The sequence below is a fragment of the Petaurus breviceps genome, unplaced genomic scaffold, assembly GCF_028583685.1.
Source record: "Petaurus breviceps papuanus isolate PSGF00001 unplaced genomic scaffold, PetGlider_PUasm1.0 90804, whole genome shotgun sequence".
NCBI lineage: Eukaryota > Metazoa > Chordata > Mammalia > Diprotodontia > Petauridae > Petaurus > Petaurus breviceps.
In genome coordinates this window covers 15,997,339-16,069,427 of record NW_027187348.1, presented here as the reverse complement: position 1 = coordinate 16,069,427, position 72,089 = coordinate 15,997,339, and the positions used below count along the sequence as shown (strand labels likewise).

At 34.7% G+C, this 72,089-nt stretch overlaps 1 pseudogene; it reads left to right on the top strand.

Moving 5' to 3' along the window:
* Nucleotides 1-43,294: 43,294 nt before the first annotated feature.
* On the top strand, nucleotides 43,295-45,001 carry LOC138147662 (ran-binding protein 9 pseudogene; annotated as a pseudogene).
* The last annotated feature ends 27,088 nt before the right edge of the window (nucleotides 45,002-72,089 follow it).

Here is a 72,089-nt window from a genome sequence, read left to right as displayed (position 1 = left end):
TGTCACTGGTCCTCTTTGGAAAAGGATGAACAATAACAATATTATACTTAAATGGTTTTTGATATATGTGTATATATGCATATATATTTTACGCATAGACCTATGCATATATATGTATGTGTGTATACATGTCACTTTGTAAAGATTTAAGGGTATATATGTATATTACACATGCTTATAATCTCATCTTATCCTAAGATAAATACTATTCCTTTTTATAGACAAATTAAGTCTCAAGGTGAATAAATTGCCTAAGATCACATAGATAGTACGTGTGTGTGTGTGTGTGTAAAATAAAATATTTACCTTAATTATTTAAATTCATTTTAAAATTAAATTTTCCTTGTTGCACACTTAGGAAATATGAATTGTGTTTAGGAAAATGTACACCTAGGAAATATGAAATATATTTAGTGAAATATACTGTACAAAGCAATGTCTCCAGGGCTATCATGGACAAACTGGGACATTTTATTACCTTATAAAAGAAAGAATATGAACTATTTTAGTTACTATGATAATTCTGGGTCTAGCCATTACTGTCTGGAAGATAACTATTTTCTTTACAACTTCCCCAAAAGCAGGCCTAGGAAAACACAATTCTGAGGTTCACTAAAGGTCTAGGCTTATCCTGAAAAAGTTTAATACAAGCAATGCTGAATCACAAGTACATTGTAATTATGTCCCACATTAACTTCATGATGCCTCACTATAATTTCATCAGACTGATTCCCTATTTAACTATTATTCCTTTGATATTAACTATGCCTTGTCACATTGTCTTATCAAGTGTTTCCAAATTCCTAAGAGATATTAATCTTTGGTATTCAGTAACAAGAAATCATTACTCTCAGGAATTCCCAAAATAATATTATTCTGAATTATTCATCATATTATATTTATATTTTTAAATAATAATGAGTGACCACAATAAGAAAGTCAGACTTTTTTCTGTGATAGCACCATATTAAAATGTATAGACATTTTCTGAAAATGATTATAACTACATGTTTCATCATTAATAAGAATTAATATATTATGTCAGTGATTTAAAAATATATGTGCCAAAGAGGAGGCTGACCTCCTTTATCTTTTAAAAACTATTTCCAATATTCTTCAAACTTTTTACTCCTTATTATGGTCATCTTGAAATTTGCTTAATAGATAATAAATATTAGACTGAGCAATACTTTACAAAAACTACAGTCTATACCAGATATCCAAACAAAGGTAAAAACCAGCAAACACTATTGAGTTATAACTGAATAACACATTTGGATCTCCTGGCAAGATTAACAAGATACACAATCACATGTCAAAATTGGCCATTTAAAGGGTTGTTCCACTTCCAAAATTAATTTTCTGGGACATCATTTGAAGGATCTGTATGAAATATAGATGTGTGTAAATTTATTCATATTTATTTTATTTGTGAGAATGAATAACCGTCAGGAGCAGACATACATGCATACATACATATACAAGTTTAATTATTTTCAATGGACAAAATTGATATGCTCTGTTATATGCTAACTGTAATGCGAATGTAAATTTTAAAGATCTTCCCTGCCCCTAGGCTAAAGTGAAGCAGAAGCCTGGGGAGGGAGGCTTGTTTTTCAGTAGATACTTTTTGATTGGCCAGTAGGTCAATAAGGTTGTTACATTCTCTGAGCCAGGAGAAGGCTATATAAGCCCTGATGTGTACTTTGTTTTGGGACTCACTTTGAGAAATGTTCTGTGATTTGATCTGAATTATGGGAAGCCGTTGTTGAGAGTCCCCCGGCTTTGAAAAACCCAGAATGTGGAAACCCAGATGTTGACTGGGTATGGATGTAATGGTTGGACAGTTTGGAAATCTGTCTACTTGATGTTTCTGTCTTGATAATTATGCCTGTATATTTTGAGGTTCAGGGTGCTGACCTTTTCTCCTGAACAAGGTAAACGATATATGTCTGACTGATTAAAGTAAGCTTGTTAACCCATTTTGAGTTGCTTTCCTTTAACAAAGCAGATCCAAGAACCTGTGGTAGCTGCAAACCCTGAGGACGCTTGGGGTGCTTGCTGCTACACTAACTTAGCAGCTTTTTTGTCTGAAAAAATTCTTAATTTTGGATAAACAAAACAGTTCATTTTATCTTCTGTGGTCCTCTCTATCATTTGTATGTGAACTGTTCTTATCCATAGATCTAAAAGGTATTTTTCATTGTTCCCCTTGCCAGGCACATGCCATGTTTCCCCGATAATAAGATCTATCCCGAAAATAAGCCCTCCCCTTACTGTGTAAGATTCCTCTAAAATAAGCCCTCCCCTGAAAATAAGCCCTATTGAGATTGCTACTGTAGTGAAGGTGATCCCCTGCACTACACACTACATTACAGTACCCTCTGTATGCACCGTCCCCCCTCCGCCCCACCCGGTGAAATGCACTCTGGGCTCCGAGCTGCGTCCAATCAGAGCTGCAGCAGTGAGCGCGTCATCCTGTTCTTCCCCAGTGATTTGCTTGCTGGTACATTTTTTTGTTCACATTTACCTGTTTATTAAAATTGCTGTCAATGTTCATTAAAATAAGCCCTCCCCTGAAAATAAGCCCTCTGGTGTTTTTTCTGTCCAAAAAAATTAATAAGACAGTGTCTTATTATTGGGGAAACACGGTAGTAAGTGCTTAAATGTTTATTGATTCTTTTTTATAAGAATGTTACCTTTTTTGTCTAAGCTATGTTCTATTTGGAGTTTATGTTGACCTACATTATTAGTTGTCTAAACCTGGTTTCTTCCAGATTGCTTTCAAGTATTTTCAACCATTCTTGTGAAATATTGAACTTTTCCCCAGTTAAATCATGAGGATTCTCTAAGTCAACTGTCATATCTTCTACAAGTGACAATTTTGTTTCCTCTTTTCACATGCTTAGTCCGTGACTTTTTTTCTTATTGCTGTAGCTAACATTTCTAGGACTGTAATGAATAGCAATGGTATCTTTGTTTTACCCTTCATCTTGTTAAAAAGATCTCTATTTTATCTCATTTAAACTCATGATGGCTTTTGGGTTTAGATAAATACTTTTTATCTTATTAAGGAAAACTCCATTTGTTCCTAAGGTCCTGGAGTCAGGAAGATCTGAGTTCAAATCAAGCTTCAGACTTACTAGCCAAGTGACCCCAGGTAAGTCACATACTCCTGTTTGCCTTAGTTTCCTCATCTTTAAAATAACCTGTAGAAGGAAATGGAAAACATCTCTGGCATATTTGCCAAGAAAATCCCAAATGAAATAAGAAAGAGTCAGATCAGACTCAAATGATTGGACGACAGCATCAAATTAAGTAGTACTTTTGACCAGAAGAGGTATTGTGCCTTATGAAAAGCTCCACACACAAACACATTAATTTACATAATCATTTTATTTTTGTCATTCATGTTATTAATATGGTAAATTATGATGACAATTTTCCTATAATTTGACCAGGCAAATCCAGCACGGCCATAATCTATCATCTATGTGATATGTTACTATACCCCTTTTGTTTCCATTTTAGTTCAAATTTACTATATTATTTAAATATTTGTATCAATGTCCACCATAAATATGGGCTTACAAATTTCCTTATTTTGATTCTTCTTGGCTTAAATATCATAAAAATATTTGAATAACAAAAATAATGTCGTAGTTCCTTTATTTTACTTTTTTCCAAATAATTTTCATAATATTAGAATTAACCATTCTTTTAATACTAAAGAAATTTTTCTCATAAATCCATATGTACCCATTATTTTCTTTTCTTCAAAACCTCATTTATGGCTTGCTCATATTATATTTTTCGGTTCATATCACCTAAATTCTCCATTTCTTATAATGGTAATCTGGGTACTTTTTGTTACTCCCCCTACATTTGATTATGTTGTTGATCTTATTGGCATGTAGTTAGACAAAATAGTTTTAAACATGATGTTTATTCCTTCTTAATTTTGTGAGTTTGCCTTGATCATTTTTGATACTGGCAAAACAATTTTCATTAATGAAAATTAACTTGATAATTTGATTTAAAATAGATCCTAGTTTTTAATTATTTTTTACTTTGAACTTTGTTAATCCTTTCTTTGATTTTCAAGGTCTTTATTTTTTTTTTAAGTTACAAGTCTGATACATTGATTTGTTCTTTCATTCTTTTGTTGATGAAATAATTTAGAGATATACATATTCCCCCTAAGGACTGCTTTCACTGCATTTCAAAATATTGGTATGTTGCCTCATTATTGTTGTCTTTAGTTAAATTATCATTTTTATTAATCCTTGACACAATTTTTTATGATTAAGTTACTTCATTTACAATTAATTCTAAGCTTGTCATTAATAATCCTTTCTTGAATAAAATTTTATAGCACATGATTGGCATTTCTGCTGTTCTAGTTTTGTATTTGAGCTATTAAAGTCCTGATACATGTTGAATTTTTAAAAAGGTACTACATACAGTTGAGAAATATTTATATTGCCTTCTAATCCCATTCAAGGATTATCAGTGGTCTACCATATCTAACTTTTCTAAAATTCTGTTTAGGTCCCTAACTTTTTCCTTCTTATTTTTTTTTTTTTGCTTTTTGGAGGGCAGTTGGGGTTAAGTGACTTGCCCAAGGTCACATGGATAGTCTTTGTGTTAAGTATCTGATGCCAGATTTAAACTAGGGTCCTCCTGACTCCAGGGCTGGTGCTTTACTCACTGTGCCACCTACCTGCCCCCTCCTCATTTATTTCTGATAGCTCTATACCTCATAGTAGTACACTGAAATCTTCCCACTATTATGGTTTTACTACTTTTCCCTGTTATTCATTTAGTTTTTACTTTTAGTCAATGGTATTAAACTCAATTATAAACAATTAACTTAGAAAACCACAAATTAACATTATTTGTGAGATAGTATATTTATATTTATTTTGCTAAACATTTTTCAGTTATATTTTCATCTGATTTGGGCTACACTTAAGATCTTTGTGGGTCATAAGCATCCCACAAATCATGAATTAATACCTTTGCTTTAAATTTTTAGTGGTAATCTAATGCAGATGTTAAAATTTGATATTAATTCACTATCTATTATATCTTTCAACATAATGTAAGCTTCCAATTTATTTCTTTCCATCAAATAATAAATATTTGCTGCTGACATGATTGCTTATTGATTACTATTTGATATTCTGAGTTTATGACTTCTTGCTTTTTTCAGTTCAGCTGAAGCATAAAATATTTTTTTCATATGACTAGAGATAACTTTGATTACTTCATCTGAAACCTGTTCATATCTTTTATCAATTGGGGAATGACTCTTAATATTTATAAATTTGACTCAGTTCTCTATATGTTTGAGAATTGAGGCCTTTATCTGGGAAACATGCTTTAATTTTTTTTTCAGTTACTATTGTTAAATGTTTACCTCCAACCTATCACCTCCCCCCATTTATTCTATTCCCTCTTTTCTTTCACCACACCCTTCCTCAAAAGTATTTTGCTGCTGACTGCTGCCTCCTCCAAGTTACCCTCCCTTCTATCACACACCCCAGTTCCCTCTTCTCTTATCCTCTCCTCCTCCTACTTTTCTGTAGGGTAAGACATATTTCTATAGCCAACTCAGTGCTATGTTAGTCCCTCTGAGCCAATTCTGATGAGAGTAAAGTTCACTCACTCACGCTCACCTCCCTCGTCTTTCCCTCCACTGTTAAAGCTTAGTTTTTACCTCTTTAATGTGAGATAATTTATTCCATACTACATTTTACTCTGTCTATAAAGAGTCCTCCTAACTACCCTAATAATGGAAAAGTTCTTATGAGTTACAAGTATCTTCCCATGTAGAAATGTAAATAGTTTAACATTGTTAAGTCCTTTTTGACTGCCCTTTCCTGTTTACCTTTTTATACTTGAGTTTTTTATTTGAAAGTGAAATTTTCTATTCAGCTCTGGAATGTTTGAATGTTCTCTATTTCATTGAATATCCATTTTTGCCTCTGAAGGATTATATTTGATTTTGCTGGGTAGGTGATTCTTGGTTATAATCCTAGCTATTTTGCCCTTTCAGAATATTATGTTCCAATCCCCCCATTCCTTTAATGCAGAAACTGCTAAATATTCTGTTATCCTGACTGTAGTTCTATTATATTTGAATTGTTTCTTTCTGGTACATGCAATATTTTCTCTTTGACCTAGGAACTCTGGAATTTGACTATAATATACCTGGAAGTAATCATTTTAGGATCTCTTTCAGGAGGTGATCAGTAGATTCTTTCAATTTCTCTTTTACCTTCTGATTGTAGAATATAGGGGCAGTTTTCCTCTATAATTTCTTGAAAGATGATATATAAGCTCTTTTTTTGACCATGGATTTCATGTAATCAAATAATTTTTCAAATTGTCTCTTCTGAATCCATTTTCCAGACAAATTGTTTTTTTCCAAATGAGATATTTCACATTTTCTTCATTAGCTTTCATATGCTCTATTCTGATTTTTGAGGAATTATTTTTTTCAGTGTGATTTTGCACTTTTTTTCCCCATTTGATCAATTCTTCTTTTTAAGGTATTCTTCTCATTGGCCATTTGAAGCTCTTTTACCATTTGGCCTATTCTAGGTGTTATTTTCCTCAGTATTTTTTTCTGGCTATTTTACCAAGCTGTTGACTCATTTTCCATGATTATCTTTCATCACTATCATTTGTCTTCCCAATTTTTCCTCTACCTCTCTTACTTGATGTTCAAATTCTTTTTTGGGTTCTTCCATGGCATAAGACAAATTTATATTTTTCTTGGAGGCTTTGGTTGTAGGAGCTTTGATTTTGTTATCTTTTCTGACTGTGTGTTTTGATCTTGCTTGTCACTATAATAACATTCTATGGTTACAATTTTTCCTGTTGTTTGCACATTTCCCCAGGCTATTACTTGATTTTTTAAAATCTATTTGTTAAAATGGGGTTTTGCTTCCAGGTTGGAGGGCATACTGTCCCAAGATTCAGAGGTTTTGGGCAGGTGTTTTCAAAGATACTTCTAGGGACATGTAAGATTTCAGTTCTTCCAATTTGATATGATTTAAGGAGAGCTGTTTACTCGTCTCCTGGCCAGTGGTCTAGTCTGTGAATGCCCATAAGCACTCTTTTCTGCACTGGAAAAGTGATGAAGGTCCCCACTCCACTGCTCCCACAACTTTTTGTGTGCCAGTGCTCCTCCTTGCCCTGGGACTGCCACTTGGCACTGTGACCTGGATTCAAGTATGCGCAAAGCAACAGAGACCTGCCTTAGTGCTGGCAAAAGGACCCCAGTAATCCTCTTCTGGCCAGCTATTCAGCCCCCTTACTGTCTGTGGGCTGAGAGCTCTGGAAGTAGCTCCTGCTCCTGCTGATTCAGTGGCTCCCAAGGCCTGCTCTTGTGTTTGCTGTGCTGGTGCACTCTGAATTGAACTGTGCTCCTTTCTACCCTGGTGCAGCAGACTTTTCCTCACAACCTAAATTGCCTTGGACAGGAAAATTGTTTCACTCCCTCTTTTTGTGGTTCTGCTGCTCTAGATTTGGTTTAGAGTTATTATTTAAAGGTATTTGGAGGATTCAGTGGAGGGGCGGGGGGGGTGGGCAGAGGATGGGGAACTCAGAGGAATCCCTGCCTTTACTCTATCATCTTTTCTCCTCCTTCTAAGGTTATTTTTTTTAATTTTTTTGTTATATTTAAAGTTTTAAACTGTCTCTTCTCCCTCCTCTGGAGTAGAATAGCATTTTACTAAGTAGGTCCTTTGTAGTTGATTTGAATATTTCTAACAGAATAGTCATTCATAATCTACAATCATAAAAAACCTTCTCTTAGTTCTGCTTTTTTCATTTTTTTATTATTTCATACAAGTCTTTCTATGTTTTTCTAAAACCAGCTAGCTCATAATTTCTTATACTACAGCAATATTCTGTCACAATCACATACCACAACTTATTCAGTCATCCCCCAACAGATAAGCCCTCAATTTTCAGTTCTCTGCCACCACAAAGAGAGCTGCTATAAATATTTTTAGAACATAAAAGTTATTTTCCATTTTCCCTATTCACCTTGGGAAACAGACCTAATAATGGTATTGATGGGTCAAAGGGTATACATAGTTTTATAATTCCTTGGACATTATTCTCTCCAAAATGGTTGGATCTGTTCACAATTTCACCCACAGTATGTTAATATTTCAATTTTTTCACATCCTCTTCAATATCTGTCATTTCCCTCTCCTATCATTTTTGCCAGTCTGATAGGTCTGAGATGATAGGTGTTTTAATTTACATTTCTCTAATAAGTATTGTTTTAGAACATTTCATATGACTATATATATATAGCTTTGATTTCTTTATCCAAAACTACCTGTTCATATCCTTTTACTATCTAAAAATGTTAGAATGACATATATTCTAACAAATTTGATGAAGTTCTGTATATATATATACATATATATACACATATACATATATACATATACACACTGCACATATGAGATGAGACCTTTTTTTCCAAGAAATTGTCTTTAAAATTTTTCCCCAATTTATGTTTCCCTTCTAATTTTGCCTACATTGGTTTTAGTTGCACAAAACCTTTCAAATTTGATGTAATCAAAAATATCCATTTTTTATCTCACAATGCTCTCTAGCTCTTGGTCATAAATTCTCCTATTCACAAGTCTGATAGGTAATATGTTCCATGTTCTTCTAAATATTATATCTCCATTTATACCTAGTTGATGCATACATCTTGACCATATATTGGTATGCTATGTAACATATTGATCTATTCCTATTCTAGTTTCCCCAACAATTTTTATCAAATAATGAGTTCTTATCCCAAAAACTTAAAACTTTACAATTGACAAGCACAAGGTTGCTATCATTATTTACTACTGTGTATTGCATATCTACTCTGTTCTGCTAATCTATCTTTCCATTTCTTAACCAGTACCAGATAGTTATATCTTATAACACACTTTAAGATCTTATCCTGCTAAACTTCCTTCCTTTACATTTTTTCATTAATTCCTTTGATATTGTTGATCTTTTGTTTTTCCAAATGAATTTAATTTTTAGCTCAATTAATTTTTTGTTAATTTAATTCTGATGACATTGAATAGATTAGGTATGATTGTAATTTTTATTATATTAGCCCTGCCATGAATAAATAATATTTCTCTATTTACTTAAATTTTATTTTATTTGTATAAAAAGTGTTTTATAATTATTTTTATATATTTACTGGGTTTGTGTTGACAGGTATTCTCCCAGGTATTTTATGCTGTCAATGGTTATTTTAAATAGGTATTTCTTACTATTTATTTTTGCAAGGTTTTTTGGTGAGTTTATTTTATATCTTACTACTTTGCTAAAATGATCAATTGTTTCAACTATTTTTCAGTTGAAGTTTTAAGATTTTCCAAGTATATCATTATCTCATTTGCCAAAAGATAGTTTCATTACCTCATTGTCCATTCCGATTCCTTCATTTCCTTTTTCTTCTCTTATTTCTGTTGCTAGTATTTCTAACACAGTTCACTCCTGATCTTACTGGAAAGACTTCTAAGCTTATCTCCATTACAACAATTTTTGCTGAAGGTTTTTTGTAGAAACTTCTTGTCATTTTGACAAAAAATTCATTTATACCTATGCTTCCAAGTATTTTAAAGAGGGAATAAGCTGTATTTTTTCAAGTTTCTTTCTGCATCTATTGATATATTCATATGATTTTTGTTAATTTTCTTTTTTTCATATAATCAAGTATGTTAATAGTGCTCCTTATGTTAAACCATTTCTGCATTCCCAGTATAAATTCCACTTGGTCATAGATGGCATTTTTTTTGTTCTTTTTGGAGGGGGAAGGCAGGGCAATTGGGGTTAAGTGGCTTGCCTAAGCTAGTAAGTGTTAAGTGTCTAAGGCCAGATCTGAACTCAGGTCCTCCTGACTCCAGGGCTGGTGCTCTATTCAGTGGCCCACCTAGCTGTCACCATATAAATAGCATTTGACTTAGGTTTTTCTTCCATATTCATCAGTGAAATTGTTCTGTACTTTTTTATTCTTTGTCTTTTCTCTTCCTGGTTTAGATATCAGCAACATATTTGTTTCATAAAAGGAGTTTCACAGAACTCCTTTGCCTAAATCCAAATAATTTATTTAATATTAGGATTAGTTAATCTTTAAATATTTGGTAGAATTCACTTATAAATCCTTCTTGTCCTGATGCTTTCCACCCCATCAGGAAGCTCATTTATGACCTATTAAATTTATTTTTCTAACGGGTTTATTTAGATATTCTATTTCCTTTTCTGTTCTCAAAATTATTAAGATTCTGAGGAAATATGTGTAATCATCTTTGTTTCCCATCAGGTATACTCCTTGGATTTGGATTGCACTATCATCATGCTCCTGGGAAACTATTTTTTTTACCAGTAATGTTATTCTGTGAAACTGCTTCAGTTTTGTTACTCACACATTTTCAGTAGTCTAAGTACCCTCTATTGCTCTGATAGGAGTAATAATGAACTCCTCCCAAAGACTTCTTTTAAAGAGGGGTTAATTTCCCAATAGCTGTATTCTTTAAATTTGATTGCAAACTCCTTAGTGCAGGTAGTGACTTTTTTTCCTGCTTTTCTAGTAGTGAGTAAGAGCTTAATAAATATTTATTATTGGGGGATTGATTTCTCCATGCCCTCCAGGTTGGTTACCTTCTTTTCCTTCTCCACTCCTCCTTCCCCCACTCTTTTTAGTCTTCATCTGTGTGATGAATTCCTCTATTGGATTGTAAGATCCTCAAGGCCAAGAACTGTCTTTCTTTTACTCCTTTGTATACTGGATCCATTAGTACAATGATCAGTACATAGTTGATGCTCAATAACTGTTTATTGACTAACATCTTTTCTCTTTAGAAAGTAAATTCTTCTTTCTTACACACTCCATTCTAATTGTTCTTGTAAGTTTACCTTATTAAAGTTTTTCTTGAGACCCATGTTTATAATTAAAAATATCCACTGAGGTCTATTCTTTTCATCAGGAATGCTTTGAAATCCTCTCTCTCCCTAAATTTCCTCGCACACCTTTTTAACCCTCCATAGGATTACATTCAGTTTCTTTGGGTGAGTTATTCTTGTTTGCAAGCTTATGAAGGATGCCATTGTACTGTTTAATACCATACTACATGCTCTCTGCTCCTTTATTGTATTGCTAAATATTCTATGATCCTAACTGGGTCTCCTTAGTATTTACAATATTTTTCTAGGGCTGCCTAATTTTTTTTTCTTTCATCAAGAAGTTCTTGATTTTGATTATAATATTCCTGGGAGTTTTCATTCATTACTGAATACTGAAAAATGAAGAAAATAGAGGTGTAATAACAAGTTAAATAACCAGGAAAGGCAAAATAAAGAAAATAAAAGACATCACACAAAAAAGAATATTTACAAGCAGAAAAGGAGATAGGATAGAAATGCTATTGTTTTAATATTATGAAGTCATAGACAAAAATCATATAGGAAAAGAAGGCATGTGATCTGCATGTATGCAGGAAATACACCAAATAGATCATGAAGCTATTGAATTATTGAAGTTATTTTTCTTTGTTTGCTTTTATATTCCATGTCATTTGTCTAGTTTTCCCTTAGCTTTCCAAAATGCTCTCTTTCTCCATGAGCTGTGAACATAGGAAATATCTATGAAGACCAAATAACGACAGCAATGATGATGGTGATATTGATGATGATTATTAATTTTTATACAGTACTTTAGGTTTTATAATGTTTCTCGATCCTGGGAGGTGGGATAATTCTTATTATCTTCATTTTAATGATGATGGCATTGAGGCTACTCTGAGAAATTAAACTATTTGCCTAAGATCACACAATTAACAAGTATTTACTCACCAAAGCCAACCCCCTTATTTGTACTCTTGATCTTATCTCCTTCTAAATGTTCCCTTCCTCTCATATCAGTCCCTTTTTTTTAAGCAATTGGGGTTAAGTAACTTGCTCAAGGTTACATGGCCAGTTATTTCTGGGTGTGGTGCTAAGTATCTGAGCCCGGATTTGATGCCCAGGTCATTCCGACACTGGAACCAGTGCTCTTATTCACTGAGCCACCTGGCCGCCCCTAAGCAATTGGGGTTAAGTAATTTGCTCAAGGTTACATGGCCAGGTGTTTCTGGGTGGGTGCTAAGTGTCTGAGCCTGGATTCGATCCCCAGGTCATCCTGACACTGGAGCCGGTGCTCTTACTCCCTGTGCTACCTGGTCTCCCCTCAGTCCCTTCTTTTATACTGGCTCCTCTGTTGTTTCCAAACACCTATTTTTTTTCATTCTGAGAAAAAAAAAGATAAAAATGCGAACAAAAAATAAATCAACAAAACGAGTTTATGCTCTTACTATCCATTCAAGCTATTATTTTGTATTTCTCCTTCCTTTCACAATGAAACTTGTAAAAAAAAAAAAAAAGTTCTCTATCCTCATTGTCTCTAATTCCTTCCCTCACTTCTCTGATATTTGCAGATTGGCTTATGACTCATCACTCAACTAAAACTTTTCTTTCCAAGTTAGGAATGATTTCTTAATTGCCAAATTTGATATCTGTTTCTCAGTCATCCTACTTTTATACCTCTCTGTAGCTTTAAATACTGATGACCTTCTTCTCACCCAGGATACGTTCTTCTTTCTGAATTTTCATTTTTGCCTCTTCTCCTACCTGTCACATTACTATTGAGTTTCCTTATTGGATCATTTTCTATATCTAACTTTTTGAATAATGAAGATTCTGACATGGGCCTTTTTCTGATATTTGTATATTGGTTTGTCACCTCAATGCTGTGATATTTCAGATCCATCCATCCATCTATCTATCTATCTATCTATCTATCTATCTATCTATCTATCTATCTATCTATCTATCTTTCTATCTATCTATATCTATATCCATCCATCCACCCATCTATCCCTGGTCTGACTCCTGAATTCTAATTTTACTTAGCAATTACCTACTGGGCATTTTTAACTGAGTTTCTTGATGGCATGTCAAATTCAACATGATCAAGGAAGAACTCAGTATCTTTCTAACCAAAATTACCTTTTTTAAAACAAATTTTCTATTTCTCTCAAGAGTATTACTGTCCTTCTAATAAGGTTGTTTTTGATCCTAGTCAAGAATAAGCATTAGTAAGCATTTATTAAGAACTTACTAAATGTCAGGTACTATGCTAAGTACTTGGAATATAAATGCAAGGAAAATGACTTTACGGGGCTTACCTTCTAATGGAAGAAAAGAATATATAAAATACAGCTAAAACGTTTGGAAGTTGGGAGGTGTAAATATATCCTAGACAGACGGAAGAGTGGTAGGAAAAAATATACAGAGACTTAAGGATGGGACTTACAGAAGAATGAAGGATTCAACATGGCTGTTCTGGACCTTTTCTGGGCCTTAGATATATTTTTTCCTATTAATCCTCCTACACCTTATACATCTAATCATTTTTCAAGTCTTGTCAATTCTACCTCCATAATATCTCTTAGTTTCTACTATGAACACCACTCTAGTTCAAGCCCTCATTACCTCTTACCCGAAATAGAACTGTAACAGTTTCTGAATAATGTTGTTTCAAGTTCTTCTCTTCTTCCATGTCATACACTGAGCTGGCAAAGTAGTATTTCTAATGCACAGGTGCTAAAATATTAATTACTAAACTTCAGTGGCTCCATAGTAAATCCATGATTAAGTCCAGACTACTCTTTGACATTTAAAGCCCTTCATAGCCTGGCACGAAACTTCCTTTTCAGCCTGATCACATTACTTCCCTTCACTTAATTTTTGAACTCACTCTGCTGGCATGGCTAGATTTCCTTACCTATAACATGTTGAATCCCTTTCTCCATCTTTTTACATCTTTCCCTCATAGCTGGAATACCCTCATCTCTCACTTCTGTCTCTTAGAATCCCTGGTTTCCTTAAGAGCTTAGCTCATATGCCACCTCTTACATAAGGTCTTTCTTCATCTCCTCCAATTCCTAGTGTATCACACACCCCAACTGATTTATTTTAACTTTCTCCATTTTCTTTATCTACTTTTATTTGTACATACTGTCTCACCTGACAGAATATAAGCTCCCTAGAAGTAGCTACTGCTTCATATTTGTCTTTGCCTCATCAGTGCTTAGCACAGTGCCTTAGCCAAAGCAGGTAATTACTAAATTCTTGTTGATTGATTGAATCTAGATCTTCTAATTCCCAATAAAAAAATTATTTCCATAATATATCCCATTTGGAGCATCTGTATCTGCATTTCTGCAATATGCTTAGAGAGTAGCCATATTTTTACAAAGATTATATTCTGGAGTTCTTTCAAACACATTTCATTTCTAAACTGAAAATGAAATTTAGCACATTTATAAAGACATCTCACAATTTAGACCATTTTCATTTTAGTTTCTCACTTCAGTTGCTCTAGTTTGTTCAGAAGTTTTTCACATTTAAAAAATGCAGTGCATTCAGAGCTGCTTGTAAACAGTAGTTTCCTGATTTTGCTTCCTGTATCCCTCCAGGCTAACTCATCTTTAACTGACACCTTCCTTGAGAAGCCAGGCTCTCATAGTATAATTATACATGCTTTAAAAAAAATTTTTTTTTGCATATATTTGGCAAAGTAGACTCATTTTTTTTTGGGGGGGGAGCCAGAATTCAATAAACAATGAGATTTAGAGTTATTATGGTAACAAGTCTGAATACTGAAGCTAACTTTCATTACTGTCTGTAAATCTTTCATTTTTCAGTCAATTAGTCTTGAAATGATTTATGTATACAACATGAAGAAACATTGAAAGGAAAGAAATCTTACCCATCCAGGAAAAAAAAAAGTGGATTGAGTCAACAAACTGACAATTCTGAAGATAGGGTTGATCTAAGATGCTGTTGACTTTAACTAAAAGTATGCTGAAAGGTTTGTAACATACAGAGACACATAATGCTGTAAAAACACATAGAGAGTAATGAAGCAGGAACATCACAGTCCTCAGAACTGAGTGATTCTCTCTGACTGTCTCAAACACACTCATACACACAAAACATATTGAGACCTTTTCTTGTTTTGTTTGTTTTTAGAGAGGTCTCAATCTAGTCTTCTGATTTCAGCAACGTAGTTTAGTTTTATTAACTCACTCTACTAATACTGTTAACAACCACTTTGCCTGTTAGTGGGGGTTCATAGAGGATAAGCAAGTTTGGTAAATTACCAGAGACAGTACATATCAAAGTCAGGAGTGAAACCCAGATCTTTATGAACCCAAAGTTGGCTCTTTATCTGTAATTCCATGTTGCTTTTTAGACAGTAATAGAGCAATTTAATAGAAACAAATAATAGTTTAGCTATACTTGAGAATCTTCTAGTCTAATGCTTTACCTTTAATAATGAACAAAGAAAAGCTCAGAGAGTTTAAGTGATGTCTAAAACCACACAGTCCGAGTTGTGAACTGATCCAACCATTTTGCAATTTGGAACTCTGGCCAAAGGGCTATAAAACTGTTCATACCCTTTGATCTAGTAATACCACCACTATCCCAAAGAGAATGTAAAAATGGGAAAAGGACCCACATGTACAAAAATATTTATAACAGCTCTTTCTGTGGTGGCCAAGAATTGGAAATTGAGGGGATGCCCATCTGTTGGGAATGGATGAACAAGTTGTGGTATATAAATGTAATGGAATATTATTATTTCATAAGAAATGATGAGCAGCCAGATTTCAGAAAAACCTGGAAAGACTTGCATGAACTGATGCTGAGTGAACCCAGCAGAACCAGGAGAATATCATACATAGTAACAGCAACATTGTGTAATTACCTACCTTGATAGACTTAGTTCTTCTCAGCAATGAAAGGATATAAGTCAATTCCAAAAGACTCATGATGGGAAATGCTATCTACATCCAGAGAAAGAACTATGGAGTTTGAATGCAGATCAAAGCATACTTTTTTCTTTTTCGTTTTTTTTTTCTTTCTCATAGTTTTCCCCTTTTGTTCTGATTCTTCTTTTACAACATGACTAATGTGGATATATGTTTAAAAATAAAATTACACAATTAATTTGTTCTTGGAGAACAGGATGCTGAATGAAATGGGGAAGGCAACATGTGGTAAAAGAAAGGTATCTAGTGACAAAAATGGTTGAAGAACTTTCCTTAATTTATAATTTCATTGGTTCACAGGCTTAGAGCTGGAAACAATGTTAGAAGTCATTGAATCCAACCTCCTTATTTTACAGCTTACAGTATTTATCCAGGGTCACTATGCTTGCAAATATCTATTAGGTTTTCCTGAAACCAAATCTAGCACTCTATTCACTATACAATCTTTGTACCATGTTTCACCAATGGCTCTTTTTGATTTGAGTTAAATCTGAGATTTTCAAGTCCAACCCAGTCTTTTTTATAAAGGTGTAAAATTAGACACAGAGAAATGATATACAATGATATGCAATATGACTCTTGCCTACCTTTCAAAATTTATTTCACATTATTCCCTCAATGCATATTATAGTGCAAGGCTTCCTTTCTGTTTCCACTTCCCCTATACACACACATGTAATAAAGCAATAAAGCATTACATCTATCTTTGAAAGAACCTTCCACCTCATGCCTCTGTGACTTTATTTCCTCTTTTAGACTGCTCTACTTGCCTTCCACTATGTTCTACAAACCCTAGTTCACTCTAGGGATTAGTTTAATTATCCTACTATATGAGCCTTTTCTTGATAGCATATTGGTTTCTGCTCTAATATGCTCTCAAAATTATTTTTATTTATCTTGCTTATGCTTTGTATTTATTTATGTGCATATTTTTTTTGTTTTGCCTCCCTTTAGAATATAAGTTTCCTGAGGACAGGTACTGCTCCTATTTTGCCTTTGTATGCTCTGTGCCTATTATCATGGATGGCACAGAGTTGGAACTTAATAAATGCTTCTTTAGTTAAATTGAGCCTTCTGATTCATGACCCCCAAATTGATTCTACCTCCTCACCCTAAAATTCTGGTCTTTCATATAAATTTGATGCTTTATTTTAAACTAAGTTCATTTACCCCTTTTTCTTATTTTAGATATATTTTATTTTAATGAAAAGAAATTCATTAAGGAAAAACTTGGTTTCCTCACTTAACCAACTGGCTACATTTGAAGAACTTGTAAGAAGGGGAAAAAAGCTGGTATTTTTACGTTCAAATTTTCCACAGCTAAGTTGTTTTATTCTTAATGAAGACTGGACTATTTGCCATATCTTCTCATTTGAATTACCTTTGAGTTTATCATTTTTCTTATGACAACATGGTATCTACAGTCAGTCAATAAATATTTATTGAGCACCTTCAAAGAAAGGCAAAATATAGTTTTTGCCCCTCAAGGAGCTCACAAGTTAATGGGAGAGATAACAAACAAATATTTACCAAAATAAGCTATATACGGAGTAAATACGAAATAATTAAAAGAGGGAAAGCACTAGCAACAAGAGGAATTGGTAAAGGCTTCATGAAGATGATGTAATTATTTAGTGCTTAAGAGACTCCACACAATTAAGTAGAATTTTGGTTTTTTTTTCTTTTAGTATTTCATGTTTGGATTGATCAATAATTTCTTCCTTACTTCATTCCCTCACATGTTACAAAGTTCTTGAGCAGTGAAACAAATCAAGTGCACTTCTAATTAGATGAAGTATGTGGAAAGGTTGAAGTATAATGATATGCTTCCACAATTCATACATTGTATGAGACTTTCAAATTGCTTGGATGATAGGAAGTGCCGTGGAGGTACACAAAAGAGAAACAAACCTAAACTCATTTAGTTGCTAGAGCTATCTATGGCAAACAAAACATAGAAAGCATTAATAAACCTTGTCATTAATTGTAATGATCTAGAGACAATATTTGATGTGACATGAAAATTATTCTTCAATATTTCTGGTTGACATTCATATTTATTCATACCCAGATCATATACTTGTTACATTAAGTAGGCAATATTTATTAGATTCCGCTTTCTAAAAAGTACAGATCAAGGGCAGTAAAACATTTGAGTCTTTTTAAAAGCAGGAATGAAGGGATTAAAAAGGGAAGAAATACTTTGTTAAACTTAAACACAAAAGTTTGTTTTTATCATAACCATTGTCATGATCAATATCATCACTGTATCAATATTTTTGGAGGGTGGTGCAAAGTATAGTCTAGAGGTATGATTTCATGAGGGTGGATAATTACTGATGTGCCAAACCCTTCTGCATCAATATCTATTTCATTCTATAAATCTGTCTCTGCAACTATTTTCATCTACATCTATAGCTATCTATATAATTCATCCATGCCTTGTTGTCTTAAAAAGTTTCATTGGGGAATTGTGAGTGACACATTATCTGAATTGAACTTAATCCCAGAAGAGGTTCCTTTCAACTTCCAAATTCTATTCTGCAGTTTATAGTAAATGGTCCTCTATCCACTATGTCATGGTGCCTCTCATTTAGCCACAATGAACTGTATTTTTAGCCTTTCTCTCTTTTAATACTTGTTCTCCTCATTTGTTCTAATGTGAAAATGAATAAAAACCCTAGATGTGTAGAGCTGGAATGGATGGTAGGAATACATATTTCTCATTTTATAGTGGAGAAAACCCTAAGCCTAGTTCATTTTTTTTCTTTATCCTTCACAGTTATTGCCTTATCTTGAAAAAAAAAATTATCAGCTTCTATGGTAACGTGACAAAAAGCTATACTTAAAAAGTATTGCATATCCTTAAATTTTTAAAGTTTATCTGATTTCTTTCTAAGGAAGTAACACTTCTTAGATATTCTTAGAGTTTGTGCATTCAGCTTGTGTTTGCAAAAACAATACATACACACACACAAGCAAACAATAAACAGTGAATAAAATGGCCCACAACACAGTGGGAACAGCATGTCCTGGCTTGTACAACAACAGGTGTAATATCTTCTCAGCACAAAACAGTAACTCAAAAATCTGCCATACAAAGGCCTAATAACCTAATATATTTTTTCTATGTCCTTGCTTGAAAGAAAACTGAAATCTCTTGAAGGATTTTGCTTCCTTAAAGGATTTGTCAAAATCACATGATTCATTCATATGCAACAGCAAATGAACCACAGGAGTTTTACTTAGAATCTAAGTAAGCAGTGTTTTACTTAGACTAATGACAGAGAAGTTTTTATTCCAAACACTACAAAACATAGTAGGGTGTTTACCTAAAAGTTTCATTTGGGAAAAGCTATAAAAATGTATTTTCTTATTTGAGGGCTTTGTTCTTTAAGGTCTTTTTAGAAGTAGAAAAGGGAACTATGAAAGAAGGATAAATGTCAGGGCACAGAGAGAATGCTGTTACAGTAAGGTAAAAGAATATCCAAGGCAAGTTAAGTTTTAAATTTATAATAAAATAATTTAAAAATAATAAGTTGATCAGGATTTCAGATCTAAGTTTTAGATCTCTCTCTCTCTCTCTCTCTCTCTCTCTCTCTCTCTCTCTCTCTCTCTCTCTCTCTCTCTCTCTCTCTCTCTCTCTCTCTCTCTCTCTCTCTCACCTGGAAATGTGCTCATGGCTATCCTCAGACAATTACAAGCAGGAGACAATCTAACCTCTCCCCCTTTTTTCTTTTTGCCATTAAAGCTGTATGTGGGTAGAAAATGTTAAATGTATATTGAATTAAGGGACCACATTCTAACAAATGAATAGACTATTCTCATTTAAGCATACCAAATCACCATATGTGTAAGTCTTCCTATACATAATACATTTGATGTATTAAAAGGAATTCAAGCATATAAAAACCCCTTCATATAAAATTAGATTAAATATTGAACTTACATTTTACTGATTATTGGGTCATATGTATCATTTATTATAAACTGGTAAGCACATGATTGTGGCAGATGCTTGCCTTAATTTTAGTCACGACTACCTCATATTCAGGAATTTATAATCTGTGACCTTTAATATGAGATATTTACCCCTCTTAAAGATATCTTGTTTACTTTAAAATGCAGATCAAATGCTATCTCCTACAAGATGACTTTCTTAATCTTTTCAATTCCTATTGTCTCTTTCTCTCACAATATTGCTTTGTATTTATTTTGTTTTGATTTTAATTATACCTACAACAATACATTTCATCTCCTCTAATTGAATATAAGCCCCTTAAGGACAGGGTTATTTCATTTTGCATCTATTATCCTCAGTACTCTGCTAGCAGAGTTGCTGATACATACTTGGGGCTTAATCGATATTTTTTCATAGATTGACATATATATGGTGGTAATTCCAGTCACCATTCTTATAATTATATTGATTATGCTTGTAAATATAACCATAGTTATGACAGAACTATTAATTATGAAAACTATTATATGTAGTTATTTGGAGGCACTTCATACAATTATAGGGAAACACAATAGGGAATTATGGAAGAATTTAGATATTAGGGTAGAGACAGATATAATACTATAGGTAGGTGAAAGAAGATTCAATGACAGAGAAAGAGAACTGGCAGGAGGAGATACAGACCAGGAAAATAAAATAGCTCCTTAATAGGATCATAAAGACATTATACAAAGAGTAAATAGGTTGACTCTCAGCCCTGGTAAAATAAACCTCCATTTACAATGAGTAATGGAGGTCATCTTATTCATTTAAAGGTTAAAATGCAGGTTGAAGGAAGAATCTAGTTATTTCTAGATCAAATTATCATTGTTGTTGTTCACTACCATTATTGCTATTTTTATGATTATGATGATGATCTTGAGGATGAGGATGATAATGAGTAGATACAAAACAAGGTTTACATTTCTTCATTTTTTTTCTATCTTGGGTTATAGTTTGTCTCTAATATGCAGCAACATTTCCAATTGTGCACAATTTAATCAAAGCCAATCAAAATATGTTTAAAATGTTCTTTTTATCACTTTTCCAAGTTGCATTTAAATTTTTTTTACTTCAAATTTTATGATAGTATAAGTGTATAGTTTCTAGGTTCTTCTATTTGCCAACCTGACTTTATTTCTATGTGTTTTCAGTTCTTTAATTTCCTATACTTCAGTAAAGTTAAGTTATTCAGCATGGGAATTTAAATGGGAGAAGGAAAATTTAGTCATTCTGGGTGCTTTTGATATTTGTCCTCAAATAATATCCAATTCTCCAGTATTAATTCACCATGTAAGCAATTGATTTCCTTTTGGTTCCTTTTTAGATTCTCTTGTATTTATTTACCTTGTCTGTTCCTTCCTTTTCTTTGGATTTAAAATATTATTTACTAAAAGTATCTTCCAATTTTTCCTACCTTATTGTCTTTTATATGCAAGAGATGGGCATATCCATTGCATTTTCCTTAACTAATTTAAATCTGAAAGAATATCCTTTCTGTTGAGGTGGATTTGATTACCAAATAACAGATATGAACTTTACCTTGGGTATAGTGGTGTCTGTTGGAAGCCTGTTTCCACATATATTTACTGTGTCAATTCCATAATGATCAAGGGACATCTGTTTCCACTTTAGATGACTTGTACATATCCACTTGCCTGAGTAAAAAGGATGAAAGGAATCATTTCCATGATGTGTATTTTATTTTCAGAAAGATAATTTTCCATCCAAAGACAGGGGAAGATGTTTACTGATCTCATATAATCTTTACACCAAGAGGATCAGATAACAGTGACCTGGCTTTGAATGTAGGTGCTGCTATTCTTCTCCCCTACTCTTCCAGACTTGAGGAGTGAGTGTTCTTCTACTGGGAAGCACAGTGTTCTACTACTACTACTACTACTACTACTACTACTACTACTACTACTACTACTACTACTACTACTACTACTACTACTATTACTACTATTATCCTTAAGTGTTCTTCAAGAATTATACCGAAGGTCACATAGCAGGGATATCTTGGTATAATATGTGATAATGGATACAGTAGCTGTCTTAGAACTAAGCTGGATTCAAATACTGCCTCTTATACTTGCTATCTGTGTGACTAATGGGGAGGTAACAACCTCTCTGAGGATTAGTATTTTTATCTGTAAAATGGGGACAATAACATACAGATATAACAGGGTTATTATGAGGGTTAGCTTATATATATATATATATATATATATGGAACTTTGCAAATTTTAAGGTGCAATGTAAAATGTGAGATATCATTCTACTTATTTTTATTACTGTCTCATATTTCTTATCATTTTTTATGACATTCAGATAGAAACCATCCTGTGGCAAACCACTCACCTATTGTTCATTCTTTACTTTTAGGGTTTCATTTACTATGTCATAGTCAGATTCAGTATATGTTTTTTGCAGTTGAATAAAAGTATTAAAATGTAACCTCATTCTCCCTTGATTCATCAGAAGCCTCCTCAGGAAAATCTAGTAACAGAATGGAGAACAGGGATAGCATAACCTTATATTATTTTCAAATCATTTTGATCTCCTCTGCTGAGTCTATTTTTGAAAACTTTTTATTCATTATAACTTGGAGATTTTTTTTGGAGTATTAGGTATGACAATATCTATTCAAATGTTCTCAAGTTTTTATAGATCAATGTCATTATTGTAGAAAATCTGATCTGTGATGTTTTTTTTTTCTAGCACAGTTTATTGGTTGAGTTTTGCAGGGTACATTGAGGTCTGTATTTATGGTATGGAAATTTTTTTATCTGTCATCCCATGAAAGATAGTAAGTTTCTTATGTATTATTCTAGCTAGAATTTATCTGGTGCTAAATTTTTATGACCTGAAGTGATATGCATAGTCTTTATAGTTTCTTTCCATAGCCTACATTAATCACTAAGTCCAGGATCCTTAAGGATAATCCTTCTCTTGTTCCAAGTAGAAATAATCTGGTCCTCATTTGCCATCATAAACCTTTGTTTTTACAAATATGTTGACTCAGTCATTTGACTGATATGTCTTTGTAAACACATTTTTTACTGAGTTCATGCAAATGTTATCCTTATGAGTATTCTTTTTGGAACTTGGCCATTTCATAGAATCCATTATCAAGTAAACTAATGCAGTAGACTATGGCTAGTCCTATACATATTATAAGAAATAAAGTAGTTCTGATGGAGGAGTCTGGATTTTTAAGATATTTTTTAATAAACATAAAATCTATTCTCTCTTTCTCCTTTCTCCTTTCCACTTATGCAGACCCTCAAGAAGAAAAAGAAAAAGAAAAATTCTGCAAGAAACACCATTGCACTGGTTAGAATTCTTAAGTCTTTACAAACTGTTCATTTTTATAATGTTAATGAGTCTTTGAACATTTATAAAGCACATACCAAGTGTATACCATGCACCAGCCACTGTGCTGAGCCATGGGGATAAAAATAAATGCAAAAAAACAACATTGCATTCTTTCAAGAAAGGAGATCATAGTCTAATTGGGGAGTTAAGATCCAAATAAGTATTGACAAATAAGTTATATACTGGATGAACTGGCAAGAATCTCAGAGGGAAGACATTAGGATTAAGGAGGGCTGGGAATGGTTTCTTGCAGCAGGTCAGGTATTAGTTGAGATTGAAGCAATTCAGAGAAGCATAAAGGTAGACATAAGAAAGGGGGGAATTCTAGACAGGTGGACAGTGACCCCCTGTAACTGAAAATTCATGGAGGCAGAAGATATAGTACCATGTAGAAGGTGCAGAAAAGAGACCAGAGTCCCTGGATTGCAGAATACCTGGAGGTGATAAAGTGTAATAAGACAGAAAAGGTAGGAAGGGACTAAATTCCAAAATAGGATTTTACATTTGATACTAGAAGTAATAGGGAGTCACTGGAGTTTTTAAAGTAGGAAATGTGCCATGGTCAGATCAGCCCTTTAGGAAGATCATTCTGAAGCTGTACAGAAGATAGACTGGAATGATAAGAAACTTTTGACAGATAAACCAACCAACATACTATTGTAATACTCCAGATTGTGTAGCCTGTCCTTTATTCTCAAAGAGAACCATGACATCAGGAGATGATGACATGACTTGCAAGTGACTATGATTTGAGTGAGGGTAAGCTGTGCAGTCATCAAGCTCTCTTTCTCATCCAGAGCCATCTGGGTCCAGTGACCAGATATCAATCAGGATGACTGAAGATGGCCCAGGATTCAGTGGGAGACCTTGGCCCTTTTAAGCCAAGGTATTTCCAGGTTCTCACTTTGAGTGAGGCAATGCCCATTTAGTATACTCCACATGTGGGATAATCAGGACCTGAACCAGAGTGGTGACAATTTCAGAAGAAAGAAAAGGATGTATATGAGATATATTATAAAAGTAAAAGCACAAAGATTTAACAACTCACTTGATATGGGGGAGAGGAGGGAGCATCAATGGGAGAGATTGAGCTTTTGAGGATGATACCAAGGTTGCAAGGTATACTGGGATCCTCAACAGGAAAAAAAAAAGAGAATCTTTGGCAAAAGATAAGTTCAATTTTGTAAATGTTGAGTTCAAAATATCTGTGTGACAACTGCTTCTAGCTGTCCCATGGGCAGTTAGAGATGCAAGAGTGAACCTCAACATAGAGGTTATAGATACACAAATAGAGCTGAGTATCATGAGCATAGAAATAATAATTGAATCCCTGGGAACTGATAAGATCACCAAATGAAATAATACACTTAAAGAGAAGGATGTTAAGGATAGAGTCTTGGGAAACACCCACAATAATTGGGCATGTCTGCAATGACGATCCAGCAAATGACATGGAAAGAGTGGTCTGACAGGAAGGAAGACTATGAGAGAACAGTAACACAAAAATCTGGAGAGAAAAGTATAAAGGACAAGAGAGTGATCAATGAACTCAAAAGCAACAAAGAAGTCAAGAAGAATTATGATTACGAAAAGGCTGTTGGTTTTGGCAATTAAGAGATCAGTGGTAACTGGGCAGAGCAGTTTTCAGAGACCTAAGAAGAGATTAAAAAGAAAGGCAGTACAGGCACCTGTTGTAGATGTCCTTCTGAAAGAATTTAACCATGAAAGAGGGGAGACATACATATAGAACTCTATCAATCTGGGATGGATAGGTCAAGTAGAGTTTTTTTGAGGATGGGGGATATATAAACATGACTATAAGAATGATGGAATTAGTCAAAAAGTGATTAAAGATTAATGAGAGAGCAGGAATTCTACAGTGAAGATGTATTGAAGATGATGGAATGGAATGAGTGCTTTTATCCTTATAAATCCGAACCACTTCTTTATGCAATTAAAATTATTCATTTCATTGTCAGTGATCTTCTTTACCCATATGAGGAGGCAGGGCACTGGTATGTTTGATTTGTTTTGGTGGAATTAAATGATAGTGGAATTAAAATAGCTTGAGTATCCTTCACATTCCCATGTTGTCAACTGGGGATAGTTTGAGCCAAGGCACAGTGGAATGCATCTGGGATAATGTGAGTTAATATTATCTCCATGTGGACTAAGCTGGAACACTGCTTAAGTTTATTGCACAAGGAATTTATAACAACAGCTCTAAGACTGGTGATGAGACTGAGACTCCAAGAAAATTCTTCACAGGTTAATGTTTTTCCCCCTTGTGGCAGCAATTTTCAAACTTTTTGGTCTTAGTTCTCTGTTATGCCCATGAACTTCATTGAAGACTTCCCTTTCTAAGAGGTTTATTTATGTAAATTATATTTATTGATATTTACCATATTAGAAATTAAAATTTACCAGTATTGAGGAAAATAATTTTGTCTCTTGGACATATATATATATATATATATATATATATATATATATATATATATATATTCTGATTTCTATTTTGAAATAAATGGGTTTATTTGCTATCGGTTATGTTTGTTCATTATGAACTAGAATGTGGTGGGAAGGGAGTCAAAACCTAGCTTGGCCCTACTTTCTCACTAAGGATAGTAACTAGAAGAGCAGCTTGAAGCTAAAAATTATTATCCTTAAACTAGGGAGAAAGGATGTGTGTGTACCTCCATAACCTCTATGTACCTCCTTTTGATCATCTGTAAAAGGAGGGATTCAAACTTAATGCCCTCTAGGGTCCCTTCCAGCTCTAAATCAATGAGCCTATAATCTACTTCTTTATTTATAAAATCTATCATGCTCAGAGCCAAGATAGTGGATTAAAGGCAACTTAGCTGAAAATCAAATCAATCAATGCTTAAAGCAATTAATTTATACTACTCATTGGAAGAACAAATACTGAAAATGAAGTTTAAATACTTTGGCCACATAAAGAGAAGACAGGACTCATTGGAAAAGACCCTGATGGTGGAAAAAGTGAAGAAAAAAGGAGAAAGAAATGGCAGAGAATAAAATGGATAGATAGTGTCATGTAAACAATGAGAAAGAGCTTTGTGAGAGATTTGAGAATAGAGGGGCCTGAAGTGCAATGTTCCATGGGGTCATGGAGCATCAGTCTGATTGAAAAAGTTAACAACAAAGCTGAACTTTTTCAACATTCCCCTCTAAATAAGTTTGAAATAATGCTTCAGTCCAAAATTTGGAGTAGCAGAGTCAACAAACCATCAAGGGAAGGCATGTTTCTGGCCTAAAGGAATCTTCAGACATCAGCAGAAGTTTGTTACACCACAGTGGAAGCATGTCTAGAGTCCATACATACTTCAACAGCAAGAGTGGCTATAGTAGCAGCAGCAGCAGCTTTGGGAACTCTCAGACAAGACATGGTAAGGCAGTTTGACAATTAATCATATTATAGGGAACCCTTTGCTGGCACTGGGTACAGTTAGCATTGACTGGCATTTCTATTGTTCATATGCAGTTCTGGGTCACAGCTGCAGGGTGGAGAGTAGTTCTTGGGTGTTGGTCACAAGGAAGCAGAGGCTCTGCTAGCAGTTTGCAAGGGAATGAGTACTAACTAGTGCTTGTGACTTCAGGGAAGAGGGGCCCTTCCTGGGTAAAACCCAGAGTACAGACTAGGAGAACAGCAACCATACCTTCCTCAGAATCACACCATCTTGAAAGCACCAAAGCTTGCATACAATCAAAACTAGCTCTGAAAACTGCAGTATGAAAAATCCTGAAGCTTTGAATAGTGCTTCACTACTCCCAAGTGAGCAGAGTTCAACTTTAGCATAAAGTTCAAAGTCAAAAAATAAGCTAGAAAAATGAACAAACAACAAAAAGAACTTGACAATAAAAACATACTAGGGTGGCAAGAAGAGCAATACATAAACCCAGCAGAAGATAACAATGTAAAACTGTTAAAAACAAAGTCCTCTAAAAGAAAAATGCTAGTTGGACCCACACACAATAAGAATTCCTAAAAGAGTAAAGAAAGAGAAGAGTGGTAGAGGAAAAAGTAGGAAAAGAAATGAGAGTTATACAAGAGAATTATGAAAAGGTAATTAATAGTTTGTTAAAAGAGGAACAAATGGAGGGGTGGAGTCAAGTTTGCAGAGTAGAAACAGAACTTCCATGCAGCTCCTGCTTCCACCTCCTCCAATTCATGTAAAAAATGACTGCAGACAAACTTTGGAGCTATAGAACCCACAAAATGACAGAGAGAAGCTAACCTCCTGATGAAGACAGTCCAGCAGGCTGGCAGGAAGGGGCCAGCACAGACCTCTGGGAGTGGAGGCCAGACCCTTGTGAGCCTGAGGTTTTAGCCTCAGGGCAGCTACAACCAGCCCCCAGATGGACAGACTTCAGATCACCACCAGCTGTGGCGGTTTCCAGAATTATCAACCCATAGATGCCAAAGAAAAAGTGAGAGGTCAGTGCAGTGTGGACTTTGGCATCTGGTAGTTTGGGAGTATGGTCTGGCTTTTAACCCCTGGAGAGAGAAGCCGCTGAGGCACCACGGCTGTGCAGCCACCACGATATGGCAGCTTTGGCTCCTCGCTTGCAGATTGTAGGGGGACTAAGCAATCGTTCTGAGGGGTAATCAGTCTTGCTTTAACCTGCTTGGATCTGGATCACTGTCTAGGGTGGACATCCTGGGGTGTGTGACCAGCTTGCCAGAGCCTATGGAGGCTTCTGAGAGGGCACCCAACTAATAGCCCCAGTAGCTGTGAAAACCTCAGTGTTTTGGGACAAAGGTCTCCTCTTTGGAAGCTGAGTTCCACCATGGCAAAAAGCTCAAAAGACAAATAATTGAGTGGCAACATGAGCAAGCAAAATAAGTTAAGCAAGCACAGCAATCAAACCATAGATTTCTTTTTGGGGAACAAAAAGGATCAAAGCATGGAACAAGAGGAAGACAACAAAGTCAGAACTCCTGGATCAAAAGCTTCCAAGAAAAATATGAGCTGGTTACAGGCCATAGAGGAACTTAAGAAGGATTTTGAAAACCAAATAAGAGAAGTGGAGGCAAAATTGGGAAGAGAAATGAGAATGATGCAAGAAAATCAGGAAAAACCTACTGAAGAAAATAACACCTTAAAAAAATAGACTAACTCAAATGGCAAAAGAGACCCAAAAAGCTAATGAAGAAAAGAATGCCTTAAAAAGCCAAATTTGCCAGATGGAGAAGTAATTTAAAATACTCACTTAAAAAAAATAATTCCTACAAAATTAGATTGGAGCAAATGGAAGCTAATGACTACATGAGAAATCAAGATACTATAAAATAAATTCCAACAAATGAAAAAATAGAAGACAGTGTGAAATATCTCATTGGAAAAATCACTGATCTGGAAAACAGATCCAAGAGAGATAATTTTACAATTACTGGACTACCTGAAAGCCATGATCAAAAAAAGAGCCTGGACATCATTCTTCAAGAAATGTTCAATGGAAATTGTCCTGATATTCTAGAACCAGAGGACAAAATAGAAATTGAAAGAATTCACTGATCACCTCTTGAAAAGGTCCCAAAAAGAAAATCCTAAGAATATTATAGCCAAATTCTAGAGTTCCCAGGTCAAGGAGAAAATATTGCAAACTGTCAGGAAGGAAAAATTTTAGTATTGTGGAAATACAATGAGGATAGCACAAGATCTAGCAGCTTCTATGTTAAGGGATCAAAGAGCTGGGAATATGATATTCCAGAGGTCAAAAAAGCTAGGATTAAAACTAAGAAACACCTACCCAACAAAACTGAGTATAATACTTTAGGAGAAAATCTGGATATTCAATGAAATAGAGGATTTTCAAGGATTCTTGATGAAAAAAAAACAGAGCTCAACAGAAAATCTGACTTTCAAATACAAGAAGCAAGAGATGCACAAGAAGGCAAAAAGGAAAAAAAATCATAATGAACTTATTAAATTTAAACTATTTACATCCCTACATGGAAAACAAAAATTGTAACTCATCGGAATTTTCCTAGTATGAGGATAGTTGAAGGGAATAGATATATGTATATATATATATATATATATATATATATATATATATATATATGTGAGTGTGTGTGTGTACATATATATGTATATATAGGAGGGTGTATGTGTATATAAATATGTGTGTGTCTGTATATGAATACATACACAGAGGGCACGAGATGAGTTGAATAGGAAGTGATGATATCTAAAAACTAAAATTAAGAGGTGAGAGAGGAATATATTGGGAAAGGAGAAAAGGAGAGACAGAATAGGGTAAATCATCACATATAAAAGAGGCAAGAAGAAATTGTTACAATGGAGAGGAAGAAAAGGAAAGTAAAAGAGAATGAGTAAACCTTACTTTCATTGTATTTGGGTTAAGGAGGGGGTAACACACACACACACACACACACACACTAAATTGGGTATCTTACCCTACAGGAAAGTAGGGGGGGAAGGGATAAATGGGGAGATGATAGAAGGGAGGGCACATTGGGGTGAGGGTAGCTACAAGCTAACACTTTTGAAAAAGGACAGAGTCAAAGGAGAAAACAGAATAAGTGGGAGGCAGGATAGGATGGAGGGAAATATAGTTAGTCTTTCACAATATAACTACTATGGAAATGTTTTGCATAACTACAAATGTACAACCTATATTGAATTTCTTATCTTCCCAGTAAGGGTGGGTGACAAGGGAGGAAGGGAAAGAATCTGGAACTCAAAGTTTTAAAAACAAATGTTATAAATAATATTTTTTACATACAACTGGGAAATAAGATATATGGGCACTGGGGTATAAAAATCCATCTTGCCCTACAAGAAAGTTACAGGGGTAATGGGGGAGGATATGAGACAACAGATTGTAGGAAAGGGTGTTCAGTAGGCTCACTATCGGGTTAGGGTGTAGGGGAGAGGTGGGAAGAAAATTCATAACTCAAAATCTTGTGGAAATTAATGTTGAAAATTAAAAATAAGCAATTAAATTTTTCAAAATTAAAAATTAAAATTGGGCAAGTAGAAGCTAGTGATTCTATGAGACATCAAGAAATAATAAAACAAAGTTAAAAAAGAAAAAATAGGGGCGTCCAGGTAGCACAGCGAGTAAGAGCACCAGCTCCAGTGTCGGGATTACCTGGGGATCAAATCCAGGCTTAGATTCTCAGCACCACACCCAGAATAACTGGCCGTGTAACCTTGAGCAAGTTACTTAACCCAAATTGCTTAAAAAAAAAGAAAAAATACAATAAAATGTGAATTATTTCATTAGAAAAAACAACTATCCTTGAAAATAGATTAAAAACAGATAATTTAAGAATTATTGGGCTACCTAAAAGCCAACATCAAAGAAAGAGCCTAGGCATCATATCTTTGAAAAAAATCAAGGAAAACTGACACTTGGATCTTAGATCTAGATAGTAAAATAGAAATTATAAGAATTCACTGATCACTCCCTTAAATATATCCCAGAATGAAAACTGCCAGGAATATTAAAGCCAAATTCCACAGCTCCAAGTTCAAAGAGAAAATACTTCAAATATGCAGAAAGAAACCAATCAAATACCATGGAGCCAGAGGCAAAATAACACAAGATTTAGCAGCTTACAAATTAAAGAGTGGAGGGCTTGGAATATGATATTCTGGAAGGCAAAAGCTCTGGGATTACAACCAAGAATAACCACCACAGAAAAATGAGTATAACCTGTCAAGGGAAAAAAAAAGATATTTAATTGAAATATAGTACTTTCAAGCATTCCTGAAGGAAAGGCCAGAGCAGAAAAAAAAATCTGACATTCAACATAAAACTCAAAAGAAGCATCAAAAATTAAACATGAAAGAGAAATCATTAGGGTTTCAGTAAAAGTTAAATTGTCTATATTCCCATATGGGAAGATGATACATGCAACTCCTGAGAACTTTATAATTATTAGTGAAGTTAAAAGCAACTACAGACAGAGAGTATGGATGTGAGTCAATTAAGTTGTGTGATCTCCAAAGAAAATGAAAGCCTGAGAAAATGGATGCACTTGGAAAAGGGGTAAGGGAGAGGTAGAATAAGGAAATTTTTCTCATATAAAAGAGGTACACAAAGAAGAGTTTTTTTTTAGGTGGAGGGGAAAATGGAGGAGTGGCAGGCAATGCTTGCACCTCATTCTCATTGCAATTGATTCAGAGGGAAGAATATATAAATTAATACATATGTGTATATCTATCTATCCATCTATATGTATGTATGTATGTATGTTTGTATGTGTGTGTATACATCCATAAATATACACATACACACAATTAGTTGTATATAGAAATGTAACTTACTCAAAAGAAAAATAGCAGGAGAAAGGGATTAGAAAGAGAGGTGAATGACAAAAAGGAGAACAGATTAAGGGAGTTAGTGATTAGAAACAAAGTAGACTTCTGAGGAGGGGCAGGATAAAAAGAGAAAGGAGAAGAAACAGAAGAAGAATGAATGGAAGGAAATACCCAGTTACTAATCATAAATGTGAATGTGAATGGTCTAAACTTACCCATAAAACAGAAGTGGATAGCAGAATGGATTAGAAATCAGAATCCAACAATATATTGCTAATAAAAGACACACTTGAAATAGAAAGACATACAGAGAGTTAAAATAAAAGACTGGAACAGAATCTAATATGCTTCAGCTGAACTAAAATAGAGGCAGGGGTACCAATCATGATATCAGACAAAGGAAGAACAAAAATAGACTGAATTAAAGAGATATTCAGAGAAAATACATTTTACTAAAAGATACCATAGACAATGAAGTGATATAAAAATTATTTTAAATGTTTCTCTGATGAAGGCCTTGTTTCTTAAATACATATTGAGTAAAGAACTGATTAAAAGTTATAAAAATAAGAACCACAGGGAGGCTAGGTGGCGCAGTGAATAGAGCCCTGGCCTTGGAGTCAAGAGGACCTGAATTCAAATTTGGCCTCAGACTACTAGCCGTGTGACCTTGGCCAAGTCACTTAACCCCAATTGCCCTCCAAAAATAAAAAAAAAGAACCATTGATTGATAAATGGCCAAAGCATATAAACAAGCTGCTATCAGAAAAAGAAATCAAATCAATCTATACTCATATAAAAATACTTTAAGCACTATAGATTATAGAAGATCAATTAAGACAATTTTTAGGTACTACTTCACACTTATCAGAAACCACAAAGGCTGGAGGGGATGAGGGAAAAAAATTGGTTTACTAATGAATTGTTGGTGGAGTGCTGAAATGGTCAAAACATTCTAGAGAACAATTTGGATCTAGGTCCAGAGGGCTTATAAACTGTGCATTACCTTTGATCCAGTAATTCCACTACTAGGTCAGTATCCCAAAGAGATCAAAGGAAAAGAAAAGGACCTATATGTACAAAGATATTTATAGAAGCTCTTCTTGTGATGGCAAAGAATTAGAATTTGAGTGGAAATCCATCAATTGCTCTGAACCAATTGTAGCATATGATTGTGATGGACTACTATTGTACTATAAGAAATGATGAGAGGATGGTTTCAGAAGAAAAAAAAAATATGACAATGAACCGATCCAAAGTGAAGTGGAAAATCATTATATATAATAACAACAATGCTATAATGATAATCAACTGAGAAAGATTTGACTCTTCTGATCCAATGATCCAAGACAAAAAGGATTCATAATGGAAAATCACTATTCACCTTCAGAGAAAGAAGTAATGAGCTCTGAGTAAAAATTGATGTATAATTTCCTCACTTTAGTTTTCTTCCTTTTTTATTGAAACATGGCCAATATGGAAATATGTTTTGCATGATTTCACACATATAATTGATATCATATTGCCTGCCTTCTCAGTGGGTTGGGGAGGAAGTTGGAGGGAAAGCAAAAATTTGAAACTCAAAATTAAAAAGGAAAAAAAATATTTTAATTTTTTGAATAAAAAATGATATATGCATATTATACATGTGTATATATCCATACAGACAGACAGAGAAATTATATAATCTATAGACTGAAAAAATTATTACTTAAGGAATTGCACATTGTAACCATTAGGCATTGAGTAGACCATTGTCCCAGATGTGGGTCCACAACTGGGATAATGTACCTTGCCTTCTTGTTGTTCCAAGAGTAGCATGAGCAGTATTCTACTCTCCTCTTATTAAGCTGATCATCTTGATGAACCCCTTGCCATTCTTTCTACTTTAATTCATAGGAATAGTTATATCAGACTGGACAGAGTTCTAAAACAATTAGTAACCATCAGAGAGCCTAAAGGCTCACATTGAGGATTCCTGCCCAGTCTTCTGAGCTGTCACAATAATCTCCACACAGAATCTATACTGCACTTTATCTGGGCTTCAATTCTCTTCCTTTGCTGTTGCTCCCCCATCTTTATGACTGTAATAGTAATGAAATTTGAAGATCCCTTTGTATTGGAAAGCTGAGAGGTACTTAGCACCTAGTTTCAAATTAAACATCTGTTAAAGAAACAGAAGGTATGATCCCCTGTTGGTGACATCCAAGGAAGGGGCTGAAAAGGGAGGAGCTATATTGTATTTAAGGAAGAGCACAAGGTGGAAGGTCAGAACTTCTTGGGACAAGCATCTGAAGGCAGAGCCACTGCTGTGTGAGAGAGAGAGAGAGAGAGAGAGAGAGAGAGAGAGAGAGAGAGAGAGAGAGAGAGAGAGAGAATTTTTCTCATCAAGCATCTGAAGGCTGGGATGCTGCTGCTGGACTGGAACTTCCATGGAGAAAGTGTTTTTGACTTTTAGAATGGGAGAAAGTGGTTTTGATTTTGAGAATGGAGTTGCTGAAGACTTCTGAGGGCCAGCTGGAGCTTCCAGAGGAAGCATGTCTATGGTGTCAGTACTTTGTCTGTAGCTCTGTTAAGTTTTATCTTCCCAGGAACAGAGACTGTGCTGGATTTGAGATGGACTGGACACTGTGAGCTTCAATGTGGAGCAGGAACTACACAGAGAGCTGTACAAGGAGCTTGGAGCTGTCTGCCTTTGAACCCAGGTGACAGTATGGTCGATTCAGGTAGGAGCTACCTGCCTTGAGTCAAGATGAAAAAACCTCTCCATGGATACTGAGTAGTGACTGATAAAATTGTAACTTACTTGTGACCTAGGGGTGGATGGCCTGTGTATTTTCCACTACCCCTTAAGAGAGTACTGAGTAGTAACTGGTATTGTAACTTAATTGCACCCATGGGTGGAGAACTTTGATTATTGTACTTTGTTTCCCTAAGGATCAGTTAGTTAAGCATTAAGGAGGCTCTCCTCCTTCAGAATGATTGAATCAAGGATGATTGAATGACTGACTTACTAAATGATTATACTTTGTTGAAAACTGTGTGACCACTTTGGTGAAAACTACGTGAATATTTTAGTGATAAGGTGTTGAGCTGTGACATGGTGGATGCTGTATTTTGATTTTCTGTGAATGTTTTGCTCTGAATTGTTATTGGATAAATAGAGAGTTAGCTATTGTATATAATCAGAACCTTGAAAGCTGTTCACATAAGTAGTCTTCTGAAAAGCTGCTTGTGCATGGTTTTACAATGACATGACTAAAGGTTAGGATTTTGAGGGAATTATTGCTTTTGGTTTGGAATTTCATTCTTATCTTGTTTCATAGAGTTCTTTTAGAAAGGGTCTTGGGACAAGTTATCATCCTATGAGTATTCATTGATATTTCATATTCGGTATTCTATTTTGCAAGTGGACAAAATTACTTCCTTTTATAATTGAGTATTGGGATATGAGTTTCTCTGTAAATTCACTGAAATCATCTTCAGACCAACTTCAGTTACAGATAGTTGTACAGGAATAACACAAAACTAATCCTGTTCATGTGTTGTCTTTTTCCAAGGGTCTATATTTTGAAATACTTTTATACTTCATAGGCTGGACATTTTTGTGTTTTTTTTCCTGGAAATATCTATTAAAACATCACTCTTAAATTTTTAGGGATTATTGTTTTATCAAGGCAATTATTATTGTTGTTGATATTGCTGTTCCTATTGTTTTAGTTTGAAGGTCTTGAATAATTCCCCCTGGTTTCTACTTTCTGTAATAGTCTCTAAATAGTCTATCTCTTTAAGTGAGGTGGGGAAAATGGTATATAGCATATAGAATTTTGAATGTTGAGCTTGAAAGAGACTTCAGAGGTCATTTAGTCAAACATCCCACCTAATGGAGCAATGGAGCAAAATCTTCTTTAAATTGCTACCCAGCCTCCATTTAAATTCTTCCATTGTATTCAGCACCTCACAAGGTACATTTTCAATTTTCATCCAATTGTTACCTCTTCCTATCACGTGAAAAAATTTATTGCAAGTGAAATAATGGAGTTCTCTTTGTATATCTCCACCAGCAGAAAAGTATTAGTGTAACCATCTGGATGTTACTGCAGAATTGAGAGGAAATTCCTGATGCATATTTAAGTGGAATGAAAAGAGTAATGTTGCAGAAATATTCATTTATTAATTTGAAACTTTAAAGTTGAAAAACAAAAAGATTTCAAAGTCTCCCCTCCATCCCAGAACTCACTTTTTTGAATAAAGTAAAATTGTGATCAGAATAAACCATGTCCATTTCAAGTGTACAATATGGAAGATTTTGACTTGTTTGGAAAACAGGCCTCTGGGATCTAAACCAATCATCAGTGAAGTGTGAATTTCTAATTGTATTACTTTTCATAATATATCTGCTACATAAATATTAGTCAATACCTGTGAATTTACAGTAGTGGGAAATGGAAAGGTTATAATGCAGGGAAGATTTATGCCCAGAAGATGCAGGCTTGTCATGATTAAAAATTTTCTACCCATTATGTGAATCCTATTGATCATGGCAGGAAGCAGAAAATTGTGCTGTTCATTGATTTTGTGTGGCTACTGAATGCATTAGGCCTGACACGTTTGATGGGTAGGCAAGTTTTCAAAGGAAGTTCAGTTAAGCTAATCTTAGTTCAGAGGAATATGCACAATGGAATAAGGAACCTCGTAATTGCAAGAGCAAATAGAAGAGTCAGAAGACTATATTATGAGCCATATCAGCATAAGAATTAGACATGAGCCTTCCCAAGAGACAACAGTAAAATGCATCAAGGCTTTGATGCTGTTTTTCATGAATGTACCAATTACTGGATAAATTGGGTTTTAGCTTCTCACCCATCAGCCAAGATAGCAAACAAAAAGCAATTAGTTTTTCTGCCTCCTTAGCTAAGGGGGGTTATCGGAATTCTATCAAGTTTATAAGGAAATATAGCTGAAGAAATTAGGTAATTGCTTTCCAAAAGCAAAATTGATAGAAATTCAAAAAAGACCGGCAAATTGGATATTTTGTTTCCGCGATTTATTCCCCATTGCTCTTGATATCATACTGGCTTTTTATCTCACTTGTTGTCACCTGTGAGTTGTATGCTACACAACCAAAGGAGAAAGGGCAATAGAGAGTTTAAATCAAAAAGAACAATTCTATCCATTTCCAGGTTGGTAATCTGGGAATTAATCCTCAGCCATGAAAGAGTGCTCAAAAAGCATGATATTGTTTCACAGTTGGAAACTACCTTGTGACATGTTAATTCAAGGTCAAAGTACAATGTTGCTTCTCTCTAGAACTTGAAGTGTCAGAATGCCATGTACATTTTTCCACTACATTAAGCACTAGAGCACTGTGTATATTTTAGCAGAATATTAATTAAATTAGCATAAACAAAGTGGTTGTTCATGCCTACAAACAAATATTCTATATTGTGCAATCAGCCATCTCATTTCTTTTTTTTTCCCTAGGCTATTTAGCAAGTAGTTTAACTTTACATGAACAAATGAAATCATATAATTACTTAGCAGTATTTTGTGACTTACTACCATCCTGGGAAGAAGGACATTTTTCTTTTTCTCTGTATAGTAAACAAAATGCCTATTTTCCCCACATATTCAAAAATGTCTTTTATATGCCAGAAAATACATTGTGAGTAAGTCAGCTTTAACTCCCTGGAAAATAATTAGTATACCATATGTAATACAAAATATATGTTTAATATAATATCTACTCCATACTTAATTCAATGTCGAATTATTCATTTTAGCAAGATAATTGAATTGGAGTGTCTTTATTATCCATATCCAAATGTGTTCTGATTACATTTGATTGCCTCTTTTGAAAGATCATTTAGATGCAGGGCTAATGCTAAAGAAGAAGATTGTAAGATATTTCATGTATGGAAAATGAGCACCTACCCTTTTTGTTGGAAGCTGTACTAACAAACTAAATAGATAGTATAATCTGAATCACAATAACTTATGAATAAGAATATATATGATGAATATAGTTATATTTTTAAAAATCTTGATTTTGCTTTATCTCTAAATGTCACATAATAGCCTAGAAACTTTGGAGAGCTCATGGTGAAGGAATAACTCAATTTATTCCAATTCAAGAGGCATGTATTAAAGTACTTGCCATATGTAAGGAATTATGATATAAATAATTGTATGTTGAAGGAGGAGTCAAAGTTTTTTTATAAACTATGATCCTTTCCTTCACAGAACATATAGTCTAGCAGAGTGCATATGATAAGTATATTATAAAAGTATGGAACAAAGTTGTTCTCCCTAAGTGAAAACCAAGAGAAAAGGATTTTTGGATCTTGAAGTGATACTGTTATATACAATTGGGGGTGGGACTTTAGAAGATAGTTGGAGGTGTGACTATGCAGCTCAGCTGAAATAATCAGGGCTAGATTTAGATATTGGGGAGTCTTTCACATAGAATTGAGCATATAAACAAAACTTAAAGACTTTAAGTAAACAGTGTCTAAGGGAAATAAAAGGGTAGAACTAATAGATCAAACCCCAACAAGATAAAAGAAAAAGAACAATAAACTAAAATATAATATATACACACACACATGCACATATACAATGGTAGTATATGAACAAATGGTAGCATATGAATGTAATTAAATATTATCATGCTGTGAGAAATGGTAAAAAAAAGTTGTTTTAACAGAAACCTGGGAATACTTGAATGAGCCTTGTATACAGCGATCACCAAACCAAAGAACAATTTGTACAAGAGCAGCACCATTTTAAAGATTTTTTTTTAATTGGAAAGACTAAAGGATTTCTAATCAGTTCAATGACCAACCACAACTACTGAGGTCTCATAATAAAGGCAAATTCCAGATAGAGGAGGGTGATGGACTCAAGGCACAGATATATATATATATATATATATATATATATATATATATATATATACATATATATATATATATGATTTATAGTCATGGCAAATTTGTGGATTTGTTTTCCTTGCATACACTTATTTGTCACAAGGATTGTTTTCCCCTTTTTATTTGGGAACGTTTGTGTGGAGCTAGCAATAGTAGTTCCAAAGTAATAAATGTGTGCCATTAAAGAACAAATAAACAAAACACAGAAAGGGTATGACAGTCAAAAACAAGAACTCCATTATTATTAGAAATATTCACTTTCCATTGGGCAATCAAAGTTTCAATATCAGCCTCCATTTTAGTGAATCTAAATCTTCTTGTGATGTTTAGGAACACATCCAAACCATGTTTTTGTTCAGTTGTTTTAATCATGTATGACTTTTCATGATCCCATTTGCAATATTCTTGGCAAATATGCTAGAGTGGTTTGCCATTTCCTTATCCAGCTTATTTTAAAGATGAGGAAACTAAGGCAAACAGGGACTGGCCCAGGGTCACATAGCTATTAACTGTTTGAGCCCAGATTTGAACCCAGGAAGATGAATCTTCCTGACTCCAGACACAAACATTGTTACCTCTGTAATTCCTGTCATGTCAATTAAATTTAATGGTTTTGGCCAAATGGACACTTAGCAAAAAGATGTACAGAGATATACTATCACCAGATTTTGAAGGAGAGAGATGAAATGGTTCAAATCATGTCTAACCTACTACATTCTGAGAACTCTAAAGTATCTTGAGTTGGGTATTGTTTTATTACACTTTAGTCACTGACTACATAGTAGAGTCCTAAGCAAACTAGTCTATATCTTAGTCCTCTGCAGTTCCCCAAATATTTTTATTCACATTTAGAAATCCTACATATGTGTTAATCAATCAATTTTTGGCTTCCTCAATATTGGTAGTTGTCAATTTTAGAGTAGACTTTGCTTCCTAATACCCCTGATATCTTCCACTGCATTAGGATTAAATTTTAATACAAAATAATACATGAACTATTGTTTATTTAAATCATATACATTTTACTCCTAGATTTTAGATAACTAATTACTGTGGTATGAATAAGCATCTGCTTGAAACCCACAAGTTGCTGTCTTTTTTCAGGGATACAATTTCAAGTGTCTTGCTTTTAGAGGAGACTATGCTGATGGAGGAAGGTCCTTCCTACATTACAATACAAAAATGTATTTATGCTCCTTTTTCTTCTCTCTTCTTTTTATACCAGTATGTTTTTTCAAAGAAACTTGTCGCTGTGCTGAGAATTTGTTTTACTAATTTATTCAATACTTTCATTACTATACAGAATGAAAGTTGGCATCTCACCTAATGTGACTTTCCATAGATTTGCTCCCCTTAGGGAATTGAATAGATTATTTGTGGGCCTTTGCCTGAAAATTGACCTTAGGTGATGACCATCTATATGCTATCAACATCTTAGAGCTTCCTTAAGTAATCTTTCCCCATGTAGTATTCCTAAGAAAACAGAATTCTGAAATTTAACCAAAATATTTTCAGGTTGTTTTAGACTATAAATGCTGAGGTGAAAGAAAATCCAGAAACTTAGTTCTGTTTTTTTAAATGCTTTTAAATGACTAAGAATACCATTTATGGAGCTTACATCCTAGTTGCATTTGCTTTTCTACAAAACTATTCAGCAATTGTTACTAAATGTAAAAGTACTCTCTGTCTGGTTTGCTTATTCAAATACAGCAAAATGAGGCATATAGACTGTTTAGTCATCTTTACACAAAGCTTGGGAGTTAATCTTGGAAAGTATTCAAGGCAATTTAGGACTCATGAAAATCAAGGTAGTGGCTTTCTGGATTTGATAAATAAGATATGTGTTTTATGAAGTCGATGGTGTGATTCTCCTGGAACTATAACTATTATATCCGAACGAAAGGGGAAAAAAAACTCAGAACTTTCTTTAAAAAAAGTTTAGGAGGAAGCACAGAAAAGAAGAGCAGGTTTGAAGGTAATATTTTTAATTTATTTTATGCAAAACCAGGACAACACCAGTGACACTGTACCGGATAGAAGTTCATGATTTCCCATATGATCCTCTTTTCTATTCAACTTTTTATATTGAAAATTTCTCTCTTGGGAAATTTCTGTTAGTTTTATAATAAGAAAAAAGAAAAAGGGTGAGAAAATAAAACCAGAATCTCTTGGAATTTCCTATTTAAGGGGTCAGAAGGAAAATAAGGATCTAGAAAAAATGAACAAATGTAAAGCTTTAATAAACCTTAAATTACTGCAGCTACAACAATGATGACGATGACTGCTACTATTACTGAGGATAGGTGGTGTTATTGACTAAGATTGGTTTAAAAACTCAGTCATTTTATCTACTTGAACAAAAGTCCACAGAAGATTAAATATAGAAAAAATAGTTGCAGGATAATTACCTGTCATCAGATCATTTCCATCTGAACCCCTTCAAAAAGACAAGAAGAAAGAGATAATAGTGATGCTGCTACTGCCAATGATAATTATTCAAAGCAGTGCATAGGAAAAAAAAATCAATTTTACATCATCTAAAAACTTTACTGTAAAATTTTGAAAAAAGAAGAAATAACAGGCAAGAAAGGATCCTTAGGGGCAGCTAGGTGGTGCAGTGAGTAGAGTGCTGGCCCTGGCGTCAGGAAGACCTGAGTTCAGATCCGGCCTCAGACACTTAACACATACACACATACGGACACACACACACACACACACACACACACACAGAATCCTAGCCATGTGACCTTGGGCAAGTTCCTTAACCCCAAATGCCCTCCAAAAACAAAAAAAAGTATCCTTAGGTGGAAAAAGAGGATATAGAAAATTTCTGGTCATCAACATTATAACAAAAAATATAACATGAAGAAAAATCAAGTTGAATCACACAAGAAACAGTTTGTTCATCATTAAAACAATGAAGAAGAAATAATTCACATTATGGGAAGTAACCTCTAATAAAATGGAAAGCATCAAGGTTAGGTAACATCTGTTTGGTTTTGTTTGTTTTTTGTTTCAAATGCTTCAGAGCATCACATGAATTAGTAGAAAGGTATTTTATCAGCTTTTTACAAGATAGCAGTTTCCTATAAGCTATCCTACTTTCTTAACAGAAAACATTATATACCTCTTACCAAAGACCCATGCAAATAGGTCAATTATGTGTTTACAGACTTTCTATATAGCATTCAAAGGTTGTATCAATACAAATTATAAACACTTCTAAGAAAATTATATTGGCAGAGGAAGAAAAATGTACATAAAAAATCTCATTTATGTAAAAAGGCAGCTTATTATAAATTCAATAATCATTGAATTAACTTGTTTTCTTAATTATCACAAAGTCTTTGACTCAGTTCTGCACTTGTGTCTTATTTGAATACTGGCAATATATAAAATAGACTCAATTATAATGAGAACACAAGAGGATTTGATGTTCACATGGGTAACAGTTCTCCAATAAATTCCAACCTAATGACAAGAAAAATTCCTGTATCATCTTTCATAGAAACCAAACATAGCCTTGACATAAATTATCATCTCATCTAAACAGACCCAAATGTAGCTTCTAGATTAAAGATAGGTTTAACTAAAAATGTATATTAAATTGATGACATCAAGCGATATGACTATACAGAATTGAAACAAAATAAAATTTTTAATTTTTTTTTGCTTTTTAGAGGGGGGAGGGCAAGGCAATTTGGGGTTAAGTGACTTGCCCAAGGTCCTATGACTACTAAGGTCTTAAGTGTCTGAAGTAGGATTTGAACTCAGGTCTTCCTGACTCCAGGGCTGGTGCTCTATTCACTGTGCCACACAGCTGCCTCTAAACAGTTCTTACATCTCATGGAATAGTTTTTATTAAAGCAATTTCAAGGAAAAATAGAGACTGAGGCTTTGAGTTTGTATATGGAGGTCAACCAACAATTAAAGTGATACTTACAAACACCTTGGTTGTCTATGGGAAAGACACGTTGAGCATTGATATAGAAAACAAAAAACTATGGCTATCTATTTTAAAATATACAGGAGCTCTGACTTTACTGGAAGGAACATATCTAAAATAACCTACAAAATATTACTGGTAACGTTATGTCTTTTGAATTGTAGAATAAACCATAATTAATTCAGAAAGTACTTTTACAAAAACACTTTCAATGTTAACAAAACAGAAGAGCCACCAGCCTGGCTGACCTTTAGAAGAGTAACACTTTCAAGCCAAAATGGATCTTAGCTCTAGAAACAGAAAGGTGAGTCACAGGCTATGCAGTTCAACTTCTTTCATTTTACTGATGAGAAAATGGGGGTCCAAGGAACGTAAATAGCCTTACACTAGTTCATATTAATCTTAAGCCTCAGAAGTGCAGTTTGAAACCTATTGCTCCGTTTCCAGAATCATACTTTTTCAACTGAATTTGGATCATATGATAAAAAGGTCATAAACAAATACTAGTCTTCTAAATGCTATTGAAAGCTGATAACAGATACATATTGTGGAATTCTAGAATGTAACTCAAAATAGTTTAGCTCCACCTAAAAGCCTATGAAATGGTTGAGTCAAGAATAGATTCCAAAGGACCTCTGTTAGTTTTATCAGCATGACTCAGTCCTTATGTAAGCAAGAAGTATCAAAACATACATGTGTCTGACAGAGCTATTTGTGCAGAGCTTCTATGGCACCCAGTTGTAATAAACTGGTTTCAGGACCAGTTCACTGGCACCAGATAAACTAAGACCAAGATCATGAAGAAAACTGGAGAGACGGCCATCGCCACCCTGCTACTTCACCCACCGCCTCTGCCACCACCCCTGGTCACTGTAGCCCAGCCGGCTACCTCACCTGCAGCATCCTTACAGCTGCCAGCCAGGCAGGAGAGGACCAGCCAGTAGCTGCAGAGAGCAGCAGACTGGCCCCCTTCCCTGATGGGGACCTGCCCCTGAATGAGCAGGAGAAGGAGCTTCAGCAGCAGCTCAAGTGCCTCCCCTGAGCAGTAGAAGAGCAGGAAATGCTGCAGCCTTGATGGTGGAGCCAAGGACAAGTTCAGCTTCATCGGCCTCTTGCAGAACAACCTGCGGATCCACCACAAAAGTCATGGTAAAACTCCCAAAGATGCAGCCTAAGGTCATGCCACACGTCCTATGCCAGCAGCTTTCATGATTTATTATTTTGAAGTAAAAATTATCTGTAAGTGAGGAGTGGGTTATAGCCTTCTCATACCTATCGCCTTATTTGTATCCTACCATGAGTTTACAGACACTGGGAGTAGTAGATGCCAGTTCTGGGCAACATCCATTTGCGTTTGCTATAGAAGACTATATGCAGGAATAGAGAACCAAAATACAGGCACACTTAGACTGATTTCTTATTGGAGACAGAGGAGAATGGCAGACCATGAAAGAAAAAAAAAATGTTTCATTTTATTTAGTTCATCACAGGTACTGTGCCACAGCAGAAGCATTTACTACAACTACAAGACCACATTGTAATAGAAACTAAATTAGCTTCAATTAACAAAGAATTTAGAAATTGGTATTAGCATGAAGAATGGGAGGAACCAATGAAATAACACAACAGTTATATCCAAGTTTACTTGAAAGAAATCATAATTTCCTATTCATATTAAAGGTTAAGAAATGTATAGAAATGGTGAATGGTACTGATAGTGAAATAAGGTGTTTAGGAGGTTGGAGTCCAAAGCTTCAAGGCAGTTAATCTTTTAGTCTTTGACCATTTAGTAGGCCAAGCATGAGTCCCAACCATAGAATCAGGCAATGGAAATATCACACATTTTTCTAGTTTTGAAAGTTGTAGTAATGGAGTAATATCAAATACAGCACATCAGTCTTATTGCCATAATAAACACCAGTCAGCCAGTTTAAATGCCCTAGAAATGAATAGTATATATGTGTCAATAGCTTCACCAGCTATGATGTAGACATGGAAACTGATCACTATTCCAGTGGAAAGGGATAGGCTTCATCCAGTGGTTTCCTAAATGGCAACTCTAAGCATGACTGTGGAATTGAAGAGTGTGAGGCTGAAAGGGAAGTTGATTTAGGTCACCTGAGGCAACAGCTTTGTGAAGGAAGTCAACCAGCCATTGAAAAAATGATCTACTTTCAAAGGGAATTACAAGCTATGAGTGAACAATTAAGGAAAGAATGTGGCAATAAAATTGCAAATTAAAAAAAAAAAAACGTTAAAAGCTGCATTCAGTTCCCTTGTTTATTCAGATCCCTGGTACAATCCAGTTGGAAACCAACTTGACACAATACAGAGAGAATCTGTGTGCTCAGCTCTGAACAGTGCAATACTAGACCAGACTCACAATCTGTCAAAGCAACCTCCACTTGCCTTAGCAATGATACAAGTAACACAATATCTAGGACTGATGATCAGGAATCAGAACCTGTGCATTTGTCACAGTGGAAGACTATCATCTTCATTAGCCATGCATTTAAGAGCTTAGACTTATATTGTGGCACAAAGTCAACATGGAAGCAGATCAGCTTTACCGATTTGAAATTTAGATTTTAAAAAATTATGTAGTTGGGGCAGGTCTTTGTCACTTTACATTCCTAGTTTACAGCATGATGCAAATGATTTTCTAATTTAGGGGAAATTATTTTCCATCTTTAACTTCTAAGTTGTCAAAGAGTTAAAATATTGCTGAATTTCAGATATTCAAATTTGATCATTAAAAATACTGTCAAACAGTTGTCTAAAAAAAAACATCAAATCCTGCTTCTTTAAGATGTGGGGGGTAGAGTCAGGGGAAGGAACTATTTGTATTGTGTTAGTATGTGGGTGAAGTAAACTTCAAATTGGGAAACTTTTCAACAACTACCTCTATTTCCCCCATCCGCTGCCCCAATTATCAGCTGTCATTCAGCATAATTTGCAAAGTGCATAAACACATGATAGTTTGGATTATTAGTGTTGATTGAAGAAATAATTTTAATGTGTATTGTAAAACTTGAAATACTCAGGAGCTTAATGAATATGTTTATTGCTACTTAGAATTCCAACCTGTTAGTCCCAGTAGTTTTAACGTGGTCTTTTTCAATTTTGTTTCAAGTTTAACTACAGACCACTTCTGTTGTAGACGCACAAGTTTAACTGTTGTATTACATGTCAACAGTGTGGTTATGACCTTTATTTATATAAAAAATATTTAGTTAATTTACAGTGTCTTAATTTAATCTCTGCACACCTTCCATTTTAAGTGCTTAAATGAGTACTACATTGCAATAGAAATGTAGTAATATAATTAACAGCAATTAAAAATTTACTTCTATAGATTAAAAAGAAACCAGTAGAGACTATGCAAGACATCATTGTAAGCTGTAAAACTTTAGTATTTAGTGAATACTTAATAAGAAACTCTTTAGTAGCTACATTTCTGAATGCGAAAGTAGAGAGAATTCTTGTCCCTTCAGATGAAATCCCCATACTATAAATGCAGGTCTTAAATATCATAGAGAATTCAACTAATGTAAGGCACTGCAACCAGACAATTATAACACATGGAATAATCTACATATAAAATTGATTCATGAAAATTTAACAATATTTTTAATAGATGTCACCATCCCATATACTTGTAATAATCCCAAATGTGTGGAATGAAAAGGTTTCATTCTGGCTGAGGATGAGAGGCACCTATCATCCCTGATGTCCTATTTGCTGTTGATTTTTTTTAACCAAAGATTCTTTCAATAAGTTTTCATAGGTGAACATACATTCTAATAATTTTTTTAAACTACAAAAAACATTTATTTAGTCTCACCTGAGCAATAATCTGTAGAACACTGAATGTAAAGGAATAATAGTGTAGCAATGTATTGTTTCTATCTGATTTCTACTTCCTGTTCTATTTAGGACTATTTCTGCCTAAAATCTATCAGAAACAAAGAAAAGAATGAGAAAATGGCACTAACAAAAATCATGATTTAGATTAGTCCATACTTCCACATAAACTTCTCAATGCTACTTTTTGCCCTTCATACATTTCATCTTCATTCCTCTGTTTATATAACTGAGATCCATAAACAGATTTTAAAGTTTCTTGATGCCAATGGCTATCTCATTTTGTCTTTCTATACTCAGCACCTAGTACAGAACATTGCACATAGTAAGCACTAATGTTTATTGAATTGAATTAAGTGAAATCAATTTGAATTTGACTGAATTGAGAAAATTCAAGAATTCTCAATTATAGAGAAAGTGTGATTTGATGTATGTCTGAAGACCAGTTAGGATTGAATAAGGGAAGAGGGATATGCTAGGTTGAAGTAATAGTGAGTAAACATATAGCATTGGAGTGGTATTTGCAAGGGGTAATTGGAAGATGGATTTCTTGTTTGTGAAGGGGCCACAAAGAGATAATAATGGGAAAAGTAGCCTGGAACCAGATCCTGCATAGCTATGAATTCTAGAATAAAGACTTTGAGCATACTTACCCATCTTTCTCTATATTTGACTTCTGAATGGTCACACTAGAAATGAAATGAATTAAAGAAAACTATCTGTGTGTGTGTGTGTACATGTTGGAAAAACAGGTGTTCTGGTGACAAAAAAAGGAAAGAAATAGCTAAAAATATTGGTAGACAAAATTCTGTCAAACTAATGTCAGTTCTCAGCTATCAGCAGCCAAAAGGAGGAAGCAATATGAAATAGCTGTGAGATACAACTTTCATCTCTACAAGCAGCATATTGTTACCATCTATTTTTCCATTTCTTCTACCTATAGAAAAAGAAGGAAACATTATATTGCTAGAATGTTCATGGGGCAAGGAATTTAATGTGACATAATTATGTTGTTTCATTTCTCCTCACTATAAATATTTCTTGTGCTTCCACTGTCTAATTTTAGTGAATAATCTGAATCTAATACAATCATTCATTTATAACTAAGAATCTTATATGTCTTGGGGTCATGCTTATAAAATCCATTGATTATTAAACATTACTTTAAATGTCTTCTATTGAAGTCTCACTCCTGTGATGACTCATAGTGCAGAAATAAACTTGGATTCTTGAAAAGCATCTCCATAGGCCCTAAGTTCTAGAAAATACTATATGACAGGTTTCTATGTGATATCTTTTCAAATACTTGAAGGCAACTAACAAACCCATAAGTCTTCTCTTCACCAATTCTCTTCTCTTATCCTTAATATGCTTTCGATTTTAAAGATCTTGCCACCATGATGCAGCAGTAATTATACCTTAGAACTACAATCATTACCAGAGACTATTTTACCCTGCAGTATCCCTCTACTATGTCACCTTTAATCCCTCATTGGTGATTTTTTTTTCCTGGGTCTCCATTTGGGGCAGGGAGCCAGAAGGGCCATGCTTATTTCCCCTTATGGATCTAAGAACTTCACAATTATCCCCTCTGCAAGTACCTCTGTTTTCCACACATACTCCCTCTTTCTAGCTTTTTAAAAAATATATTGTTTTCCCCCGTTAGAATATAAGCTCCTTGGCAGAGGCAGGCCCGGAAGGCGCGGCCCACAGATGCAGAGGCAGGCCCAGAAGGCACCTGATCAACTTGGAGGGCAAGGCATCCCACCAACCACAAGGGCCACTAAAGGGATGGGACTAGAAAGAGCAAGGCAAGAACCAAATGCAGGGGCTCCTGTCCTGGACAGCAAATATTCCTGGGGCTACCACTTCATAGCCCAGAGATTAAAAAAAAAAAAAAAAAGAGCCCATATCAGGACCTCCAAAGAGCAGGATGACAGAGTGAACCTCCCTGCTCCAACCCACCCCCTCTGACCCTGAAAACATAGTAACTATTGCCCCAGGACAAAACCCTCTACAGTAAAGGCTTGGGATCCCTAGAGGAAGGGCATGGCTAGGGCCCTGACTCAAAATGGGTAGAAAGCAGACTACAAAGACAAAGACTCTGGAGTCCTACTATCCTCAGAGGGAGGAAGCAAACTCAGAGGGAGACAATGAGGACCCCACACCCACAGCTGAAACATCAACAGGGAATGGGTCCCAAGCACAGAAAACTCTCCTAGATGAGATCAAAAGGAACTTTGAAAACCGAATGAGATAGAAGACAAAATGAATAATTCTCTCAAAACCAAAATTACATAATTAGAAAAACATTATAATGAAGAAAACATCTCTCTAAAAAGAAAAGTGTTATGATATGGAAAAGGAGCTCCAAAAATTAACCAAGGGAAATGATTTGCTAAAAACTAGAAGCAACCAAATTGAAACAAATAACTCTATGAGGAACCAAGAATTAATCAAACAAAACAACAAGAATGGAAACTTAGAAAAAGAGGTAAAATACCTCAAAGAAAAAATAACTGAAAACAGATCCAGGAGAGATAATCTGAGAATCATAGGCCTGCCAGAAAATCATTTTGAAAAAATGAGCCTGGACAACATTCTCCAAGAGCTCTTTAAGGAAAACTGCCCTTGAGATACTAGAACCAGAGGGTAAAATAGAAATCAAGAGAATCCACTGGACACCTCCTGAAAGAGATCCCAAACTGAAAAGTCCTCAAAATGTTGTGGCCAAACTCCAGAACTACCAGGTAAAAGAGAAAATACTTAAAGTGGCCAGAAAGAAACAATTCAAATATCAAGGGTGCACAGTGATGATCGCACAGGATTTGGCAGCCTCTACAATAAAAGATCAGAGGCAGTGGAATACAATTTTCCAGAAGGCAAAAGAGCTTGGGTTACAACCAAGGATCACCTACCCAGTGAGACCGCTCGTGGCTGGGTCGAGCTAATATAATGAAAATGACAATTTTACCTAAGTTAAATTATATATTTAGTGCCATACCAATTAATTTACCAAAAAAACTACTTTATAGAGCTAGAAAAAATAGTAACAAAATTCATTTGGAAGAATAAATGGTCCAGAATATCAAGGGAATTAATGAAAAGAAATGCTAGGGAAGGTGGACTAGCTATACCAGATTTCAATCTGTATTATAAAATAGCAGTCATCACAACTACTTGGTACTGGCTGAGGAATAGAGGAGTAGATAAATGGAATAGATTAGGCACATGAGATTCAGAAGTCAATGACTATAGTAATCTATTGTTTGATAAACCCCAAGAGCCTAGTCTGTGGGATAAGAACTCACCATTTGACAAAAACTGCTGGGAAAAGTGGAATATAGTATGGAAGAAACTGGGCATAGACCATTATCTAACACCATACACCAAAATCAAGTCTAAATGTTTGCATGATCTAGGTATAAAAGTTGATACTGTAAGCAGTCTTGGAAAACAAGGAATAATTTGCATGTCAGATTTGTGGAGAGGGAAAGACTTTATGACTAAAAAAGAATTAGAGAACATTATAAAATGTATAATTTTGACTACATTAAATTGAAAAGCTTCTGTACAAACAAAGCCAATGTAACCAAGATTAAGAGGGAGGTGGGAAATTGGGAATGAATCTTTACAACCTATGTCTCTGATAAAGGACTCATTTCTAAAATATACAGAGAATTGAGTCAAATTTATAAGAATACAAGTCATTCCCCAATTGATAAATGGTCAAAGGATATGAACAGGCAATTTTCAGAGAAAGTAATTAAAGATGTCTATAAGCACAAGAAGAAATGCTCTAAATCACTATTGATTAGAGAAATGCAAATCAAAACAACTCTGAGGTACCACATCTTGCCAGTCAGTTTGGCTAAGATGACAAAACAGGAAAATGACAAATGCTGGAGAGGATGTGGGCAAATTGGAACACTAATGCATTGCTGGTGGAGTTGTGTACTGATCCAGCCTTTCTGGAGAACAATCTGGAATTATGCCCAAAGGGCTATAAATAATTTCATACCCTTTGATTCAGCAATACCACTTCTAGGGTTGTATCCCAAAGAAATCATAGAAGTGGGAAAAAGACCCATATGTACAAAAATATTTATTTTTATGCTCTTTTTGTGGTTGCAAAGAATTGGAAAGTAAGGGGGTGCCCATCAATTGGGGAATGGCTGAACAAGTTGTGGTATATGCATGTTATGGAATACTATTGTGCTATAAGAAACGAGGAGCAGATGGACTTCATATTTACTTGGAAAGGCCTATACGAACTGATGCTGAGTGAGAAGAGTAGAACCAAGAGAAATTTGTACACAATTACAGACACAATGTATGTGTGATGACCAACTTAGATAGACTGGACTCTTCTCAGCAATGCAATGATATAAGTCAACCCCAAAAGACTCATGATGGAGAGAAATTTGTACATCCAGAGAAAAAATTAGAAAGAACTGAGTTTACATCCAGATGGAAGCAAAATACCTGATCTTTTTCATTTTCTTGTTTGGTTTTATGTCCTCTGTACCATTTTCCATTCCATCTGATACAATCCTTCTTCATAAACTGACTAATGTATAATGTGAAAGTATTTGCAGATCCTATACTTGACTATATGCCGCCATGGGGGCGGGGAGGGAGAGGAGAAGGAGGGGGACAAAATGTGAAACTCAAGGAATTGTGGAATTGAATCCTGTAAACTAAAAGTAAACAAATAAATTTAAAAACAATTTAAGGGGCGGCCAGGTAGCACAGCGAGTAAGAGCTCCGGCTCCAGTGTTGAGAAGACCTGGAGATCGAATCCCGGGCTCAGACACTTAGCACCCACCCAGAAACACCTGGCCGTGTAACCTTGAGCAAGTTACTTAACCCCAATTGCTTTAAAAAAAATTAAAAAAAAAAGAATATAAGCTCCTTGAGGGAAGGGACTCTTTGCTTGATTTGTATACCCAGAGCTCAGCAATGTGCTTGGTAAATAGCAAGTACTTCCCTGGCAAATTATAAGCACTTACTGAAAGTTTTTTTGTCTACTTACTTCCAATCTGAATATCCCAAATCCCTTCACATAAATCTCATATGACATAGTTTTACATTCTTGGTCACCATCTTGATCATTATTCCATACCAAGAATGATGGAGACTTGCCGCCTATGTGGAGAGGTGGTGAAGATTTATGCTAATGGATGAGAAGAGCTGTTCTCTTTTACCCTCTCTTAGGGAACAAGACAAGGAAAGACAATTTTCCCACAAAGAAGATGTGTGAAGAATGGAGATTTCTCTCACAATTCATACCCACCAGAAATAATTAAGCTAGAAACTTTTTCAGGGGCACCATAACTAGAAGTCAAGTGGATAAAGATGGGTTGCAGACATGGCATGATAGTAGGGAAATCTGTTGATTGTATACCTGGACTTGAATATTTACATAAGTATTCAACTCTGGGGGTGGCCAGGTAGCACAGCAAGTAAGAGCACTGGCCCCAGTGTTGGGATAACCTGGGATGACCTGGGGATCGAATCCTGGCTCAGACACTTAGCACCCACCCAGAAACACCTGGCCGTGTAACCTTGAGCAAGTTACTTAACCCCAATTGCTTAGGGGAGGCCAGGTGGATCAGCAAGTAAGAGCACCGGCCCCAGAGTCAGGATGACCTGGGGATCGAATCCGGGCTCAGATACTTAGCACCACACCCAGAAATAACTGGCTGTGTAACCTTGAGCAAGTTAACCCCAATTGCTTAAAAAAAAAGTATTCAACTCTGGGCCTATTAATCAGGGGCCCCTAGCTATAGAAAAATACTGATCCAATGCCCTCACTACTAGAGTCATAAGTTTCATGTCATAAGTTTGAGTCTGATAGTAGGAAAGGAAGATGAAGAAGAGAAGTGAAAAAGCACTATACTTGTTTTTTAATGTGTTTCTTGTGATTTTTGTTACTTTAATTTTCACGTCTGTCCTTATTAGATGTTTACTGTTTCAATATTGTTTCTGAAAACTTAGGCCTGAATTAATTTAGGATATTCCAGATTTTCTCCATGGAACTCCAAAAAGCATGGGAGGAAAGGAGCTTTGATAAATAAATTGATATTAAAAGTCCTCCCACATGAAACCTGAGTCCCCCTTGAACTAGCAGGGGGAAACTAACAAGCTAAGTTTATTTATTTGTCTGCATGGTGTAACTAACAATGTGAATGTAGGATCCTACATGGCAAAGGTTTTTTTTATTTTTGTTTTTGTATTGCTAGCACATCATACCAGGTCTCCCACATAGTAGGTACTTAATGAGTGTTTATTGATTTGGATTGAAAAGCATGAACAAAAACAACTTATATCAATCTTTTAGAATCAATAAACATAAGTTTCATGTTGTAGCCCAAGGTAATCCAAATTATTCTGAAAGACATTTTAAAAAAAATCTTTAAAGCCTGATATTCCTGGGGGTTAGTAGTAGGGCGAGGAAGGGTAAGTTGGCCAAAAAGTAAAAGTCAAGCTACAAAAGCATCAAGCGGCAAGAGATGACAAAATTAAAATGGCAAAGCTATTTATTGGTATGGCTGCTGTCAACTATATCAACAACATTCCATTTTCCACTTGAAAATTCTGGCAAATGTGAAAGATTGGGGAGGCAGCATGAAGAAGGGAAAGGGAAGGAATGAGCATTTATTAAGCTCCTGAAATGTGCCAGACACTATAATAAGTGCTTTACAAATATCTCATTTGATCCTCACCTGTCAGGTAGGTATTATCATGGCCCCCAGTTTACAGTTGTGTAAATTCAGAGAGGCAGCAGTTAAGTGACTTACCCAGAGCCACACAGCTAGTAATGAGTTATATTTGAATTCAGTTCTTCCTGATACCAGGCCTGGCTTTCTATCTATCATGCCACTTAGATTCTTCTAAGGAGGTAGAAGTTTCACCAGGCTTGGAGATATACACCAGGTAGTACAATTTATTTGCTAGATCTCTTCTAGCATCTGCCAAAGAAGACAGGAGCCACCACCACCAACAGCAGCAGCAGCAGCAGCAGCATCTAACAACTCACATTTCTATAACACTTTAAGGATTACAAAGTATTTTCCACAAAAGTATTATAAAAAGAATTCAGTACATGTATTATCTCCATTTTTTATAGAAGAACAAATTGAGGCTTAGAAATGTTGAATGATTTCTTTATGTCCTCTCAGCTAGTAAGTGTGAAATCAGGGATTCAAACACAAATCTCCTGAGTCCAAGTACTCTTTTCACTATGCCATGGTGATTCTGCTTTTATGTGAATAGATAACACAGAAGTGTAAGAATAGAAATCTCCAGAAACACTAATTTGCTGATGTTTGACGGACATTCATCAATTGAGGGACATATAATGCCAACTGAAATTGGTAGGAACTAATTTTAGTTTGATTTAAGAAGAAATAAGAATGGTTATGTGATTGCTGTATCAGTTTACTGCCTGTTCAAATGAAGATATTTATATTCTGCAGGGTGTAGAAATGACAACAACTGAGATTTTAGAATGTCCTTAATTACTTAATAGACTAGCTTCAAAGACTTTGCTAAACATAGACATATTCATTTTAGAAGCTAAATGATTATATGCTTTTACCTCCTCTTCAAGAGTACAAGGGAATATTCAAAAATGTAATGTGATCTAATTATGTGTTCATATATCCCCTAGTGTGGAAACACATTAGATTAATAGGCTCCAAGGCATAGAGCTTTAGAGCTGAAAGGAGCCTTAGAGATCATCATTCTAGCCCAATATGTTCATTTACCTGATCATATTCTATTTGAAATGCCATTCTTTCCTACCTCTTCAAATCAATCTTTTTGTGTTCTCCCAAAGCACTTCAATACAATTTAACAAATATGTATTAAGCATTCACTACATACAAGCAGAGGCATGCTGGTAAATATTTAATAATCAGCTCTCTGAAAACTCACAATCTACTTTTAAGTTTAATTTGCATTAGTAACATTTTCTGCATCATTTTCTTAAGTCTTGGCAAAAAAAAAAACAAAAACAAACACAAGCTATGATTTGTGGCATTTGCTAATTTCCAATGCCTCACACCAAAAAAATTAACAATTGGTTATCTAACATCTATACAACCTAACTCCAGAACACCTCTATATACAAGGAATGGTAGGAGATACAGGAGAACAAAGGCTTGATATGATACAGTTCGTACCTTCAAGGACTTTTTGTACCATTTTGGTGGCAATAGATATATTTACCCACAGGGTATGGAGGGAAGGTGAAAGAACGGAGAATTGGATATCAAGCTCCCTTGAAGAGGGAGAAAACACTTTTACTTGAAGAGTTAAGAGAAGGCTTCAGTAAGAGAGTGACACCAAACTTACCACTAAAGGACGGGGGAAAAAAAAGAACTCTTGACTGTAGAGATGAGTAAGGCATTTATTTCAGCTATATGGGAAAATCTAGCCTGTATGAATAACATGAGGCAGGGAATTGAATATCAAAGTCAAGAAAAAGTAGTCCAGTGTGACTGATAATAAAGTTGATATCATTATCACCACTACCACCACCAACATCATGATCATTATTTTATTGAAAGTGTCTTATCTCTCTAATGGAATTGCAGGTTCCTTAAGGATGTAGATGTTATGGTCAGAAAAAGAAACTGTTCAAGCTCTAGGTTTTCCACTCCCTAACCTGTGAGATTCCATTTTTCTATGTCTAACATAGGGACAATAATACTTTGATTATCAAACTCCTAAGAGCATTATGGAAATTAAAGATAAAAGAAGTACTTGTTTGGTGGATTATAGTGGGAATTCCTTTTATGCATGGTTTGAACTAGATAGATGTGTCACCCAAATCTCAAATTCTATGATCCTTTGATTCTGACATACTTGAAAGTCTTTTATTATAATCAATAGAATTGAGGGAAGAGTCAAGATGTCAGAGTAAAAGGAAGACTATAGCTAAACTACAGCCCACAACTCTTCCAAAATGATCTATAAAATATAATTGACTGAATCCTGATGGAAAAATCCAGAAAGCATGACAGTAAGTCCTTTAATCCAAATTAGCATAGGGAGGGATAGGAGAGGTCTACAGACACTGGGGACAAGATCAGGACAGAAACATATGGGGCATGGCATTCCAGCATGCAGGGAGAGTCTTTACAGCAGTATGAAAGGAAGTCCCAAACCTATATTGGGATACAAGCAGCCTCACACTGTGTACTACCCCAGAAATAGTGTCAACTAACAGCTTTGTTTCCCACTACCCGGACTCTGGTTGTAGTTCCAGGGCACAAAGAGAAGGGGACCTATGCACAGTATAGGGATGCCCTGGGGAGTGAGAGTACAGAGAAAGGAGGAAATTCAAAAGCCAGCAGCACCAGCAATGGTGTGACCCAGACATTTGTCTTAAAGCAGGGTCTTACTTTCAGCATCTAGCGAAGCCTGGAAAGGAATAATCAAGGTGGAAAACACAGATCAAAGAGGAGTCTAGATTTTACCACTTTAACAATTGTCGTTTTCAACTGGCTGATAGGGTAGAGTCTAGCAGCAGTCTACTCTTGCAGAAACCTAACTCAAACCAAGAGCTTACAGAGCTTAGATCTGGGAGTTAAAAATCAGACTTTGCCCTAGATAAAACCCCTTGGGGAACACTGAAAGATTGCATATCTCCAGCCTGTTCCTGATATCCTAGAAAAATACAACACACAATGCCACAAATATACCCAAAGCAGCAACAAGACCAACCCATACCTTCCCTCCAGAAGTGTCACGGAGCCCAGTCTTAACAACAAATATGAAGTCTGGAAGTAGGAGGGAAGAATGGACAAATAAAAAAAGAGCCATATGATAGCCATACTTAAAAAATAAAATTGCAGTAGAAGAGAATCACTCCAAAACATCTATAAGTAATGGTTTAGAAACCAACCAAACAAACAAACCAAACACAGTTTGGACACAGACTCAGCTAGAATTCCTAGAAGAGTAGAAACAAGAGTTTAAAATGAGTTTAAAAAAATAATTAAATGGAATGAGAATTCTTGAGAGAAAAAATGGGAAAGAAATAATATGAAAGAAAGAATTGGAAAGAAAATTAACAACTTGGCGTATGAGTTATAAAACTTTGACCAAGCAAAAAACTCCCTGAAAATTCAAATGGACCAAAAAGAAGTCAATGACTTCATAAGGCAACAAGAAATATAAAAACAATGTCAAAAGGATGAAAAAAAATGGAAGAAAACTGAAATATCTCATAGCAAAACAAATGACCTGGAAAGTAGATAAAGAAGAAAAAAATATGAGACAAGGCCTATGAGTAGTTCCACTATGGCTTGATAATCTTAAGAAAAGAATGGAAAATAAGGAGAAGAGAAAAACACTGAGGGGGCATATGGTAGAGAAGGGAAAGGAAGATTAGGAAAATGATCTCATATAATTAGGTTGCACAAGTACAGATCTATAAAAACAAGGAGGAGGTGTGTGGGGGAGGCAGTTTATACTTGAGCTTTCCTCTTATTGAAACTGGTCAAAAAATGGAAGAATACAGAGAGAGAGAGACAGAGACAGAGAGAGAGAGAGAGAGAGAGAGAGAGAGAGAGAGAGAGAGAGAGAGAGAGAGAGAGAGAGAGAGACAGAGAGACAGAGAGACAGAGACAGAGAGAGACAGAGAGAGACAGAGAGACAGAGAGAGAGAGACAGAGAGAGACAGAGAGAACAAAAATTATTTTCATTCCAAAGTAAAACAGAAAGGAATGAAAGAAAGGAGGAGGGGGAATTTGAGGGGTTTTGAGATTGTCTAAGGAAAATAAACTTTTAAAATATAAAAAAAAATATTTCTCTTTTTTGAAGTGACAAATAATAGGAATATGAACAGTGATTCAAAATTAGGGAATGAATGAAAAAGTTATGGTATAGAAATGTGATGAAATACTATTGTATTGAGTCATTATCAGTGTAATGACCAATCTAGAAGACCAGTGATAAAATATGCTCCCTACCTCTTGATAAAGAGGTGAAGGACTCACTTTTTTGAGATATATTTTTGTCATGGCCATTGCTGGAATTTGTTTTCATTGACACTACATTTTATAATTGGTTTTGTTTTTCTCCTATTCTTGATAGGGGGAGTGGGGTTACAATATGAGAGTGAGGAAGTAGATTTTAGGTGATTCAAATAAAGTAGTATTTAAAAATAATGAATATGAGACAATTATCTTGGTATTACCCTAAATGTTTAGTACACTATCTTTAAAATTATTGTTGAATTATTAAAAATAAATTGTGATTAAATTATAAATATTATAATTATATTATAAAATGTATATTATATTAATTATATAGTATAAAATTACAAATAAATAATGAATAGATTATTATTAAATTATAAAATAAATTAATGAATTTTTTAATTGAACTGAGTTGAATTGAGGTGGATTTTTAAAAATCTCTCATACCACTTCCTGACAACCAATAACATAAAGGATTTTGTTCTTCACTTCCCAAGAGAATACACATTAAAAATCATTACTGTGGCTCTAACATGTGAGCCAAGTGGTGGAACTGAGAGTTTAAGGCAATATCCTAATGCTTTGCAAGTCATTTGGGGATTTATCCAACCTTTTGGGTGGTAGATAACATGTACCTTGAATACATTTATAATGTGTGAAGAATGAGAGGAAGCAAGGGTGTGGATATATATATATATATCACAGCAATCCCTTATCCTTACAAATTCATCATAATATCCTAGTATTATGCAACTGTGCCAGTCTTTCCTATCTCTATAGGTATAAGTATTGAACCAGTGGTCTCATTGGTATATGAAAATCGTCTACCAATGCATTGAGTCCAAACCTTAGGTTTAATACACAGAATTTCCTTTCACTGAATTAGAATTGAAAAATTTCTTCCACTTGCTGTCAATCTTCCAAGCTTTCTATTTCATGGCAGTTTCATACAGGTAAAGTAACTAAGCAGGTGAGAAGCTGATCATTTATAAAGTCTGTCAGAAATTGAAACAACAGGATGGCTTTATCAGTTTGTGTCTAAAAGTCTTCCAATTATATTTATAAAGCACTTCTCTAGTTTGAAGAAGAAAGGTTAACACTGAAACTAGAGCCAATCAGTTTACTTACAAGCATCTAGAAGCCAAGGCAAAGAAGATTTTCGATCTATAGACCTAATACAGATATTCCTCTTTTCCCATGATTTTCATACCTTTTGTTTAAAAAGAACAAGACTCTGTTCCCTTGGCCACTATTTCAAAATATTATATATGTATGTGTATACATATATAGTTATATGTATATATGCACACATTGTATGTGTGTGTGTGTGTGTGTGTGTGTGTGTGTGTGTTTAGGTATGAAATTACACATTTGGGCATCTTTATCTGTGTCCCTTTTTCCTACCTCTGGCCATATTTCTGATCTCTCACCCCTTCTCTGGGATTTTATATTCTTGAACTCTCCTCGTGAGACTAGTCATTTTCTAAAGGTCTAGCCCTTTCTTCTCTTCAGTATTTATATCAAGGAATATTTGTGAATCTATTCTCTCTGGAAATGATGGTTTGCCAGTTTTTAGCCCATGCTATTTGTAGCATGGAGAAATGAAAGGAGATCAGGATGCTTGGGTTTGAGCACTGGCTTTGGCACATACTTAATGACTATGGATGAGTCAATTAACCCTTTTGAGCCTTAGTTCCTTTATCTGTAAAATGAGGAGGCTGAATGAGATAATGTCTAAAGTACCTTTCACCTCTAATGTTCCATGATTCTATGGCTTTCCATCTCCCTTGAAATCTCTTCCACCTGCCAAGATCCTTCCCCCTATGTTGTCAGACTCTAGTTCAAAAGATTTCTTAAGTGTTCCCTGATGGAGATTGGAGGAAAGGGGAGTGATTTCAGAAGACAGAAATTAGTGATACCCCTTTTGCTGATCATATGGCATGGACTCCTAGAACACTCCCCAGTAGTAAATTGTATTCTGAGACCCTCAGACAGCTCAACAGTATGACCAGACACTCTCCAGGGCTTTATCCACAGAAGAAAGGAACTAAAAAAGTAGATATAAAACAGGGAAACACCAAGGAACAGGAAATGCCATGAATCCATGGCATTCTGCTTTAACAGGGCCCTTTCCAACTCCTTTCATGGCTGTCAAAACTTGGTGGCTCTGAGAATGCAGTCTTACAGGAGATAGTTAAAAAATCATCAGCAGTATAACTCTGAGGGTTTCCCGCCTATTTGTTCCTGCTTCTAGGCAGGTCCCATGTGGCAGAGAGGATGGTGTACTCTGGGGGTTGAATTACTGTAGCTGCTATTTTATCACTTCAACAGTTTAGTTGTACTACCTTCCATGCCTGGCTAATAGAACAAATTCTTTTTCCTCTCCTTTCTAACTTAAAAAAAATCAGTTATTTATTTGACTTTTATATTTGTATTCTTCGCTAGAAAACAGCTTAGGGTAAAAGCCTACCTGAAAACAAACAAACAAGAAAAACCATAAAGAACTCTACAGATAATGAAAATCATGAAATGAACTTCAGGGAAATTACTCACTAAATACAGATTTCATGCCTCTTTGTCTCTACCTACAGGTTTCAGAAAATAAAATAACAGTTTTCCATTATTTGGAAGGGAATTAATTTTAATTTTAAATGGCACATTGGATGGTTGATTTAGAGAAATACAGTTAAAGGAATTTTCCATCAAGATACAAGTAGGGCAAAGTTGCACATAATACCTCATCAGTGGGACTATGCCCAATTATATTTTAAGCAAGCCACATCCCAGATCTCACTGCAGACCTAGTTGTGACAGGAAATTTCAATGAAGGAAATACTTCTAAAAAGGGCTGCCCCAAAATAGTGACAAACTTCATAAAAATAGGAGGAGGTAACATTAGATCTTTGACTCAACAGTTCTGCCAATGCAAAAGGGTTACCTGATAGGGTAAACTGTAGAATATCAAAGTTAAAAGGGGACCAGTAATGTCCTCTAAACTGATTATAAGGAAAGGGGTGAGATCTTTTAATCCCTCAAACTTTTACCTGAGGGCATGTTATTCAATGGAAGTAACAAATTTAGTGCTTTGTAAGTCCCAAAGTGGTTTATTCTCAGCAACCCTGTAAGTGTAGGACTTGTAAATATTATTACCCCCATTTTACAGATAGTAAAGCTAAGGCACACAATATAGAAATGACTTGCCCAAGTGACTACTAAATAGAATAGCTAGGATTCAAACCTAAGTCTTTTAATTCTAAATCTTTCCACAATACCAAGGTTTGTCATACCATGGGGTAAAAATTAATTTAATTAAAACTTGTTTAATTGTATGTTCACACACATATACAAATAGAGCAATGCCAATTCAGAGAATTTATAGTGTCCCTGCACAACTGTGAAAAATAATATAAATACTAGAGTAAAGAAAAACAGATTTTATTCCTGATAATTTTTTTAGTCTTTTCTTGTCATGTGTTTGTTCTATATATTTGCTGACAGAGAAACTCCAATTCATCCACTTAGAGGTATTTCATGTCATGATGGTTTCATCACTTGTCATCTGTAGTCAGGAATCTTCTCTATTTCTCTTTTTGTATAGTTGTCAGAGTTATATACAGGTGGCAGAAGTGTCCCAAAGGGACAACTCCTGTAAAATTCCAAATGTGATGGAATGTTTAATTCCATAAGAAAGTCCCAGGCTTTTAAGGGTTCTCCAGTGAGATATTCATGATAACTATCACACCAGGAAAAAAAAAAGTGAAAAAGAGGCAGAAAGAGTGGAGTTTAGGCTATAATAAGCAAATGATAGTCTGACAAAAAGTTACACATGTATATATATATATATCTATATTTATCTATTTACAAAAGCATATGTGTGTATATATGTGAATAAATGAATTAATGAAAGAAAACAGCATTTAGTTCTTAGTATATGTTAAAACACTGTGCTAAACTCTAAAGATATAAATGGAAAAACTCCCTGATTTCAAGTTCATATTTTAATGGGAGAGACAACACATAAAAGAGGTTTCAGATACAAGTCAGATGGGAAGAGGCAGCAGTTCCTGGAGTGTGATGGCAAAACAAATTAAAATGTAGCTAAAGTCATATCTGTTTCTAATGTCGAACTACTTTATCTGTCTAAGACTTTGGTGGCAACAACTTTCTTTTCTGGGTCTTAGGTTGCTGTGCTGCTGAAGAAGGAGAGGCTATGGTACCATTCATTTGGTGACAGTCATTCAGGAGTTGAAGGCAGTGGCTTTGACTATCTTGGTAGATGCTACCTCTTCTTTCTCCCTCAGCGTGTCTTGCTACTTCAGCTAGACTGGTTTGCCTGACTCATAAATGGGAGTTATTTGGGGTTCAATGGAAGGGAGAGAAAGCGGGGAAGGCAATAAACATTTATAAGTATCTACTATGTGCCAGGCACAACTCTACAAAGCTGTTATGATGATCAAGTTGAAATAGAGGATAGCAGAATTAGTGGAGTTCTCCTTATTTTGATACAATGAGAAGACAAGTTAGACCAGAATGTAGTAGGAAATGAATAGAAATGCTTCAGTACATATGGCTCTGACCACTAAAGTGTGCAAACCACAAGTGTATGTGAAAGGAACTGTGAGGTTGGTGCTATTGTTATCTTTATTATCTTCATTTAGCAGTAGAGGACAGTGAGGAAGAGCAACGTTAAGTGACCTGCCTCGGATCACACAGCTAGTGTCCAAATTTAAATTCAGTTCTTCCCAACTGCATGTCCATGATCTATATCTGGGCCAACTAGCTATAGAGATGGCTGGCTCATAATCCACAGGGGTTACTTCCCCATGTGATGAATGAACAGGCTATGCTGAAAGCAGGACCAGTGGTGTTGGTGAAGTTGGGGAAAGGCCTAAGTCTAACAGGCACAGGATTCTTTCTGTCTGAAGCCTACTGGAAAATATAAGAATAAAATGATGATAGCAGTAATAACAATAATGCTGAAGATATCAGAGAGATTTTATCCTTAAGTAGCCCAGATATATTTTAATGCAGATTGTACAATGAAATGGTAGAAATTGTGTAATATATTACTGTCAGCTGTGAAAATTTAGCATTTATTCAATACCTAGAAAATACAAGTATGGCTAGAATTATACACAGTATCTTACTTTCCTTTATAAAATAAAAAGCAACATATCTCCACCCAAAATGGCCTTGAGAATTTAGCAAACTGTATGAAGGAATAGGATTGTATATTATCCCTCCTATTCCAAACAGTCATGGTGATCAAATTGAAATAGAGGAAAGCAGAAGGAGTAGAATTGGGGCGGCTAGTTGGCAGAGTGAACAGAGTACCATCCCTGGACTCAGGAGAACCTGAGTTCAAATCTAGCCTCAGACGCTTAACAGTTACTAGCCATGTGACCTTTGTCAAGTCACTTAACCCCAACAGCCCTGCCTTTCCCCTCCAAAATGAAAAAAAAAAAAGAATTAGTGGAATTCCTCTTTGTTCAAATAAGATGAAAAGGCAAATTACACAAGATCATAGGAAATGAATGATAACCCACCTAACAGAAATGCTTCAGTACAGAGCATTCTAACCACTAAAATATATAAATTACAAATGCATATGAAATAAACCAATGATATGAATACTTTCACTATGCATCACTGCTGTAATATAATAAAATTGGGAAAAGGTTTTACCAGTCATAGACAAGAACTTTTATGCTACTTGTCAATGGTACCCTTAGCTATAAAGTCATAAGAAATATATTGTTAAGCATGCAAGGAAAACAGAAAAATAACAGCATTCCTAATCCTACATTAGACAAGGTGTAATGGGAATGTAAATTTAAAGATCTTCCCTGCCCTTAGGCTAACGTGCACCTGGAGCCTGGGGTAGGAGGCTTGTTTTTCAGTAGATACATTTTGATTGACCAGTGGGTCCAAAAGGTTGTTATATTCTCTGAGCCAGGAGAAGGCTATATAAGCCCTGATGTGAGGCTTTGCTTCGGGGGCTCACTTTGAGGAGTGTTCTGTGATTTTATATGGATTCTGGGAGGCCGTTATCCTGAGCCCCCCAGCTTTGAAAAAACCCAGATGTTGAAACCCAGATGTTGACTGGGTATGGATGTAATGGTTGGACAGTTTGAAATCTGTCTACTAGATCTGTTTCTGTCTTGATAATTCGGTCTGTGTACTTTGAAGTTCGGGGTGCTGAACTTTTCCCCTGAACAAGGTAAACGATATGTGTCTGACTGATTAAAGTAAGCTTGTTAACCCATTTTGAGTTGCTTTCCTTTAACAAAGCAGATATAAGAACCTGTGGTGGCAGCAAACCCTGAGGATGCTTGGGGTGCTTGCTGCTACACAAGGTAAAAGATGAAATCATGTTATTGCTAATATAAGATGGAAAAGATGAAGAACTTAAGGTCACAGAAAATCTTCATCGAATACGAATTCTAGAAACTATACCTAAAAGATAGTAGATGCCAAAAAAATTACCACAACTCATAGGATTTTGAAAAGATGAATGTATGTAGACTGGAATTTTGATATGCCCTTTTTGAATTTGAAGCCATGATTACAACTAATAGACTAATGATGCCAAAACATATTTTTTAAAGCTAGAATTTGCTCTGACCATTATAAACAAACATATTTTCTCATAATAATTGATCTACATCATTAAAATTTTCAGAATCAGAATACAACAGTATTTTCATAGTAGTTGCCACAGTAAGAACCATAAGAGGAAATGTGGAGCTATTCAGGAATACTTATAAGTACAACTATCAAATACCACCATGACAGAAGGGTCTTGAGAGATCTATTGAAAGACATAGAAAGATTACATTAATATCTACCTAGAAGATATAGTAGAAAACTTCAATGTCATATCATTCAATTAAAGACAAAAGAAAGAAAAAGAAAGTAAAGAAACATATACTAGAATATGGGGAACAAAAACATATCAGGAATTCTAGATACTTTTAATCATCAAGTGCAAGCAAATCTACTTGTGTAATAATTCATGAAAAATAATGTAAGATTAATAGTAGAATAGTGACTTGTCTCTGGACCCCTTCTAACTGGAAAATCATCAGAAATATAAAAAAACTTTTTAATATTGATGATGATGATGACCATAATAACTGGCATTTAAATATTTTCTTTAAAATTTACAAAACTTTAATGTGGCAATATATTTATTTGTATAAATTATTTTGAAATTCATATTTATTTCTTAGTCTGGGTCTACATGATCCTTTAAAAAATAATATGAACAACTTCCATATACATTTGTGCAATCAAGGGAGGCAAAGTTTCATTCAGCTTATACACACACACACAGGCACACACGCTCACACACACAATCAGAGTGTGATAATTAAGAAGGAAGTAAAGTGTGTGTATATGTGTGTGTTGCCTTAATTACCTAAGTATATTTGCCCTTAATCACTTTCCAACAGAAAATAGTTGGTATGCCCGATTCCAAATTGTCATTCTTATGCTATCTTAAAGTGGCAGCTTGAAGATAATTTATGTCTATACCAGCCTCCTCATCACCCTTTCCTCCCCTTCTTCCCAGTAGTTGTCAAAACTTATTACAAGGCAATTATGGTGATAAGCACCAAGACAGAATGGAAGAAAATTAGATAAAATGTAAATGAAGGCAGATGATTCTTAAGCTGTAGGGTGTAATCTAAATGACCTCCTATAAGACTGTTAAAGACATATAAAAAGAGCAACATAACCTTGTTGTTCTAATTTTTTTTGTCATCAGATTGATTTTGTTTCTGTTAATATTGTTGAAACCCCAAAGGGTACTCCCCAGAAACAACGTTCTCAGACTTGAGGGCTTTAAATAACAACAAATGTGAGCAAATTTAATAAAAAACAGTGAGTGGAGCTTTAAAAAAAATAACACTAAGTATCGTTCTGGGGAAGGGGGCGGGGAGAAAAAGAGAATTTGCCTGGACCAAAGATGAAGAATTGTGATTCCTGTATTTTATCATGTGAATGGGATCTGGCAAACATAATAGCCATTCCATTAATAGGTTATGCCATGTTAGCTGTAGGCAAGAAGATGTGACAGATGATAATGACTGCCTTTTAAATCATTCTGCCTGAATATGTTGCCCCATATCATTTATCTAACACTGAAGCTTTCTTCACTTATACAAGTTATCTGGTATATCTGAGAACTACACTGGTTAGGAAGAATATTGTTAAAAACCTTAGGAATGATTTCTTAAATATTTTTTAAAGAAAAGAAGTCACTCCATTATAATTAAGCAAGTAATTTATTAAAGACTTACTGTATGAAAGACACTGAACTACAGATGGGGAATTCAAAGAAAATGAATGGAAAAGCAAATTTTTTAAGCACTTAGAATGAACCAAATACAGTACGAAGTGATAGATGAACAAAAAACACAAAAGAAATGCTCTACCCTCAAGAAGTTTATGTTCTAATAATGGAAGACAATATATTAAAAGTAGTCTTTGCCTTGGAAAGGAATACATATAAGGTAGTGTTGTTCATGGAGGGGTTATTTTCTCTTCTTTTTTTTTTTTGGAGGGGGTAAGGCAAGGCAATTGGGGTTAAGTGACTGGCCAAGGTCACACAGCTAGTAAGTGTGTCAAGCGTCTGAGGCTGGATTTGAACTCAGGTCCTCCAGACTCCAGGGCTGGTGCTCTATTCATTGAACCACTAGCTTCCCCTGCTGTACCACCTAGCTGCCCCAAGAGGGGATATTTTCAACTGTGAAGTCACAGGAATGGTAAATCAAGTTATAAGGCTAGAATTGGCATGTCTATTTCAGGAAATGAAAAAAAAAAGTGGCATTAACTTCATTTCCGTCCACAGAGATAGATATGAAGGTTGGAAATGAGTGGAGAAAGTGACACAGAATGAGAAGTGACATGGAATGAAGATGTCAAAAGAGAAGCATTTGGCTAGTTATTGAGACCTCTCAGGTATCACAGTAAGACCCCAAGCAGGGAGTAAGAGGAACTGGTATAGGAGGCTTTACAGTAAGATTACTAAAGAGGGGAGTAGAAGTCAGGGGTGGAGAAGGAAAGAGAAAGAGAGACAGCAATAGAAGGAAAGAGTCAGAACTAGAGATGGAAAAAGAGAAACAGGAACAGAAAGAGAGAGAGACAGAGAGAGAGAGAGACAGAGAGAGAGAGAGACAGAGAGAGAGAGAGAGACAGAGAGAGAGAGAAAGAGAGAGACAGAGAGACAGAGAGATAGAGAGACAGAGAGAGACAGAGACAGTCAGACAGAGTGAGACAGACAGACAGAAACAGAAACAGAGAAATGGTCCCCAGTGTCAAGGAGCTGACTTATGGAGGTGGGAGGTGGGGTGGTGGTGCAGAATTTCAAGGTGGAGATACAAATTGTACCTAGACAATTAAACACAACATGAATACACAACATTTTTTTTAATGTGTGAAGAATACTAACAATGGAAAGTATCAGGAAATGATGTGTACTAAAGGAATCTGAACTGATTCTAAGAGATTGAACGGAAGATGGATAAGCATTTCAAACCTAGAAGACAACTTTTATGAAGGCAACAGAGATGGGAGATGGAATTCCATGTTAGGAACAACAAACTACCAGTCTTTAAAATAAAAAGTGTTTGAGGGTAGTAAAATTCACTACTTTCAAGCAGAACTAACCCTTTAGAAAATTAAAGATTATGATTAAATATTTCCATTTTTACTTTATTTCAACAAACTGGGATATTTTCCATATTTTAATCAATCCCTTCAACAAATTTCATATATCAATAAAGTAGTAGATTTACCATATCAGACATATAAATAAAAATCTTCTGAATATACATCACATGAAAGCTCTAGATCAGATATATACTTTTTTTTAATAAAATAATAGTAAGAAATTTGTGTAAAATAGCATAGCTTTTTGTAGTGCCAAATCCTAGGAAACATGTAGCTAGTCAAATCAATTTTAAAATTATTTTATAAAATAAGAGAATGATTAAAGGAAGGGGATATAAGAAGACATGAAATGTACATTTAACAAATACAACCTATAGGCATACCTCATTTTATTGCACTCTAGTTACTGTGTTTTTACAAATTGAAGGTTTGTGGCAATCCTCAGTCCAGCAAGTCTATCAGTGCCATTTTTCCAAAAGCATGTACTCAAATACTGATAATTCTCACAATATTCCAATTTTTTTCATTATTATTATGTCTGTTATGGTTATCTATCATTGATCACATTTGATATTACCATTGTAATTGTTCTGGGGAGTCATGAAGTCTTCTCATATAAGATGGCAAACTTAACTGATAAATGTGTGTGTGTTCAGACTTCCCCACTCACTGGGCTGTTTCCCATATCTCTCCTATACCTAGGATCTCATCATTATGTAAGACCCCAAAATAATTAAACTAGGGCAATTAAATAACCTTACAATGGCCTCAAAATGTATAAATGAAAGGAAGTGTCAATTGATGTGGCAAACTTCATTGACTTATTTTATGAAATTGCCACCACCACACCAAACTTCAGCAACCCCCATCCTGATCGATGAACAATCATCAAGAGTAGGCACTACCACCAGCAAAAAGATTATGACTCACTGAATGCTGAAATGATGGCTAGCATTTTTTTTTAGCAATGAAGTATTTTTAATTAAGGTATGTACATTATATTTAGACATAATAGTATCGCACATTTAATAGACTACAGCAGAGTGTAAGTATAACTTTTATATGCAATGGGAAACCAAAAAATTGGTATGACTAGCTTTATTGGGATATTTGCTTTATTGCAGTGCTCTGGAGTTGAACCTACAATATCTTTCAGGTATTCCTGTATATTTAATGTACATAGCCTTGAAAATAAGCACCAGAAAATAAATCTATGCCCTCTCAAATATGTCTCAATTTTACATTGCTTTACTCAAGAATATCATTATTTAAAACAGCATAAATTTCAGCTTAAAATATCAGAAAGGACAACATTAATTTGTAGCAGTAAATAGAGCACAGTGAACCTACTTTTTCTGAATTCCCCAGAACACTTTATCTACCTTATAAGTATATACTATATCTCTGGTCCTGTTTTCTTATTTGTTAAGTGAGAAAGTTGAACTAGATGAGTTCTAAAGTGGCTATGACCATCAAGAATATACTGTATTGAAACACACATACTTAATATAAATGATTATATTTGCTAAGACCTCAATTGTTAACACAGCACACTGTTGTCAGGGTAAATGTTATGCAATGGAGAGGGTAGGTATATGTATATTACAACATATTATAAATAATGACTATCACAGCAGAAAAAGCAAAGAGATGGATGACTGCAAAAAGGTGGTGGGTCAGTCACATAGAGTTCCTGTTTGCAAATTATTTGTCCATGCAACATTGTAGGCCCTCAATGGTGGATTCCCCTAAGGGCTTGGATAAGTAATGCTCATAATGAAAAATCATATATGGATTTCATTCTGTACCTTTAGAGGTACATACTTTAGATCCATTATAGTATAAATATTGCAAATGTGTAAGGCATTGAACTGGGCACTCTAGGAGCTAATCATAAAATATTGATATAAAATCTTTTTATCATATTATTATCATAATTATCAGAACTTTAGCAATCTAATAATTGAAAATCCAAGTTTTTCTCTTAAAAGCTATAGTAGAAGCACAATTTGTCATGAAAATGAGTTAAGACATCATAATGACTACAGTATTTACCTGCTGAAATAAAAAGAAAAAAAATCTATAGGCATTAGTTTGAGAATAGAGTCAATACCATCTACTAATTTGATGATTATTTATAAACAGTGAAATTAACATAAGTATTCATGCATGGATTTTTTTTAAGTTTCTATCATGATCTTTCTAGTCTGTGTTCATTATTACTATACATATTTGGGATGATCAAATATCCTAACCTAATGTAACCTAATGCTATGGATTGTTTTCTTTTTATTTTCCCCTTCTCTTTCGTCATTTCCTTTCCACAGAGTGGCAAAGGCCTAAATTTATTCTTTTATCATATCTCTACTTTACAATGTGGTAAAAGTCTAAAAGAACAGTAAAATGTATCTATGACACTCCATCTCCTGACTCTGGGCTTTTTCTCTTGTTGTTGACCATCCCTAGAATATTCTTCCTTCTTTGCTGCAATGACTAACCTTCCTGGTTTCCTTTAAGTCCCATCTAAAATCCACCTTCTGCAGGAAGCCTTCCCTAACCCCACTTAATTCCAACACTTTCCATCTTTTAATTATTACTTGTCTTGTATATTGCTTTCTTTGTATGTATATATACTTATATACAACTATATATACATATATATATAACTATATATCTATAGTTAAATCTATCTATCTATCTATCTATCTATCTATCTATCTATCTATCTATCTATCTATCTATATATCTATCTATGTTGGTTTGCGTGTTGTTTCCCTCATTAAATTGTAAGCTCCTTGATGGCAAAGATTATCTTTTGTGTCTTTTGTTATGCCCTGAGCTTAACACAGTCCCTGGCACATAGAAGACACTTGATAAAGGTTTATTGAATTGAAAAGGAATGACATTTTCTGCATCTTTGTTCTCCTTACAGGCCTTTATAAACCTTACATATCGGAGAGACTCAGTGTTTATGGAGTGTGTATATGGAGAATGAATGAATCGTGAATCAGTGAATCAATACAGATCATTCTTAAATTTGGAGATTAATTATAAAATATGTATTGTTTTTATTTGAAGAAACATGAATATTTTTAAAATATCTTTTGATATATTAGATTTTTTCTCACCTCATTTGTTAACTTTTCAGAATCTAATAGAAAGTATCTGGAAACACAAAATAGAGTTTGAACAATTGTCTTAAAAATTTGTATAGTCTAGATTGGAAATGCTAAATTATACAACCTCTTGCTTCCAACCATAAGCATAGTTTTTATTTTGCTATCTAAGTTTCATTAAACAATCCTTTGTAATTGCTCTTTATAATAAGTAAACCTTTCTTTGATAGTTTCATTTTGACTCAATATCTTTCATACCCCCAGCACAGAGACATTCAGTTTAAGTTACACCCTTGCATTCCTATAATATACCTGCTCCATGTAGTGAGAATAAAATGATTTAAATTTCACATTAATTTTAATGTCATTGATGAATCCCCTTTAGGGATTACATTTTATCTGTCAAGATAATTCTTGTTAAAAGAATTATTCAGTATGAATTTGAAAACAGAATAATAAACTATCCTTTGGTTTGTGATGATATGCATTATATGTTTGGAGAATTTAGAGACTTCCAAGTATCTAACACACACATGGATACACTAATACATGAATAATAACTCATAAGCAAATATGATTAGATCATATTCCTTCCAAAGACAAAAAGAGAACTATTTCATTTTTTTTATTCCACAACAAGCAAACATGTAGTAGGATGTTCTTTCTAATTCATCTATCTTTAATTTGTTTCAATAAGTGTATTAGAGTATACTTTTGGACATAGCATAATTTATTTTGCAAACTTGTCCCTTCTCAAAAATTTCCTTTTCTAAAATTTTTATTTCATCTACAAAGTCAAATTATTTTTTCTGACTGTTCAAAACTCTTGTCCAGATTTTACAAAAATTTATTCCCTTGGAAGAGAGATATAGGCTAAGATTTCTGCCATGGAAATTATATGATGATTGTACTTAATTCAACATTGTAAGCAAATTATTTTTAAATGTAATAACTGAGTTTCAACAGATGAAAAGTAAGTGAGGGTTTCTTACTTCTCTCTAATAAGAGATGGTCTAACTTTTCTATTCACAAGGAGAAAAGGTTATACTTAATGAAAGTAAATACAATAGGATTCCTTTTCTGGGTGACACTGCCTTCTCCCATTGTTTCTCTTTTGGTTGCATGAGACAGAAGACACAGAAAGTCAAGGAGCAGGGAGGAGAAAGGGTATGGACCTAAAGACCATCCTTTTAAACATCTACAATAGCACAAAATAGATGAATTTGCCACTTGTACCTATGACACAAGTACCTTAAGAAATTTGCCTGATGAATCATTTGATACCAAATTGGCTAAAAATATCAAATCTGTATTAAACTGCAAGAGCAATTTAACTGCAAGAAAATGCTGAGAGTGAATTAGAAGAGATTAAAATTCTGGAGATAAATCAGAATTGAATTAAATTTATTAAGTGCCATATATAGCACACTGGACTAAGAGCCAAGAGATCTCTGAGTTGTTGAAACTCTTTGGACTTTAGTGCAATATCTCTTCAATAAGGAGAGTGCCATTAGATGGTTAGTAAATTCTCTTTCAGCCCTAACAAACATGGAATCTATGATTATAGTAAAGAACTCGTGGGAAAGGTTTAAAAGTTTACTTTAGAATATTTACTTTAAAAAATTTGCTATATGTATGTTTCCAAAAATAGAATTTGTTAACACTAGATATCTTAATTCTTTAAGAATTTGTAAGAGAAAATATCCACTTAAAATGGAGACAATTCATTCTAAACAGAGAAGAAAAAAAACAGCAACGAAAGGATTGATGAGGATTTTTTCTTAAAAATAAAACTATGAAAATAAATTTGTTTTGTATCTAAGACTATTTAGATTATATTTGCACTACTCAAATTAATATAGAACAGATCAAGTGGTAATAGTGTGGGCTTAATTTTTCCAACAGAATTGTATGCCCACATAATAAGACTTACACTTTACAGT